Below are 72,089 nucleotides of genomic sequence, written 5' to 3'. Positions count from 1 at the left end.
AGATATTGCGCCAGGTCAAAGACCCTCAGGCGATAGCTGTGGACGCTCTGGTAACACCGTGGGTGTACCAGTCGGTGTATGTGTTCCCTTCTCTGCCTCTCTTACCCAGGGTAATGAGAATAATAATAAGAAGAGGAGTAAGAACTATACTCATTGTTCCGGGTGGGCCAAGAAGAGCTTGGTAACCAGAACTCCAAGAAATGATCTCAGAGGACCCATGGCCTCTGCCGCTCAGACAGGACCTGCTGCAGCAGGGGGCCTGTCTGTTCCAAGATGTACCGCGGCTGCGTTGGACGGCATGGCGGTTGAACGCCGGATCCTGAAGGAAAAGGGAATTCCGGAGGAAGTTATCCCTACGCTATTTAAAGCTAGGAAAGAAGTGAACGCTAACCATTATCACCGCATATGGCGGAAATATGTTGCGTACTGTGAGGCCAGGAAGGCCCCAAAGGAGAAATTTCAGCTAGGTCGATTTCTGCACTTCCTACAGTCAGAGGTGACTATGGGCCTACAATTGGGTTCCATTAAGGTCCAGATTTCGGCTCTATCGATTTTCTTCCAAAATGGAACTGGCTTCACTGCCTGAAGTTCAGACTTTTGTTAAGGGAGGGCTGCATAGTCAGCCCCCGTTTGTGCCTCCAGTGGCACCGTGGGATCTCAACGTGGTGTTGGATTTCCTGAAGTCGCATTGGGTTGAGCCACTTAAATCCGTGGAGCTATAATACCTCACGTGGAAAGTGGTCATTCTGTGGGCCTTGGCGTCGGCCAGGCGTGTATCAGAATTGACAAAAGCCCTTATCTGTATTTTATATGGGACAGGCGAAATTGTGGACTCGTTCCCAATTCCTTTCTAAGGTGGTATCAGTTTTTCATGTGAACCAACCTATTGTGGTGCCTGCGGCTACTTGGGACTTGGAGAATTCCAAGTTACTGGACGTAGTCAGGGCCCTGAAAAGTATATGTTTCCAGGACAGCTGGAGTCAGGAAGACTGACTCGCTATTTATCCTGTATGCACCCAACAAGGTGGGTGCTCCTGCTTCTAAGCAGACGATTGCTCGCTGGATCTGTAGCACGATTCAACTTGCACATTCTGCGGCTGGACTGCCGCACCCTAAATCTGTAAAAGCCCATTCCACAAGGAAAGTGGGCTCTTCTTGGGCGGCTGCCCGAGGGGTCTCGGCTTTACAACTTTGCCGAGCTGCTACTTGGTCAGGGGCAAACACGTTTGCAAAATTCTACAAATTTGATACCCTGGCTGAGGAGGACCTTGAGTTCTCTCATTCGGTGCTGCAGAGTCATCCGCACTCTCCCGCCCGTTTGGGAGCTTTGGTATAATCCCCATGGTCCTTACGGAGTCCCCAGCATCCACTAGGACGTCAGAGAAAATAAGATTTTACTCACCGGTAAATCTATTTCTCGTAGTCCGTAGTGGATGCTGGGCGCCCGTCCCAAGTGCGGACTGTCTGCAATACTTGTATATAGTTATCATTAACTAAAAGGGTTATTGTTGAGCCATCTGTTGAGAGGCTCTGTTATGTTCATACTGTTAACTGGGTATCATATCACGAGTTATACGGTGTGATTGGTGTGGCTGGTATGAGTCTTACCCGGGATTCAAAATCCTTCCTTATTGTGTCAGCTCTTCCGGGCACAGTATCCTAACTGAGGTCTGGAGGAGGGTCATAGTGGGAGGAGCCAGTGCACACCAGGTAGTCCTAAATCTTTCTTAGCTGTGCCCAGTCTCCTGCGGAGCCGCTATTCCCCATGGTCCTTACGGAGTCCCCAGCATCCACTACGGACTACGAGAAATAGATTTACCGGTGAGTAAAATCTTATTTTGGTATGCAGTTTTGGACCTAAGCACACTTGAAATTTTATATTAATACCCCATTCTTCACTTCCTGTCCATAATTACTAGTTGCACTGTACTATTGTGCCTCTCTTTTATTGGGGCACCTGAAATGCAGTGAACATTGAAAAACTTTCAATTCTGAAGTAACCCCTACCATATGAGAAAGAGGTCCGTAAAGCTGACAGATAAGCATGTTTGCACTGTTTTCTGGTATGCATTTACTTTTGCACAATATTGTTTGGATTGGGATGTAGCTAATATCCCGGCACACAGAGGAGCCCATTCAGAGATGGACGCAGATTACTGCATACACAGCCAGAACTGCGTCCATCTCCTCACATGTTGGGGGCCGCCCAGCCAGGGCAAGGCCGCCCAGCATGTGTGAGACCGCCTCCAAATGCGTCCACAATTAGATTGCAGACGCATCGGAACTAAGGTTGACCCCTGGCAGCACAGCCCGGATGCACTGTCAGGTGGTTGGCCGCAGATGCTCCAAAAATGGTCCCCACTCTCAGTCGAAAGCCTCATCTTTCAATAAGGATAGTGTGGCCGGAGACCCCATCAGCCACATGGACAATGGCAGCCGTGTCACATAAGGGGCTAACCTTCCATGCCCGACACCATTTTTAAATGGACGACTTGGCGCTGGGCACAAATGCATGTTTAATACTGTGTTTTCCCCATGTTATCTTTAATGTTCTAGGCACAGTTGTAGGATTGCACATTTACAATGCATGAAAATGGAAGTACATAGAAGGAATGTGTAAGTTGGTTTGGTTTTAAAATGCATTGACGTTTTAAGACAAATGGCCTTGGAACCTTCTCACCTAGGAATTGAGATGTTGATGACCCTGGCACCTGAAAAGGGGTTAGTGGACAAGCTATTTCTTAGAGATTGAAAATGTGTCTCTGTGTAACCGTTATAGATACATGCAGGTGAAAGGATTTGTTTGCTGTCTTCTCTGAATCTCCTATTGTGTGATAAGCCAAAGCTGGTTTTACATGGAGATGGGAAAGACAGGAGTGGATGCAGATTTATGTTTAGACGACAAGAACTTTGTCTTTGGGTGAGAGGGTGAATGCAATTGAAATTCAAGTTATATTTCCATTTGTGAAAGAGACAGGAACCTGTTAATCAGATTGTGTTTGGGAAAGCACACTGGTTTGGTTCATATATGAAAAGGAGCAGAACATTGCTTTATCTAATTCTTAACTCTTTTGAAATGTAACCTGTATTTATTTATATTTTTGTGAGATAACCTGATTGGTTGGAAAAGACAGGGAGGGATTTGATACTGTATGTTGGTTTGAGATAAAAAGAGGTGGCCTACGAGCTTCGGGGGGTATTATTAGTGATGTGCACCGGAAATTTTTCGGGTTTTGTGTTTTGGTTTTGGATTCGGTTCCGCGGCCGTGTTTTGGATTCGGACGCGTTTTGGCAAAACCTCCCTGAAAATTTTTTGTCGGATTCAGGTGTGTTCTGGATTTGGGTGTTTTAAAAAAAAAAAAACTCAAAAACAGCTTAAATCATAGAATTTGGGGGTCATTTTGATCCCATAGTATTATTAACCTCAATAACCATAATTTCCACTCATTTCCAGTCTATTCTGAACACCTCACACCTCACAACATTATTTTTAGTCCTAAAATTTGCACCGAGGTCGCTGGATGACTAAGCTAAGCGACCCAAGTGGCCGACACAAACACCTGGCCCATCTAGGAGTGGCACTGCAGTGTCAGACAGGATGGCACTTCAAAAAAATAGTCCCCAAACAGCACATGATGCAAAGAAAAAAAGAGGCGCAATGAGGTAGCTGTGTGACTAAGCTAAGCGACCCAAGTGGCCGACACAAACACCTGGCCCATCTAGGAGTGGCACTGCAGTGTCAGACAGGATGGCACTTCAAAAAAATAGTCCCCAAACAGCACATGATGCAAAGAAAAAAAGAGGCGCAATGAGGTAGCTGTGTGACTAAGCTAAGCGACACAAGTGGCCGACACAAACACCTGGCCCATCTAGGAGTGGCACTGCAGTGTCAGACAGGATGGCACTTCAAAAAAATAGTCCCCAAACAGCACATGATGCAAAGAAAAAAAGAGGCACACCAAGGTCGCTGTGTGACTAAGCTAAGCGACCCAAGTGGCCGACACAAACACCTGGCCCATCTAGGAGTGGCACTGCAGTGTCAGACAGGATGGCACTTCAAAAAAATAGTCCCCAAACAGCACATGATGCAAAGAAAAAAAGAGGCGCAATGAGGTAGCTGTGTGACTAAGCTAAGCGACACAAGTGGCCGACGCAAACACCTGGCCCATCTAGGAGTGGCACTGCAGTGTCAGACAGGATGGCACTTCAAAAAAATAGTCCCCAAACAGCACATGATGCAAAGAAAAAAAGAGGCGCAATGAGGTAGCTGTGTGACTAAGCTAAGCGACACAAGTGGCCGACGCAAACACCTGGCCCATCTAGGAGTGGCACTGCAGTGTCAGACAGGATGGCACTTCAAAAAAATAGTCCCCAAACAGCACATGATGTAAAGAAAAAAAGAGGCGCAATGAGGTAGCTGTGTGACTAAGCTAAGCGACCCAAGTGGCCGACACAAACACCTGGCCCATCTAGGAGTGGCACTGCAGTGTCAGACAGAATGGCACGTCCAAAAATAGTCCCCAAACAGCACATGATGCAAAGAAAAATTAAAGAAAAAAAGAGGTGCAGGCATCGCAACCGACACAATTTGACTCTCCTTGGGGATTTGTGATTTAGAAGAACGCACAGTTCTTTACTGTGCTTTTGCCGTCTTAACTCTTTTAAGTTTTCTAGCAGGAGGATGAGTGCTTCCATCCTCATGTGAAGCTGAACCACTAGCCTTGAACATAGGCCAGGCCCTCAGCCGTTCCTTGCCACTCCGTGTCGTAAATGGCACATTGGCAAGTTTACGCTTCTCCTCAGACGATTTTGATTTAGATTTTTGGGTCATTTTACTGAGCTTTATTTTTTTGGATTTTACATGCTCTCTACTATGACATTGGGCATCGGCCTTAGCAGACGACGTTGATGGCATTTCATCGTCTCGGCCATGACTAGTGGCAGCAGCTTCAGCACGAGGTGGAAGTGGATCTTGATCTTTCCCTATTTTACCCACATTTTTGATCTCCATTTTTTAATGTGTGGAATTATATGCCAGTAATATATCAATAGCAATGGCCTACTACTATATATACTGCGCACAACTGAAATGCACCACAGGTATGGATGGATAGTATACTTGACGACACAGAGGTAGGTAGAGCAGTGGCCTACTGTATCGTACTGCTATATAGTATATACTGGTGGTCAGCAAACTGTGCAAAACTGAAATGCACCACAGGTATGGATGGATAGTTTAATTGACAACACAGAGGTAGGTAGAGCAGTGGCCTACTGTACCGTACTGCTATATAGTTATACTGGTTGTCAGCAAACTGTGCAAAACTGAAATGCACCACAGGTATGGATGGATAGTATACTTGACGACACAGAGGTAGGTAGAGCAGTGGCCTACTGTACCGTACTGCTATATATTATATACTGGTGGTCAGCAAACTGTGCAAAACTGAAATGCACCACAGGTATGGATGGATAGTATACTTGACGACACAGAGGTAGGTAGAGCAGTGGCCTACTGTACCGTACTGCTATATAGTATATACTGGTGGTCAGCAAACTGTGCAAAACTGAAATGCACCACAGGTATGGATGGATAGTATACTTGACGACACAGAGGTAGGTAGAGCAGTGGCCTACTGTACCGTACTGCTATATAGTATATACTGGTGGTCAGCAAACTGTGCAAAACTGAAATGCACCACAGGTATGGATGGATAGTATACTTGACGACACAGAGGTAGGTAGAGCAGTGGCCTTCTGTACCGTACTGCTATATAGTATATACTGGTGGTCAGCAAACTGTGCAAAACTGAAATGCACCACAGGTATGGATGGATAGTATACTTGACGACACAGAGGTAGGTAGAGCAGTGGCCTACTGTACCGTACTGCTATATAGTATATACTGGTGGTCAGCAAACTGTGCAAAACTGAAATGCACCACAGGTATGGATGGATAGTATACTTGACGACACAGAGGTAGGTAGAGCAGTGGACTACTGTACCGTACTGCTATATAGTATATACTGGTGGTCAGCAAACTGTGCAAAACTGAAATGCACCACAGGTATGGATGGATAGTATACTTGACGACACAGAGGTAGGTAGAGCAGTGGCCTACTGTACCGTACTGCTATATAGTATATACTGGTGGTCAGCAAACTGTGCAAAACTGAAATGCACCACAGGTATGGATGGATAGTATACTTGACGACACAGAGGTAGGTAGAGCAGTGGCCTTCTGTACCGTACTTCTATATAGTATATACTGGTGGTCAGCAAACTGTGCAAAACTGAAATGCACCACAGGTATGGATGGATAGTATACTTGACGACACAGAGGTAGGTAGAGCAGTGGCCTACTGTACCGTACTGCTATATAGTATATACTGGTGGTCAGCAAACTGTGCAAAACTGAAATGCACCACAGGTATGGATGGACAGTATACTTGACGACACAGAGGTAGGTAGAGCAGTGGCCTACTGTACCGTACTGCTATATAGTATATACTGGTGGTCAGCAAACTGTGCAAAACTGAAATGCACCACAGGTATGGATGGATAGTATACTTGACGACACAGAGGTAGGTAGAGCAGTGGCCTACTGTACCGTACTGCTATATAGTATATACTGGTGGTCAGCAAACTGTGCAAAACTGAAATGCACCACAGGTATGGATGGATAGTATACTTGACGACACAGAGGTAGGTAGAGCAGTGGCCTACTGTACCGTACTGCTATATAGTATATACTGGTGGTCAGCAAACTGTGCAAAACTGAAATGCACCACAGGTATGGATGGATAGTATACTTGACGACACAGAGGTAGGTAGAGCAGTGGCCTACTGTACCGTACTGCTATATAGTATATACTGGTGGTCAGCAAACTGTGCAAAACTGAAATGCACCACAGGTATGGATGGATAGTATACTTGACGACACAGAGGTAGGTAGAGCAGTGGCCTTCTGTACCGTACTTCTATATAGTATATACTGGTGGTCAGCAAACTGTGCAAAACTGAAATGCACCACAGGTATGGATGGATAGTATACTTGACGACACAGAGGTAGGTAGAGCAGTGGACTACTGTACCGTACTGCTATATATATATAGTTATACTGGTGGTCAGCAAACTGTGCAAAACTAAAATGCACCACAGGTATGGATGGATGGTATGCTTGACGACACAGAGGTAGGTAGAGCAGTGGCCTTCTGTACCGTACTGCTATATAGTATATACTGGTGGTCAGCAAACTGTGCAAAACTGAAATGCACCACAGGTATGGATGGATAGTATACTTGACGACACAGAGGTAGGTAGAGCAGTGGACTACTGTAACGTACTGCTATATATATAGTTATACTGGTGGTCAGCAAAATTCTGCACTGTCCTCCTACTATATACTACAATGCAGCACAGAAATGGAGTGTTTTTCAGGCAGAGAACGTATAATACTGGTGGTCACTGGTCACTGGTCAGCAAAACTCTGCACTGTCCTCCTACTATATAATACTGCTGGTCCCCAGTTCCCACAATAAAGCAATTAGCACACTGAGCACAGATATTTGCAGCACACTGAGCACAGTCAGATATGGAGCGTTTTTCAGGCAGAGAACGTAGATATTTGCACTTGCAGCACACTGAGCACAGATATTTGCAGCACACTGAGCACAGATATTTGCAGCACAATTTGCAGCCCACTGAACATAGAAACTGAGAGGACGCCAGCCACGTCCTCTCACGATCATCTCCAATGCACGAGTGAAAAATGGCGGCGACGCGCAGCTCCTTATATTGAATACGAATCTCGCGAGAATCCGACCGCGGGATGATGACGTTCGGGCACGCTCGGGTTAACCGAGCAAGGTGGGAGGATCCGAGTCTGCCTCGGACCCGTGTAAAATGGGTTAAGTTCGGGGGGTTCGGATCCCGAGGATCCGAACCCACTCATCACTAGGTATTATACCATCTACTTTCTGCTGTATACATCTGCTGTATTGCTGAGTTCTTTTTAGAACTATTTGGGCAAATAAACACCTTCTGCCTCAAGATGACTGTTTCATCTTGTGACCTGCAGGACTATGCCAAACATAGCTCCGTTTTCCGGCTGTTTTGGGTAACACCCAGTGTCTCCAAGCTCTGCCTCCTGCCAGCTACCATGCAGAGACTTGGTCAAGCGACCAGTGGGGATCAATCAACGCCACACAGGTATGGTAGGACAGCGTGTCGATGTATACAGAGCAGAACCATGGTTCCAGACTCCACAGTAAGGAGGAGTCTGGTGGTGGCAGCGTAATACCCACCCACAGTGGGTGGAGTCAGTCACAGGCGGTTACTAACGGTAAGCGGGGATCCCCTAATTGGCCAGGTCCCATGTGACCTAAATTCCATTCTGTGATGGCGGGATGCTTTGCAGGCCACATTAGTGGCCCGGTCTGAATGACCCCCAGTATCCCAACGGTCAGAAGCAGTGTGACCAATTTCTGATTTCAACAGTAGCTTGGATCAAGAAGTTGTGAGTTTGAAGAGAAAAGACATTTGTATCAGTACAACAAATTATCAGGGTTCACTAAGGATAAGGATTTATGAAAAATACAGGGAACTGCAAGATGTATTAAGCCTGTGGAGAGGTGAAAAAAACAGGGATAAAGAAGTGGTAAGTGGAAGGTGATAACGCACCAGCAAATCATTACATGTTTGAAAAATAACAGTTAGGAGCTGATTGGCTGGTGCGTTATCGCCTTCCACTTTATCACTTTACCACCGCTTTATCACTTCTTCAGACTTAATACATCTGCCTGAGTGACAAATATATATATACGGGAATTGTACCATTAAATATTGGCTCATCAATTACAGTGGATAGTTTTTTTTTCAAAGTTAAGTATAAATTTATGAATGTTATACAACATACAATCCTGTGTGCAATATCCATATCTCATGCCATTAACACCAGTTTTCCTATGGTTTGTATATTTTGTCAAATTTAATTACTTTTTAACATTTTCTTTAAATTAGGTTCATTATGAATTTCTCTTAAGGGCCCTACACACAGCGCGATCCGCCGCCGAGCTGCCCGACGGTGGATACGGCGCGACGGGACACCAGCGATGAACGAGCGCGGGGCCGCACATCGTTCATCGCTTGTGCCTCCACACTGAAAGATATGAACGCTATCTCGTTCATTAATGAACGAGATCATTCATATCTTTCAGTCATATCGCCCAGTGTGTAGGGCCTATTACTCCTCATTTGCTGTTCCAAATTTATGTGGTGCTACATGTGAGCAACTGAATGCTGTGGTTTTCCTGATACAAAGCACACAGGTTGAAGCGAAGGGACGAGTCTATAGCCCCTGTTACATGGAAGTGATTCAGCTCTAAAAATTATGTTTGCACATTGCAGTCAAGCTGTACTCTCCTTTATGACAGCATAAACCAAGATAACGGCATCTTTTAAAATGTATATGACTTTTTTTTCTATGAAACATTTATGCAATGTGGGACAAGAGGCCTATATTATTTATAAGGCAGCAAGCAATACATTTCCAGAAGCATCTTCTAAAAAGTAGTTCAATTATTAAGCACAATCACTTTAATTGTATGTTAAATAGGTCATCATAAAATAACCTCATTAGATTTTTTTGGCGGGAGAGCAAGCAGGGATTTATATTAAGATAATACAGTAGTAATGAGCTGCTTAGGCTTCTCAGTGGCTTTTACAACAGAACCACTTAGGAGGTATCTGTACTAAAAAAGGAAATTGGTTTAGGTGAAATATTTTGTAAACCAATTAGAGGTGGATAATTAATTTTGAGATATGTTTAATAGATTTGTGAATGTAGGCCTGAGAACTTAATTGCAGAAAGAAATCTGAGAGAATAACAATATCCAGTTGCTGTTATCAGTGTTGAATTATAAATGGATGAGCATTATCATTCCATGAGCAGGATATTTATTTAATGGGTTCAAGAAGCAACTTTCTGCAGTATCTCTTAGGAGTGATTGTATGCATAATGATCATTTAAATTACAACTCATTGACGTAAGCGGGGGAGGGGGGTGGGGTGGGGAGGATGTGGTTGGGGTGGAGGGGGGTGGGGGTTCAGTATCCAGAAACAGTGCACACTGGGGGTTAGTCAGACCCAAGCGCACGCTAGCTTTTTTTGGTCTTAACTGCGCATGCTTATGCACAGCAATGCGCAGGCGCGTCGGCCGCTGGCGATCACCGGACAGCAACTGAATCTATGAAGAAAGCGATCGCACCGGCGATCGCAAGAACATTGACAGGAAGAGGCCATTTGTGGATGTCAACGTTTCATGGGAGTGTCTGGAAAAACGCAGACGCGCCCAGCCGTTTGGAGGGAGGGTTCCTGACGTCAGCTCCTGGCCGGATCATCGCAGCGGCTGAGTAAGTACTGAGCTGTGCCGAGACAGCACAAACCTTTGTTTGTGCATCTCTCTGCACAAGCAATCGCACCCCTGCACAGTGTTTACCCCCTCCCCCTGTGGGCGGCAACTACCTGATCGCAGCACTGCAAAAATCCGCCTGTGTGCGATCAGGTCTGAATCACCCCCTCTGTTGGCTGTGATGACAGTAGTGGTCTGCTATGCACCTTTTCTAGGGGGAGGGGTGACCACGGCATCATTGTCACAAGCAGCCTCAGCCTGTGCACTGCAAAGACTTATCTGATTGGTTGTGCCATCAGCTTTATCACATGGGGCGCTCCCAAATCCCAGAAGATCCTTGCAGTTGAAGAGCACCAGAGTTCCTGTCCATAGTGCAGTGGTTCCCAAACTTTTTTGAATCATGGCGCCCTAGAATATCAGATTTTTATTTTTTCAAGTCCCCCCTGGACCAAAAGTTTATTATTGAGAAATTTAGAAAAAATGAAATAAAGTAAATTATGTTTATATGTCATCCTTAGGTTCAATTATGTGATGAGGTGTATTTATTTTATATACATATATATATTTTTTATATAAGACAGACAGGCAGGCAAGTGGCTCACACGAGTCTTATTATCAAGTTATGTAATCACAGCATGCCCACCTACATCTGTAGGTTTGATGTTTCAGATTTATTCATTCTTTAACCAGTCTATCTATAAAGAGATTTATGGTAAGAACTTACCTTTGTTAAATCTCTTTCTGTGAGCTACACTGGGTTCCACAGGGAATAACATAGAGGTGTAGAGTTGGATCTTGATCCGAGGCGCCAACAGGCTAAAAGCTTTGACTGTTCCCAAGATGCACAGCGCCGCTTCCTCTATAACCCCGCCTCCGTGCACAGGAGCTCAGTTTTGTTAACCAGTCCAATGCAGTAGCAGGTAAAAGAGATGACTTTCGTTAGTAGCCACATATACCAATTATCACGACAGGAGAAGGTAGCAGCGGCTAATGCCATACAAATCCAAAGAAGCTAAATGCGTCAGGGTGGGCGCCCTGTGGAACCCAGTGACTCGCAGAAAGAGATTTAACAAAGGTAAGTTCTTACCATAAATCTCCTTTTCTGCAGTGGGGTACACTAGGGTTACACAGGGAATAATATCGGGGTTGTCCTAAAGTAGTTCCTCATGGGAGGGGACGCACTGTAGCAGGCACAAGAACCCGGCGTCCAAAGGAGGCATCCTGGGAGGCGGAAGTATTGAAGGCATAGAACCTTATGAACGTGTTCACTGAGGACCACGTAGCCGGCTTGCACAATTGTTCAAGGGTGGCACCACGTCGGGCCGCCCAAGAAGGTCCAACAGACCGAGTAGAATGGGCTTTGATGGTAGCAGGAGCTGGAAGACCAGCCTGTACATAAGCATGTGCAATCACCACACCATTCTAATCCATCTGGCCAAGGTTTGCTTATTAGCAGGCCAGCCACGTTTGTGAAAACCAAAAAGGACAAAGAGGGAATCAGATCTCCTAAGAGAAGCTGTTCTCTTCAGATGAATACGGAGAGCTCGTACCACATCCAAAGCCCACTCTTTGGAGGACAAACCAGGAGAGGTAAAGACCGGAACCACAATCTCTTGGTTAAGGTGGAAAGATGACACCACCTTAGTCAGATAACAAGGGTGAGTTCTAAGAACCTCCCAGTCACGATGAAAAATCAGAAAGGGTGACCGACAGGACAGGGCATCCAAGTCTGAAACCCGTCTAGCAGAGGTAATAGCCAGCAAGAACAGGACCTTAAGAGTTAGCCACTTAAGATCCACAGACTCAAGAGGTTCAAACGGAGACTCTTGTAAGGCGTCCAGAACAACCGACAAATCCCAAGAAGCCACAGGCGGGACATAGGGAGGTTGAATCCGTAAAACACCCTGAGTGAATGTTTGTACATCAGGCAGAGTTGCAATTTTTCTCTGAAACCATATCGACAAGACATAAATAGGAACCTTGAGGGAAGCCAGACGAAGGCCTAATCCAGGCCCTGTTGCAAGAAAGCCAAAAGCTTGGCAGTACTGAACTTATATACGTCATAATGGTTGGTCGCACACCAGGCAAAGTAAGAATTCCAGACCCTATAAAAATCTGAGCCAAAGCCGGTTTACGTGCCTTCAACATAGTTTGTGATAAGTGGATATGTAAGATACGTTCCTGCGCACACTGACTGCAGCCAACCCAGGTAATCTCCGTGTGTGTCACCTAACACACCATAAACATATACACAAAGTAAATTTGGAAATAAACTCAGGTGGCGCAGGCCATAAAGGGTAAACAAGTGTATTACCCGTGTGGGTTAGTGTCCGAAAATCTTGAAACAGGAAAGTCCTTTGTAAGTCCACTTCCAGGGAGATGTTTATACAAAAAAAAACAAACAGAAAACAAATGTTCAAAATGTATCCTGTATGAACACAAAGGTCGAAGTGGGGGACAACCCAGGCTCTTCCGGCTAAGCAATATCCAACTTGTGTGATTTTATCCGTAAGGTTCACCTCTGTGGTTCCTATGGTGTGTAGCTTACGTGTATGCTTACATAGGACAGATATAGATGAAGCATATAAAGGTATCTTTAGCCTTTTATGGTGACTCTTTATCCACCAAGGATCTTATGTGGGTATATTTCCCGAAAGGTTTTTATGCAGAAAAAGCACAAATAGGGTACAGATATTCAGTATACTGCTTATGTGAACACAACAGGCAGGGGTCGACCCAAAAACCTTTGGCTAAATATTCAGAGTGTATACTTCTATCCGTAAGGTTCACCTCAGTGGTTCATTTGGAGTGCCGCTTACATGTAGGCTTACATAGAATAGTCGGAAATGAAACATATAAAGGTATCTTTATCCTTCTACCAGTGATATGGGTAAACTTAGGACCATGTGCATATATACACCCGTATTCCTGATTCCAATAAAAATGCTCACATGAGCGCTTACTTCAAATGGCGAGGTACTTCCATATAAAGGTATCTTTTAGTGTCCTCAGGTGCCGTCCCCCTCTATTCCTTCAACTCGTTTAATGCCCGAGGTGAGAACAAAAAGCGAAGGAATATATGAGGGTTCAAATATATTTAATAAAAGCCAGAATTAAGATACAAACTGTTTTTAAAAACATAACAACTAAATCATATGTAATAAAAGTTTCATGACACAGTGCTCCAGCTGTCCAACATGAGAAAATAGATGGAAACCCGGATATCTCACCGTTTTGAGCTGTAGTCACAGGTAGTATATTCCTCAGTATTCACATGCTCCACCAACGCGTTTCAACTCAGGTAAGTCTTTGTCAAGGTGCATGTGAGGACTGACAAGGAGGGTATTTATACCTCTATACTTCATATAAGCCCCACCCCTCCGTGGGTGGGGTGACAGTAAACAAGCTCATCCTGTTTAAAACCAGAAGAGTTATATCCTTATGGTAAATGGATATGGTTAATTTCATAAATAAACCAGTGCAAGTACCTTTCTTAAAAATAAAACAATAACCATTTCCTGGCGTGCGTTCCACGGACTGTGGAACGCACCGTGCTTCCGCCGGATGTCCGGTCTGGCGTCCAGGGGATAATAGAAACGTCAGCCCCGGAGTCAGACGAGGAAGTGGAGAGGCGCTCTGTGCATTCCAAGCCTGACGGGGCGCACAGATGACATCACCGTCGTCATGGCGCTCGGGATACACTATATGGTCCGCATATACAAGTGAATGCAATACATTTAGGCGGAAATGGTGGTGTGATTAAAAAGTCATAATGGCATAGTTTGAAATGGATAAACAAACTTATGCAGAGTAAATGACAAATAGACACTAATTGTACATGAATAGAAATATGTAAGCAAATGAAGTGGTGGTATTGGAACAAAAATCCTAACCACATAGTTTGAATGACCGCCTCAGAAAATCCTTTGGCCCTCAGTACGGAAGCTTCAAGAGCCACGCCGTCAAAGCCAGTCGGGCCAAATCCTGGTAGACACAAGGGCCCTGAACAAGGAGGTCTGGGTGTTGCAGAAGAAGAAGAGGATGCTCTATCGAGAAACCCTGCAGGTCTGAGAACCAATGCCATCTGGGCACGCTGGAGCGATTAGAAGTAGTATTCCTCCTTCTTGCCTGAACTTCCTTATCACCCTGGGCAGAAGTGACACCGGAGGGAACACGTATGGCAGCCGAAAGTTCCATGGAATTGCCAGTGCATCCATGAACGCTGCTTGAGGTTCCCTTGTCCTTGCTCCAAAGATCGGAACCTTGTGATTGTGTCGAGACGCCGTTAGGTCTACATCTGGTAGGCCCCACTTGTCCACTATGAGTTGAAAGACTTCCAGATGAAGACTCCACTCTCCAGCGTGTATGTCCTGACGACTGAGGAAGTCCGCTTCCCAGTTGAGGACTCCCAGAATGAATACTGCCAATATGGCTGGCAGATGGCGTTCCGTTCAACAAAGGATTTTTGATACTACCTTCATTGCCATGTGGCTTTGAGTGCCGCCTTGATGATTTATGTATGCCACCGTGGTGGCATTATTTGACTGTACTTGAACAGGCCTGTTCTGTACTAGAGGCAGGGCTAGGGTCAACGCATTGAACACTGCCCGCAATTCCCAAATGTTTATTGGGAGGAGAGATTCCTCCATGGTCCACCGATCCTGAAGAAAGTGTTGCTCCAACACCGTGCCCCTGCCCCGCAGACTGGCATCCTTCATCAGAAGGACCCAGTTGGAGATCCAGAAGGGACGACCCCTGGTCAGTTGCTGGTCCTGTAGCCAACAGCTCAGTGACAAGCAGACCTCCGGAGTCAAGGAGATCATGTGGGTCCTGATCCGGTGAGGCAGGCCATCCCACTTGGAGAGTATCAACCTCTGCAGGGGGCGGGAATGAAATTGAGCATACTTTACCATGTCAAAACCCGACACCATGAGGCCTAGTACTTGCATCGCCGAGTGTATCGACACACGTGGGCGAGAGAGGAAGCATCTTATCTTGTCCTGAAGTTTCAGGATCTTTTCCGGAGACAAAAACAACCGCTGGTTGTGGGTGTCCAATAGTGCTCCCAGGTGCACCATGCTCTGAGCAGGGACCAGGGAAGATTTCTTCCAGTTGATGAGCCACCCATGGGCTTGTAGGAATTGGACTGTCAGTTCCAGATGACAGAGGAGAACCTCTGGAGAGTTCGCCAGGATCAACAAGTCATCCTGATACGGCAGGATCCTGATACCCTGACGGCGGAGTAGAACTGTCATGACAGCCATAACCTTGGTGAAAATTCTTGGAGCCGTGGTCAGACCGAAAGGTAAGGCCTGGAATTGAAAATGTAGGTTGCCAATAGCAAACCACAGGTATTGCTGATGCGGCACTGCAATAGGAATATGCAGGTAAGCATCCTGTATGTCCAGGTATATCATAGTCCTTGGGCTCCAAAGCCAGAACAATAGAGCAAAGCGTTTCCATACGGAATTTGGAAACTTTCACATATTTGTTCAAAGACTTGAGGTTGAGAATAGGCAGAGAGAACCCATTCGGTTTCGGGACTATGAACAGCGTGGAATAGTACCCCCTGCCTCTCTGAGCCAGAGGCACCGACACTATCACTCCTGTATCCAGGAGAGATTGCACCATCAAATGGAGAGTTTTTGCTTTTACCTGATCCTAAGGGATGTTTGTTGAGCAAAACTGACAAGGAGGACGTTTCTTGAAAGAGATCACGTATCCGTGAGTGACGACTTCCCTTACCCAGGCATCCGAAGTGGTCTGTAACCACGCCTGAGCAAACCGTAGAAGTCGGCCTCCCACTCTGGGATCCCCCAGGGGGAGCCCCGCTCCGTCATGCTGCAGGCTTGTCTGTTTTAGAAGCAGGCTATTGGGCAGCCAAGGAACGTTTAGGTTTGGGCTTAGAGGTTTTGGAAGTGCGAGCCTGTTTCGGGTACACCTGACCCTTTGCTTTACCTGGAGGTCGAACGGAACGAAAGGAAGTACTCTTAGCCTTCGGAGCCGAAGGAGAAGTACTAGGCAGACATGCAGTCTTAGCTGAAGCTAAGTCAGCAACAATCTTGTTGAGATTTTCCCCAAAAAGAATGTTTCCCTTAAAAGGGATCACCTCCAAGGCATTTTTAGAGTCCAGATCTATGGACCAGGACCGCAACCAAAGGAGCCGGCAAGCCAGAATAGATGTAGTAGACGCTTTGGCCGCCAGGATACCTGCATCAGATGCCGCCTCCTGAATATAATGAGAGGCTGTAATAATGTATGAAAGACACTGTCTAGCATTATCAAGAAAATTATACGATAGTTCCACTTCAACTTCCTGAACCCAGGCCTCTATAGCCTTAGCAGCCCAAGAGGCCGCAATAGTGGGCCTATATACAGCTTCAGCAAGAAAGTAAATGGACTTCAAGCAACCCTCCACATGCTTATCCGTCGGTTCCTTCAGCGAGGTGACGGTAGTGACAGGCAGAGCAGAGGACACCACCAGACGTGCGACTTGTGAATCCACCGGCGGAGGTGTTTTCCAATTTTTACTTAACTCTGCAGCGAGGGGATAACGGGCTAGCATCTTTTTAGACAGAGCAAATTTCTTTCCTGGATTTTCCCAGGATTCCTGACGAATGTCAACCAAGTGCTCAGAATGAGGTAAAACTAATTTAGTAACCTTCTGACGTTTAAACTTATCTGGTTTCTTAGACGTAGCTGGAGGCTCTTCATCATCATTGATTTGAAGAATCAGCCTGATAGCCTCCAAGAGGTCAGGAATATCCACTTGTGTCAGAGATTCCCCATCAGAAGCATCTGCATCTGTGTCTGAAGGGTCAGTGTAAGCGCCATCTTCATCGGATGAGGTGTCCAAAACATGTGTGGATTGTGAGGAAGTAATGGCCCAAGTCTAGTTACTAGCATAGTCAGTAAATTAGAGAAAGCACTCAGCCCAAGGTGGGTCTTGATTTGCCCCCGTTGCTGCAGACTGACCATGGGGTATAAAATCCCCAGTACCTGAACCCTCAGCAGCTATGTTTTCCTCAGAGTAATCTGTGGCGTCAGCACTGCATGGTGCAGGATCAGCCATGGATCGACCACCATGTTTAGCAGACATGTAAGACATATGTAAGCATAACCTTAGGATGTAATACAGTAGTACAATATAAGCAGACAAATTACCAGACAAAAACCCTTGTATAGTGTGACTGCAAAGCAGAGCACAAACAGAGGATTTAAGAGGTATGTGGTGACTGTAAAACACAGAGAAAAATACCAAAGTAGTATATCCTGTGAAACACTATATTATATGATAACCATGATGCACTTAGCCCCAGGGTACGTAATATAGGGATAGCAAAATGTGTGGGATACACGAAATAGAGATCACACAGCAGCTATTGGTGCACACTCAGTCACATATACAATGCAGAAATTATTACCAACAATAAAACTGCACTGGACTAGCAATACTAAGTACAACCTGTACCACTAAGTAAAGCTATATAGGCATATAGATATAACAATGCACAGTAAAGACTGGATGTATATCATAGGATACTTGTACTAAATAACCCTGAAGTTATGCACTTGTTCTTAACTAACACTGTCTAACATGACATGTAGAATACTTAAGTGTCCTGTAAATGCACAGCGTTGATTATGCAGGCGGCTTTACAGAGGAGACATTGACCAGCAGTCCCAGAATCAGCTCAGCATGTGTGTAATGGTGCCCAAACGCTGACAGGGAGTGAGGAAGAGAGAGAGAGATGCAGCTCCAGGGCGGGAACATTTGCAGTAAATGGCGCCTGGGGCTGTGGGAGGGGCTACAGGTCAGAGCCTTATCCTTTTGCTAGACTTCACCACCGGGTATTTCGGGGCCTATTAAACTGGATTATGAGGAAATCCGACCTGTGCCCCTTGCCCTGGTGGTCTAGTGGGGTCCCTGTGCGGGCACAGTGTCCACGCCAGCACGCGTGGCCCATCTCCTAGAGACCGCGGCATATTGCGGTTTTCAGAGAGTCCCGCCTGGGGGATCCTCTTAACTCTGCCCTGTAATGCGGCAACGCGATCGTGGAGAGCAGCGGCAAGAGTGTGTGTGCGTGAAGAGAAACCAGAGCCCTCCGCTGTAAGTACTCAGCAACCAGGATGCGGGAGTATACAGCGCTGCTGAGGGAGGTGAGGGAGCCGCAGCAAGATATGACAAACTGACATATAGCACTTTTAAGTGCCTGTGCTGTGGCCCTTGAAGTCTTCTTTCTTCTAAAAAAGCTCTTTTCAGAGCTGCCGAGCGCAGCCCTCCCTGTTAGCTGCAATTTACAAACTGAGCTCCTGTGAATGGAGGCAGGGTTATAGAGGAGGCGGCGCTATGCATTTTGGGAACAGTCAAAGCTTTTAGCCTCTTGGGGCCTCGGATCAAGATCCAACTCTGCACCCCGATGTTATTCCCTGTGGAACCTCAGTGTACCCCGCTGCAGAAATATTGTATTTCTATGAGGAAGGCACCTGGTCACTAATCCTGTTTGGGGGTATTGTGCATGCACTGTATGGAGTGCCCGATCAGCTGGAATTATACATACTTATATACAGGTATATATATATATATATATATATATATTAGAGATGTGCGGCTGGCACTTTCCATGTTTTGTGTTTTGGCTTTGGTTCTAATTCCACTTTCCTGTTTTGGTTTTGGCTTGGTTTTGCCAAAACCACCCTTTTGTGTTTTGGTTTTGGATCTGGATGATTTTTGAAAAAACGTAAAAATGGCTAAAATCACAGAAATTGGGGGTAATTTTGATCCTACGGTATTATTAACCTCAATAACATTCATTTCCACTCATTTCCAGCCTATTCTGAACACCTCACAATATTGTTTTTAGGCCAAAAGGTTGCACTGAGGTTGCTGGATGACTAAACTAAGCGACACAAGTGGACAGCACAAACACCTGGCCCATCTAGGAGTGGCACTGCAGTGTCAGACAGGAGGGCAGATATAAAAAAAATGGCCCCAATCAGCACATGATGCAAAGAAGAAAAAGAGGTGCACCGAGGTTGCTGTATGACTAAGCCAAGCGACACAAGTGTGCGGCACAAACACCTGGCCCATCTAGGAGTGGCACTGCAGTGTCAGACAGGATTTCACTTTTCAAAAACTAGGCCCCAAACAGCACCTCATGCAAAGATGTAGAAGAGGTGCAATGAGGTAGCTGTATGACTAAGCCACGCAACACAAACAATTGGTCCATCTAGGAGTGGCACTGCAGTGGCAGAAAGGAGGGCAGATATAAAAAAAAGGCCCCAAACAGCACCTCATGTAAAGATGTAGAAGAGGTGCAATGAGATAGCTGTATGACTAAGCCAAGCTACAGAAACAATTGGTCCATCTAGGAGTGGCACTGCAGTGGCAAATAGGAGGGCAGATATAAACAAAAGGCCCAAAACTGCACCTCATGCAAAGATGTAGAAGAGGTGCAATGAGATAGCTGTATGACTAAGCAAATCTACACAAACAATTGGCCCATCTAGGCATGGCACCGCATTGGCAGACAGGAGGGCAGATATAAAAAAAAAGGCCCCAAACAGCACCTCATGCAAAGATGTAGAAGAGGTGCAATGAGGTAGCTGTATGACTAAGCCAAGCGACACAAACAATTCCCACTGGAATTATACAGCAATATCACTGGAATTATATGGCTGTACCACTGGACATATAGGGCAGTATCACTGGAATTATATGGCAGTACCACTAGACATATACGGAAGTGTCAGACAGGATGGTACTTTAAAAAAATAGTCCCCAAACAGCACATGATGCAAAGAAGAAAAAGAGGTGCAAAATGGAATTGTCCTTGGGCCCTCCCACCCACCCTTATATTGTATAAACAGGACATGCACACTTTAACAAACCAATCATTTCAGCGACAGGGTCTGCCACACGACTTTGGCTGAAATGACTGGTTTGTTTGGGCCCCACCAAAAAAGAAGCAATCAATCTCTCCTTGCACAAACTGGCTCTACAGAGGCAAGATGTCGACCTCATCCTCATCCTCCAATTCCTCACCTCTTTCACTGTGTACATCCCCCTCCTCACAGAGTATTAATTCGTCCCCACTGGAATCTACCATCACAGGTCCCTGTGTACTTTCCAGAGACAATTGCTGGTCAAGGTCTTCCTGGAGGAATTTATAATTAATTTTGATGAACATCATCTTCTCCACATTTTGTGAAAGTAACCTCCTATGCCGATCGCTGACAAGGTTACAGGCTGCACTAAAAACTTATTCAGAGTACACACTGGAGGGGGGCAACTTAGGTAAAATAAAGCCAGTTTGTGCAAGGGAATCCGAATTGCCTCTCTTTCCTGCCAGTATACATACGGACTGTCTGACATTCCTACTTGGATGCTGTCACTTATATAATACTCCACCATTCTTTCAATGGTTACAGAATCATATGCAGTGACAGTAGACATGTCAGTAATCGTTGGCAGGTCCTTCAGTCCGGACCAGATGTCAGCACTCGCTCCTGACTGCCCTGCATCACCGCCAGCGGGTGGGCTAGGAAATCTAATCCTTTTCCTTGCAGCCCCAGTGGTGGGAGAAATTGAAGGAGGAGCTGTTGACGGGTCACATTCCGCTTGAGTTGACAATTTACTCCCCAGCAGATCTTTGCACCTCTGCACACTTGTGTCTGCCGGAAATAGAGATACAACGTAGGCTTTAAAGCTAGGATCGAGAACGGTGGATGTATAGGCTTTAATGGGGTTTTGCTGCTCCTCCATCCTCTGAAGCATATAGAGTATTGAATTCCACCTCATTACCACCTCTTGCTTCAGATGATGGCAGGGCAGGTTCAGGAGTGTTTGCTGGTGCTCCAGTCTTTGGCACGCGGTGGCAGAATGTCGAAAGTGGCCCACAATTTTTCGTGCCACCGACAGCATCTCCTGTACACCCCTGTCATTTAAAAAAAAATTCTGCACCACCAAATTAATTGTATGTGCAAAACATGGGACGTGCTGGAATTTGCCCATTTGTATTGAGAGTCTAAATGGGGTAAGCCAATGCGCAATGATGTCCCTCAGTTTCCGTAAGAGGTTGTCAGCAGTGTACCTCTTATGGAAAGCAGTGATACACAGCGTAGCCTGCCTAGAAACGAGTTTGTATTTGCGAGATGGTGCTACTGGTGCCGCTGCTGCTGCTGTTGTTGCTGCGGGAGGCAATACATCTACCCAGTGGGCTGTCACAGTCATATAGTCCTTAGTCTGCCCTATTCCACTTGTCCACATGTCTGTGGTTAAGTGGACACTTGATGCAACCGCATTTGTTAGGACACTGGTGACACTTTTTCTGATGTCTCTGTACATTCTCTGTATCGCCTGCTTAGTGAAGTGGAATCTAGATGGGATTTGGTATCGGGGACACAATACCGCCATCAATTGTCTAAATCACACTGCACTAATGGCGGATACCGGACGCACGTCTAACACCTACATAAGTGTCAAGGCCTCAGTTATCCGCTTTGCAAGAGGATGACTGCTGTCATATTTCATCTTCCTCACAAAGGACTGTTGGACAGTCAATTGCTCAGTTGAAGTAGTACAAGTGGTCTTTCGACTTAACCTCTGGGATGACAATCGATTCCCAGCAGCATCAACAGCAGCAGCGCCAACAACAGCAGCAGTAGTAGGCGTACCACTCAAGGATCCTCCAGAGGAATCCCAGTTAGGAGAGGACTCGTCAGTCTTGCCAGAGACATGGCCTGCAGGACTACTGACGTTCCTGACTGGGGAGGAAGTTGACATTGAGGTAGTTGGTGGTGTGGCTTGCAGGAGCTTGGGTACAAGAGGAAGAAGGGATATAGGTGTCAGTGGACTGCTTACGCTCTTACCCAGTTTCACAACTTGACACTGACTTCTGATGAATGCACAGGAGGTGACGTATAAGGGAGGATGTTCCTAGGTGGTTAACGTCCTTACACCTACTTATTACAGTTTGACAGAGGTAACACACGGCTTGACACCTGTTGTCCGGATTTGTGGAGAAATAATTCCACACCGAAGAGGTGGCTTTTTTGGTATTTTGCCCAGGCATCACAATGGGCATATTCATCCCACGGACAACAGGTGTCTCCTCCGGTGCCTGACTTAAACAAACCACATCACCATCAGAATCCTCATCGTCAACCTTCTCCTCAGCGCCAGCAACACCCATATCCTCATCCTGGTATACTTCAACAGTGACATCTTCAATTTCAATATCAGGAACTGGACTGTGGGTGCTCATTCCAGCACTTGCAGGGGGTGTGCAAATGGTGGAAGGAGCCACCTCTTCCCATCCAGTGTTGGAAAGGATATGCATCGCAACCGCCGACAGACTTGGACTCTCCTTGGGGATTTGTGATACCATCTTAGAATGCACAGTTCTTTTCTGTGTTTTTTCCAGCTTATCTCTTTTCATTTTCTAGAGGGAGGATGAGGGCTTCCATTGGCATGTGAAGCTGAACCACTAGTCATGAACATAGGCCAGGGCCTTAGTCGTTCCTTGCCACTCTGTGTCGTAAATGGCATATTGGCAAGTTTACGTTTCTCCTCAGACCATTTAAATTTTCTTTTTGGGGTCTTTTTACTGAACTTTGGCTTTTTGGATTTTACATGTCATCTACTATCACATTGGGCATCGGCCTTGGCAGACGACGTTGATGGCATTTCATTGTCTATGTCATGATTAGTGGCAACAGCTTCAGCACTAGGAGGAAGTGGTTCTTGATCTTTCCCTATTTTATCCTCCAAATTTTTGTTCTCCATTATTTTTTTGGAGTTATATAACATAATATGCGCACAGGAATGACTGATGGCTGATGGCCAGGACACTACCACTGGTCTGATGCAGCACAACACAGCAACACTGTAAGGGACTTGTTGTTGTTATTAGAATACGACAGCAGTGGACATATAGCAGCAGCGTATACCACTGTGACTGCCTGGTCACTGGAATGACTGAGGGCCAGGACACTACCACTGGTCTGATGCAGCACAACACAGCAACTCTGTAAGGGACTTGTTGTTGTTGTTGTTATTATTATTATTATTATTATTATTATTATTATTATTATAATACGGCAGCAGTGGACATATAGCAGCAGCATGTACCACTGTGACTGCCTGGTCACTGGAATGACTGATGGCCAGGACACTACCACTGGTATAGTAACATAGTAACATAGTAACATAGTATCTGAGGTTGAAAAAAGACAATTGTCCATCGAGTTCAACCTATTTGTGGTCTCCTATGCATGATGATTTGACTAAAATTTCTGACTGATGCTGCTGTCAGCCGTTACATTTTATCCCTATTTATAGTAACTATAATGCATGACTATGCACCATACCCCTGGATATCCTTATCCATTAGGAATTTATCTAACCCATTCTTAAAGGTGTTGACAGATTCCGCCATTACAACTCCCTCGGGCAGGGAATTCCAAACATGTATTGTCCTTACCGTGAAAAAGCCTTTACGCCGTATTGTGCGGAATCTCCTCTCCTCTAACCTGAGCGAGTGTCCACGAGTCCTCTGTGTTGATCTAACCAAAAACAGGTCCCGCGCAAGCTCTGTGTATTGTCCCCTTATATATTTGTAGATGTTGATCATATCCCCTCTTAGTCTCCGCTTTTCCAATGTAAACATGCCTAGTCTTTCAAGCCTTTCCTTGTATTCCATCGTCTCAATGCCCTTAATTAGTTTGGTCGCCCTCCTCTGTACCTTTTCAAGCTCCAGGATATCCTTTTTGTAGTACGGTGCCCAGAATTGTACACAGTATTCAAGGTGTGGCCTCACTAGTGATTTATATAACGGGAGTATAATACTCTCGTCCCTAGCATCAATACCCCGTTTTATGCATGCTAATATCTTAGCATGCATAATGCTGCGTATGATGCAGCACAACACAGCAACACTGTAAGGGACTTGTTGTTGTTGTTATTATTATTATTATTATTATTATAATACTGTAGAAGTGGACATATAGCAGCAGCGTATACCACTGTGACTGCCTGGTCACTGGAATGACTGATGGCCAGGACACTACCACTGGACTGTTGCAGCACAACACAGCAACACTGAACTGATGCAGCACAACACAGCAGCAATGGACATATGGCAGCAAGAGGACACAAACACTGTGACTGGAAAAATACAGCACAAGACACTACCACAGAGAACATTGAGGTCGGAGACACATCCTCTCTCTACACTCTCCAATGCCGGAGTGAAAATGGTGGGGACGCGCGGCTCCTTATATGGAATCCAAACCCCACGAGAATCCGACAGCAAGATGATGACGTTTTGCCTCATTCTGGTTTCCGAGTCAGGCAGGAAAATCCGAGCCTGGCTCGGAACCGGACTCAAATGGTGAAGTTCGGTACGGTTCGGTTCTCTGAGAACCGAACCCGCTTATCTCTACTTTTATCCTGGGTGAGTGTATATGGGAATGACAACCTATATACCCCCCCACGTTATTCATATACCTGTTCTCTTTTCCCTTCTAGGTTCATCGATTCGCCGACTCTGCCTTCACCACCTTGGCTGCGTCTCCGGATCAGTGATATAATGGTGAGTATAGCAGTAATATCTTAAGTAATAGCTTTATATAAACCTCAGAATCCTCAAATTTATATACCACTATAGAGTGCCTCAGCTACTCTATTACCCAGGCCTATACAATAAAACTTTTGCATGCAATACAAAAAACACATTCAACAAAATGGCATCATTTTATACGTTGGAGTGACCTGGGTACTCAATGTTATTTTAGTGCACTGTTGGGGTCCTTACCTCTAGTATCCAAGTTCAAGGGAAGTACAATAACATTGACCCTGGATTTTAGGGTGCTCCTAGCAGGGGCGCTTTAACCACTTAACTGACGATTTATTTCACCGAAAACCGCTCCGAAATTGTCGTTTTTTTAATGAGTGAATTAATTGAAGAACATGACTTTAACCCTATCCCAAATGATTTTAGTTAAAAAAAAGGGAAAAAATTATATATATTTTTTACAAATATTTTTTTCAAACATCGAAACATCGATAGGGAACATAGTGACCATCAGAACATCGGGAACATCGCGACTACCGTGGCTTTCATTTTGAAAGCCGGGACAGCCTGCAGGTATGCAGGGGTGGTCAGGGGGTGGCTTGGGAGGGTTCATTTACTCTCCCCAGCAGCTGCCATTGTCTGCAGCCGCTGGAGGGGGGATCCTGCCGTGCTGACCGATCAGCAGTGATCGGCAGCACGGCAGACACACGGGGAGAGTGCAGGTAGGCAGAGGGACCTTCCGGTCCCTCTGACAGCAGCAGCGGAGGGAAGTTTATCTTCCCTGCCGCTGCTAACACTCTCTATCTGACTGGTCACATCCTGTGCGACCAGGTCAGATAGAGCACTTGCAGGCATGGTCGCATCTGATGCGACCATGCCATGCAAGTGGTTAATAGAGGAGGAGGCCCGTGTTCAGCCTCCTCCGTTCGGGCCCCCTCCTCTCTGCCCGGCGCGCTGTAGAGTCTGAGCACTAGAGGGCTCAGACTCTACTATGCATGCGCAGATCTCCGGGAAAATGGCGCGGCGGACATTTTCCCTGAGATTTCTCTACTGCGCATTCGCAAAACTCTGTGAAAATGGCCACTGAGCCATTTTCAATGTGTTTTCACAGCACTGCGGATGCCGGCGCTGGACTCCTGAGGGGTATTTTAAAAATGGGTGTAGCGTGTGCGGTGGGGGCCCCCTCTGGACTCAGGGGCCCATGTGCACCGCACACACTGCACCCATTATAGAAACACCAGTGGCTCCTAGTACCTTAACCTCCCTCTGGATATACTAGCTGTCTCTGGTAGGGCGAGAAGGGTACTCCAGTGGAGTTGTCCGAAGAGTAGCTGAATCTACGACTCCCATCTCCCATGCCAGTGATAAACATATATACACCTCTAACTAACCAGTTCAACCTTAAATTTACCGAAAAGCATGACAAAGACAAGATTGAATTCTTGGACCTAGTACTCTCATCCAAAGAATCACAGATTACCACATGCAATTATATAAAAAAGGTTGACACAAACAGTTACCTGCATTATAGGAGTTGCCATCAAAAGAATTGGAAACAAAATATTCCATACTCACAGTTTCATAGAATACAAAGAAACTGCAGCCTAAAAGAAGACCAGGACCACCAACTTCAATTATACGCCGATCGGTTTAAAGAAAGGGAATACCCTGAAGAAACCATATCAAAAGCTCTTAAAAAGAAAAAAGAAAATTTTCAACAGAAAAATTCAAAGAAAAGAGATCAGGATCAATCAAAATACTCTATCCCTTTTATCACTACCTACAGTTGCCATGAAGCCATTATCAGGCAGTCTCTAAATAGGCATTGGAACATCCTTATGATGGACCCAGTCCTCAAAGACATTTTACCTCCTCAACCACAAATTGTATACAAGAAAACCAGTAATCTCAAGGATCTTCTAGCTCCGAGCCTACTAAAATCCAACACTGTGAATCCAACAATAAAATGCCAGGGAAGCTATAAATGTGGAAGCTGCATCATTTGCAAACTGGTTCACAGGAATCGGAAGACATTCTTCAATAATGACAATTCCTGTGAATATACGATTAAACAGTTCATTAATTGCAATTCCACCATGGTTATTTATCTTCTAGAATGTACCTGTGGCTTAAAATATGTTGGAAAGACCAAGAGGTGCCTAAAAATACGTATCCAAGAACATGTACGAAATATTAAAAATAAAGTTACGACACATGCCATTTATAGACATTTCCAGGAGAGACACAACTCCAATCCAAATGATCTTACTTTTAAAGGAATTGAAATTGTAAGCCTTGGAGAGCGGGGCGGTGACATTTTAAACAAACTGTCTAAAAGAGAAATGTTCTGGATATTCGAATTAAGAACACTGGCACCTTCAGGATTTAATGAAGGCTTTGAAATTGCACCTTTTTTATGAGTTTTAATTGCTTAACACCTTCATCACCCTTTGTATTATTCTGCTATTAAAATTTATTTACAATACTGTTCACAAAAAAAAAAAAAAATTATTCAAATAATATTTATTGCACTAATATCACTATGCACTTTATTACTACATCTCCTTAAGGACTTTTAGCTATAACACCTTTTACACACTTTTTATATACATATAGATCTTATATAATTATGTAATTTTTATAAAACATGGCTGTGCGTTCCAGGACCTTTTTGAAATATCTACTATCAGATAGAATTACTAAGATGGCTGTGCGTTCCAGGCATGTGGAAGTATGGACGTAATTAAACAAGGAACTGACACCTGAAGACTATTTGTTCCATTGTGCCTCTCACCGCCGCTAGCCGGAAGTGATGTCTTGCCAGTTCAACTCCCAATGCAGTCTGGATCCTCCGACTCAACAGGAAGAGTGTGCGTGTCACCATGCGTTCCATCGCCGATAGCCGGAAATGATGTTCCGCTATACCGGCGTCCGTTACAGCTGTAATCTACTGACTTTGCTGTGTAACTCTGGTACAACCAGAGACGCACCAACATTGTGACTTTATGTCCCTGTGAAATGTTTTTTAAAAACATTTCACAGGGACATTGTCTCCTTACACATGTTTTATTAAATAAGCGGGCCGCCCCCGGGGGGAAGTGACGTAATGCGCTCCAACTGGGCGGAAGTGACGATATATGCGTTCCACATCGGTTTCTCTTATCTCATTTCATTCTTCTTCTTCTTTATCTTTTTAATATATCTCTGCTGTGTACTATCGAACTAGTTAAATCTACCTACTGATTCTATACTATATTGACAGATATATGATGGTTATCTGCTTTTTAAACTCACCATTTTTACTGACAGGAAGTGATGTCATGTTAACATGCCCACATGTGACTACCCACTATGGTATAAATATCCTGTAATATCCATATGAGTTATCCCCTTGATGAAGTCCTCATACAAAGGACGAAACGAGTTGGGACAGGAACTTGATACTTACCCCTTGGACTTCCCATTTGCGGACAGATAAGCTGTTTTTTTATTCTAATCCTGTACGTTTGATACCTGCTATTACAGATAGAGAATCTGCCTGAATACTTTCTTTATCTATGGTTTTTCCATATGCGGACAGATAAGCTGTTTATAATATTTGATTTTGTACGTGTGCTACCTACATTTATGATCAGACGAGATATATTCTTTTAATTGTTTTTACCTACCACCTGTGGTTGTGACAGGATTATTGTTTAATAAATTGTTACTGTTTTTATTACATCAAATTATTGGAACCAGCAAAGTTCCTAATGCTTGTATCTTTGAAAAATGTTTGAAAACAGTACACACTATGTTGCTTTTTATCTCTCTTTTACATGTTTTACCTCTGAGAATCATCAGGCTGAAAGTTCTATTGAGCTAAGTTATCTTTTATTTAAATTTCCACACTAACACTATTAGGCGCTCTTATTTACTTCATTTTCTGATCTCTATCCTTATACTATGTTGCTTTTTATCTCTCTTTTACATGTTTTACCTCTGAGAATCATCAGGCTGAAAGTTCTATTGAGCTAAGTTATCTTTTATTTAAATTTCCACACTAACACTATTAGGCGCTCTTATTTACTTCATTTTCTGATCTCTATCCTTATACTGTGCGAGAGCTGCCACTCATTCACATATGAGGTGTGTCACATTATATTAAAATAGGATAATTAATAATTCCGATAACTTTATTTTATAAAGTGTCCCATCGGGTGTACCTAGGCGCTATCCTCTATTGCTCCACATATATACACCTCTGGTTGCTATGCAATTAGTTCATGGTTCATGGTTGCATTAGTTTATGGTTGCATTTACCTTTGTCTCAGGATCAAGTTGATCGTAGCTGTGCTAAATTTAGCACAGCTACGATCAGGCACTCTGACATGCGGGGGGATGCCCAGCACAGGGGAGTCCGCCCCGCATGTCAGTGCCGCCCCCTCATGCAGAAATGCAAAAGCATCGCACAGCGGTGATGCTTTTGCATTTCTGGAGTAACTCCTGGACAGCGCAGCTCCTGCGGCTGGTCGGGAGAACCTCCTCGCTGCCCGGGTCGCAGCGGCTAAGTGTGACGTCACACAGCCACCGTGGCCCGCCCCCCCAACGGTCCGGCCATGCCTGCATTGGCTGGACCGCACCCCCTAAACGGTGGCTTAACGCCGCTGTTCAGCCCCCTCTCCGCCCAGCGACTGCCTCTGCCTGTCAATCAGGCAGAGGCGATCGCTACAATACAATGGCCTTCGGCCGCCCAGCATGCGCCAGCGCACTGCGGTGCCGCCGCAGATCTGACCCGATCACTACGCTGCGATAAACTGCAGCGAGCGATCGGGTCGGAAGGACCCCCAAAGTCTCTATGGGGTATGTGGTGCTGTTTGCACTTACTTCCCCTCAGCTGCATTAAGGTGTCTCCTTAAATAACATTTAACTTTCAGTATATGTATACACAATACTTCAGCATATATATATATTATTCCACTTGTCTCACTGAAGCATTACTCAATGTGAATTAGGGGAGTATTCTCCACCAGCTACTATCATTAGCCAGTGGCACTTTTGATAGCTAATCCTTCCCCTTGAGCTACCTTTTACCTAGTAGTTTGTGACACTCCCCCAACTCCTATGTCTAAGCTGATTTGGTGAGGTGTCTGAGCTCCCTTCCCTCAGGCCACTAGTGCTGAGCCTTTTTATGCGGTGATTTACCTCACAGGTCCCCAGGCAAGGCTGCTATGACAACGACCTGACAGCCTGACAGCTCTCCTCTCTCTGTACACAAACTCCCGCTGCCAGCGACTCCAACACCTCACCGATGTCAGCGGGGAATCACCTCCTTTACTGCTAAGTGATCACCCAGTCCTCACCACTCCTCTGTTGCTCTGCCCACTGCCGCGGCTGTTATGTTCACTGACAAGTGAACGATGCGCACCTCTCTGGCCTCCTCACTCCTCACAGGGCTCCTGGCTCTCTCCCTAACTGCTGAACCAGCATCCCTTTTTATTACCTCCTCTCCAACTGCTCATGACTCCTGCTCCCTGGCTATGGCATGCGGACCATGCTGCTGTGGGGACACTCCAGCAGACTCTTCCCCCTCCACTGTACCACAGCCATGGATGTCTTAACAGCAGTGTAGGCCCCTGGGCACAGCAATGCACTGGGCCCCCTACCCATCCTCCAGTGGTAGGGGTGGGGGGTGCTATCAGCGGCAGCTTTGATGTCCCACGGGCGGTAGGGGGTGTTTTTTTTTTAAATTGTTTATTTTAATTTTTAGGTTATAAACATCACCACAGCTCCCCACCACACGTGGGGTGAGCTGTTGTCGTGTAACAAATACAACCAAAAACAGAGATATAACCTTGGAACAAAGATCATGCGGTTCCCAGCTTGCGACAAGAAAGAGAGGAGGTAAACAAGAAGAAAAAGATAACATATGAATCATTAATCATACATTTGTTAAAACGAGAAACATTTATGGATTATACCTCTGGGTGAAAAAAAGACCCTACTGTCGGATGGGAACCGAAGATTACGCACTTAACTATGGCATTAGAAAGACGAAGTCTAAGGAGAGAAAGAAAGAGCATGAAGAGAGAGAAGGGGGAACGGGACAAGATGGGATGGGAATAGAATAGGGGGGGGAGGAAGACCCAGGTTTGGGGGGGCGCCGCCAGTGCGCCTCCTCGATCCGCTGACCTCGTATAGGGCGTTAGTGTAAAAAGGGAAAGTGCTACCTGAGGGACACGAAGAGATCACATTTAAGGGCAAGCTTGTTACTACTCGTCAGGATAGGAGATCACCGAATTCAGAGCAGGAGAGCCATCGAGCTCCCGGGGGACCGTAATCCACTTGCGGGAGCCTGTGAGTCGAACCATAGTTCCCAATTCAGGAGAAACTGGAAAGATCTATTATGGAGGTATGCAGTGATTTTTTCCATGCTTGCGAGATACCATACTTTGTTGATGACCTGTTTAATAGGGGGGGGCTCCCTCTGTTTCCATTGAAGGGCAATTGAGCATCTAGCCGCGTTTAGGATCTGTGTCAATAGTTTACCGGAGTTTGGGGGTGCGTTAGTAATGGGGAGGCCTAGCAGGAAGGACCAAGGGGCTTTTTGTACTTGAGTCTGGAGTACTGCACTCAACAGGCGTGCGACTGCATCCCAGAATATTGTGATTTTAGGGCACGTCCACCAAATGTGGAGGAAAGAGCCGTATTCCCCGCATTCTCTCCAGCACATGGGTGATGAGGATGGAAACATTTTGTGGAGTCTTGAGGGGACAAGATACCACCTGTATAATATTTTATATGCATTTTCCTTTACCAGGGTTGAGATAGAGGACTTCGCGACCGCAGTGAAGATGTCCGACCAATCATAGTCCTCAGGCACCGGTCCTAGATCCCGTTCCCACTGAAGTACGAAGGCCGGGGTCGTCTTCTGGTCCTGAGTCTGGAGAAGGGAGTACAGCAGAGAGATGATTCCTCGCTCGAGTGGTTTGTGATAACAGTAGGACTCCAGCGTGGTGAGAGGTTGGAACGGGGACGAGTTTGATAAAGAAGTGACAAAGTGTCTTAGCTGGAAATAGGTGAAAGGGTTCGCCTCCGGGAAGTCAAATTTCGTCATGATGTCCGATAGAGGAGCGCAAGTTCCATCGGAGAGCATGTCCAGAGCAAAGCGGATGTTCCGTTCCACCCATGGACCCGAGCGGGTCAGTGACTGACCCGGTGCGAAAGAAGGGTTGTCCCATAAGGGGGTAAGCGCCGAGGGAGATGACAGTAAGTGAAAGCGTCGCGTGCAATAGTCCCAGATCTGACAGGTGAAATCTAGCACCGGGTGCAATTGTAGGTGGGGAGATCTAGTTCTGAGAGGGGATAGGAGTAGGGATGACAAAGATGGGATGTGGCTAAGTGCCGTCTCCAGCTGAAGCCAGCGTAAAGTCTGTGTAGGGGCGAACCAGGTTACCGCCTGGCTGAGATGGGAGGCCAAATAATATAGACGGATGTCTGGGAAACCTCTACCCCCTTCCTGCACTGGTTTGCGCAGAGTTGAGAAGCCTATTCTAGGCACCTTATTTCTCCACACAAATCGGAGCAACCATGAGTGGACTTGTGCTAAGACAGATTCCGGAACCTTCACTGGTAGTGTCTGAAACAAATAAAGTAAGCGGGGGACAATGTTCATTTTCAGAGCTACAATGCGACCCAGCCAGGAAATAATTAGTGATTGCCATTTATGGAGGTCGGCTTTAAGGTTTCTGAGCAGTGGCGAAAAGTTTTCCTTATATAAGTCTCCGTAGCGGCGTGTAATAAAGATCCCCAGATAACGAATTTTAGAAGCGCACCAGGTGAATTTAAAGTTGCTTTGCATGTGGGATAATCGGGGAGGGGGGATGTGGAAGGGGAGAGCCTCCGTTTTGGACCAGTTAACTTTGTACCCCGAGACTTGGCCATATTCAAGGAGGAGGTCAAAAAGGTTCGGCAAAGAAGTGTGTGGCGAGGAAAGCGATAGGAGGACATCGTCTGCAAACAGCGAGATTTTGTAAGTAGAACCCCCCACCCTCAGCCCCCCGATGTCGGGCGAGGCTCGGATGCGGGCTGCTAATGGCTCTATAACTAAGGCAAAGATCAGAGGCGAGAGTGGGCAGCCCTGTCTGGTGCCGTTGGAGATAACTAGAGGGTCCGACTGCACTCCATTCACAGATACTCTGGCGGAAGGGCTCGAGTACAAGGCCCGGATTCCTGTGAGAAATTCCCCCTGGAAGCCGAAATGGGCAAGAGTTTCGAATAGAAAGGGCCAACCTATCCTGTCAAACGCCTTCTCCGCGTCCAGAGAAAGCAAAAGAGCAGGAGTGTGCGTAAGATTGATGTAGTGAGCAAGACTAACAACACGTCTTGTGTTGTCTCGGGCTTGGCGGCCGGGGATAAATCCCACCTGATCATTATGGACAAGGTGTGGTAATACACTATTCAATCGGAGGGCTAAAATTTTTGCGTAGATCTTGATATCCGAGTTGAGTAGCGAGATAGGTCTATAGTTAGCGCAATTAGAAGCGTCTTTACCGTCCTTGGGAATAACTATAATTTTAGCCTCCAGAGCCGATTTGGAGAAAGAAGCTCCCTGTAAAACAGCGTTGAAGAGGGATGAAAGGTGGGGTGCAAGTTGGGGAAGAAAAGTCTTGTAATAGGCGGCCGTAAAGCCGTCTGGGCCCGGCGCCTTGGCAAGTTTTAGGGCTTTAACCACGGTGGCGATTTCTTCGTCGGAGATCTTTGAGTTTAATCCTGCAGCGTCCAATGGGCTCAGACAAGGCAGTTGGCAGTGGGATAGGAAGGTGCGGATGGCCTCATGAAAGTCCGGATTCGATTGAGTGGGCCCATGGGCATTGTACAGCTTTTCGTAGAAGCGCGAGAAAGCTTCAGTAATACATTTAGGATCAGCTGTTTTCTTGCCAGAGGAGGACTGGATAGATAAGACGTTGTTCCTAGCAAGTTTAGCCCGAAGTCTAGAAGCTAGTAGTCGGTCAGCTTTATCCCCTTTTTCGTAAAAGGACTGATAAAGCCATTTCAGGCTAGTCTCTACCTTCGCCGTCAGGAGCATGTTTAGTTCCCCCTTGGCCGCGGACAAGGACGAGAGATCTGCTTCGGACCCTGTTTTTTTGTGTTTTTGTGAGAGGGACGCCACTAAGTCCGAGAGCTCCCGGGTGCGTTTGGATCTGGTCCTCTTGTTATAAGATGAGGCACTTATCAGGCTTCCGCGTATTACTGCTTTGTGGGCGTCCCATAATAACATAGGAGAAATAGATGGGGATGTATTTGTTTTAAAGTAGTGTAAGATTTCGGCAGTTATGTGAGCTTTTGTTTGAGGGTTCAGAAGGAGTCTGTCATTCAGCCTCCAAACAGGGTGCCGGGCGGGAGGATGCGGGCCAGGGACGTCCACAGAAACCGGGCCGTGGTCTGACCATGTGCTAGGGTGGATGGAGGCGTCGAGGATACATTGGGCTGGCTCCGCACTTAGGAATATCATGTCCAATCTTGTGTAAACATCGAAGATGGGGGAGTAATATGTGTAATCCCTAGCGTTTGACTCCTTCGCTCTCCAGGTGTCGAAGAGGAGGTGTTGTGACAGCAGATGGTTTAGAGCGGTTGCGTTGCGCGAGTGAGAGGAGCGCATGGATCTGGGCAAAGGTTTTGATCTGTCCAGGTCGCTATCCAGAGTCATATTAAAGTCCCCCCCCAACACCACGCTGCCGTTTCTGTGCAAGGCTAAGAGGCTATTTAGGGAGCGGAAGAAAGGGGCCTGAAGCTGGTTTGGAGCATATACGTTCAAGAACGTATAGGGGGATCCGTTTAGCAACCCTACTAACAGCAAGTATCTGCCTTCAGGGTCCCTCAGTATTTCAGAGGGGGTAAAATCTAGGTGGCTGGCAAAGAGTATAGAGACCCCCTTCTTTTTGCGCATGGGGTCGCAAGCATGGAAAGATTGTGGAAAAGATTTTGATCTAAGTTCGGGATGCGACTTACCCGAGAAGTGGGTCTCCTGTAGAAATACGATGTCTCCCCTAAGTTGTTTAAGGGACTGGAATAAAAAAGAGCGTTTACGTGGGCTGTTTAATCCCTTCGTGTTCAGGGTAATTATTCTAAGAACCATGGTGTTGAGGTGGAGCACAATTCCCGTGGAAGCGCATCAGCGGGACCCCTGGGGAGAGAGGGGAAAGGAAAGGGGAGGAAATCAGAGAAAGAGGGGGAGAGAGAATAAGAGAACAGAGGATGCATAGGCAAAGATTAGTACCAGTAACTTGATAACAGAGAGAATCCATTCTCACTAGTCGGACCCAAGGAAGAAGGAGACCCGCAGGTCCAGTTCGTCCGACGTCGACCTCGGAGGTCGGGTGGGGGGTGGATGAACCCGGCCGATCGGAGAGGAGACCGGGTCCCGTGTGTGAACAAACTCAATTTAAATGTATATATTGTGGCTTATAGGCCAAAGGAGCTAACGGGGAAGGGAGGAGAGGGGGGGAAGGGGGGAGTGGAAGGGGGTGAGCCGCATATTGCGGTTAGTAGGCAGAAGGATCCAACAGGGGGGGGGAGAAGAGCAAGTTCGAGGGAACTGAAGGTAAACATGGTATGTCCATTACGAAGCAACAGTAGTGACATCGGGATCAGTTTAGATTAAGAAAAGAGGGTTCGGGCCAATCGGGCCGCCCGGGGCAGGAGCCCGCGCGGCCAGGCGCGTAGGTCCCTGCCCCAAGGGCCCGGGAAGGCCCACCCAAAACATATTCACCAAGGTAACAAGCGGTCAACAGCAGTTATCTAGAGGGCTCCTCGCCATCGAATGGGGGGTGAATGAACCCAGCCGATCGGAGAGGAGGCCGGGTCCCGTGTAGGAACCCAGGGTAAACACGGCATGGCAGTCACAAGGCAACAATAACAACATTAATGGTAATATAAAATAATAAGAAAGAGGCCGCGGCCCAGTCGGGCCACCCGGGACAGTAGCCCCCGCGGTCAGCCGCGTGGAGCCCCTGCCCCAGGGGCCCGAGAAGGCCCGCCCGCCAGACATGCAGCAGGGCAATAAACAGTAAACCATTGTTACATAGAGGATTCAGCACCCCATGCGAGCCTCAGCAAAGTGCAACGAGTCCCCCCGAGGTACGCTGGGGGCCCGTCAGGGCATCACGTCCCTGTAAGGCCTACAACATATGTCGGCTCATGTATCCAAAGATGCACGCGGTGACGGTCCAACTGTGCTCCAATCTGGAGGTGGGGCCGTGAGGAGAGGGGAGGTGTTGACTGGTAGAGGTCGCTGAGAGGCGGCCGGAGGGTCGGAGATGTTTAGTTGACGGAGCAATTGTAGGGCTTCGTCAGGAGATCTGGCAGAGAGGAATTTACCGTCCGCCCTGACCTGGAGGGCAAAGGGAAAGCCCCATCTATATCTGATGTTGTTGTCTCTCAGGGCTTTGGTTATGTCCTTTAGTTCCCGCCTCCTATTCAGCGTAACCGGTGACAGGTCCTGGAAGATTGAAAGATCGGAGCCTTCGAAGGAGGTAACCGGAGACCTCCGGGCTTTGGCGAAAACTTGGTCTTTGACCGCAAAGTAGTGAAACCGTAGGATCACATCTCTCGGTGTTTTAGCATCCTGAGATCTAGGGCGCAGGGCTCTGTGAGCTCTATCTAGGAGTAACATGTCGTCCGGAACGGAGGGAGCAAGAGTGCGGAAGAGGCGGAGCAGGTAATCCGTGAGGTGGGTTTGCTCCACCGTATCGGGAACGTTGCAGATTCGAAGATTGTTCCGACGGCCTCTGTTGTCCAAATCTTCTTGTTTATCCGCCAACAGCATAACATCGGTACGCATTTGAGTCACCTCCTGTTCCGATTCTTGTTGAAAGGCGATGAGCTCCTCTTGTTTTCTTTCGATGGCATCAACTCTGGAGCCCAGGTTGTCCACATCGTTTTTCAGGCCCGAGATAGCCTCCTGCACCTCCGCGCGGATTGATTTTTTAATGTTGCGCATTTCGGACAAGAGGAGGGCGACGTCTGCTTTTGTGGCGGGTGTAGAGGAAGAGTCATCTTCTGAGTCCCGGTCAGAGGTGGGTGGGGGTGAGGCAGTTTTCCGAGTGGAGGATGGGGTAGAGTTCTTGAAGTAGCCCACCAAGTTATGGGCGTTCGTCTTTTTCCCCCCTTTAGGCATCGTGATGGAGAGGGGTGAGAAAGATTGGTAGTCAACACCTGGGCAGGTATGGGGGAGCTCCTAAAGCATTAGAATGGCACACGGGACCTGGTGCGTTACATGGCAAGATCACATGGTGGACGGTTCACAGGAGGGTGGCCCGCAGAGCCCGATCAAGTGCACCGATGTGGTAAGGAACACCCCTGAACCTCCAGCTAGTTTAGGATCTCCCAGGGTCCCTGTTAGGGTCGTCTGATGGGCCGCGTCCGTTGTCTGTGTGGGCGTAAGAGGTGGCGCCCTGGGGGGTGCCCCTGGCGGTATCAGTGTTCGTAGGCCCTTAGTTATATGTCATCTAACCGTAGTGAATGATTAGAGGGGGGAGAGCATTTGCCGGGTAGTGTGTCACCCCAGCTGCTGAGCGTTGAGGTGCCCCGTCGGCCGGATGTATGAGGCAGTGCAGCCAGATGGGGGGACAGCGCCTATAAGGTGTGCTTGGACCAAAAGGTCCTGTTCTGTGGGAGCACAGTCCAAGCGCAGCACAGCGAATCTGGGGAGGATAGGTGAAGGGTTAAGTAATTGCCCAGGCTCTCACCCCCCGCAGCTGTGCAGGGTTACACTGTGCTTATATATTCCGGGGCCCAGGAGGGGGATATTAATGTAAGGGGAGAGCAGCCACGGCGTCTCCACATAGGATTCCTCAGGGGATCTATAGCTGCGCCAGGCCTCTGCTAATATGTCTGCAGTGTATCCCGCCGACCCGTCTGGCAGGCCAGTGTTTAATTTAATTTGCTCCCCAGCCGGGGAGGTGAGCAGGGCCAGGGGAAGCTCCTGAGTCGGATGTCAGGGGCAGGTGACGATGCCGGCAGTCCGATCCCAAGACAGGGCCCGTCAGGCCGGCAGTATGACCGGGGCCCCGGTCCGTAGCCAGGAGCTACACCCGTGGGTATATTTGTGGTATGTCGGAGCAGCGGGGAGGGATAGAGAGCTGTGGTGAGACGCTGGGAAGCACCAGCGTATGACTCACCCGCCGCACGGGGCCGCCGCCGTCCGCCGCTCACAGCTCCGTCTTCCTCGAACGCAGAGATCCCCGGCAAGCTCCGGCTCGGGGGGGGGGGGGGGGGGTATCTCCCTCCGCCTGTCTGTAGTCCCCGCCGGTGTGTGATGGGCTCGTCCTCCGGGTTACGCCGTCTGCAGGTCTGCACCGGATGAGGGGGGGGGGAAACCGAACTCCAGCCCCCGGCTTCTGATGGAGGGGAAGGCCGCAACCCGCGGGAACCCTTAGAAGGGCTCCCCGGCTCCGCGACCGAAACCCCTCGCCCTGGGTGACAAAGGGCACAGGTGTCTCTATTTGTGCCGGTAGGGGGTGTTTTATCTTTCGCTCAGCATGTAGGACCTGGAGCAGTCATTTCTGCTAAATACTCCTTTACTGCACAGATGGAGCTGAAGGGAGAACGCTTAACTATGAAAGGGGGCATTGGGCTGAATGAAGGGGCCTGGTACATAACTTCCAGGGTGGTAGGGAGTGTTTAATACGTAGGGGAGGGGTGAACAGTGGAGTGGGCTTATTATTCATCATTTTCTGGTGGGAGGGCAGCTTGGTTGACTGAAGATATCTCATGATCCTAAAAATACATTTCTTAGCTTTAATGGGATAAAAAACTATAGAGTCCCACCTTTCAAGAGGTACTAGGGACTTGGGGATCAGAGTTCAGGAGCCAGAGCAATCCACAAACGGAAATATAAAACTGCATACCAGGCGTGTGGAGCTGGAGCAGGGACTAGCTGCTGGAAGGCTGATATCTCTGGTTCTGGTCATAGCAGAGACAAGCTGCCAGTGTCCACCAAAAGGGGAGAGTCACAGCTTTTGGAGTATACCCTGAGAAAAACTCTAAGTCAGATAGAACCCGATGATATCTGGCTGGGAAGAGCAATTAACAGGTTTGGATAGGGACCACTGCTTTGAAGTCAGATATCTCCGGTTCCCCAGGGCCGATTTTCAAAAATATGCTACCCCTAGAAAGAGGGGACCCTCAGCTATCAGTCTATGGCCCTTATAATCCTGGGGCCCTTGGGCAAGTGCCCATTGAGCCCATACGAAAAGACGACCCTGAAAACCTTCCCCGCTTTAACAAACCATGCAGCACCCATGCCCCTCACCATGCCCACAGGGAGTGTTTCCCCTCTGTTACACTATCAGGTATGGTTACAAACACTTAAAGGCAGTGTCACAGAGATGGCAATTGGCAATCACTTATATGCCATTTTGAGACACTTGCCGGTGTCTCCAAGACACATCTGTGTTGCCCATCAAAGTCTGAAGAAATATGTCACAAGAATTATCCCATCCTGAAACCTTTATTCAGGTCATTGGGTGATATGCAATTCAATCTGTAGACCCAATGTACTTCACATTGCAGAAGGATTTTCTCTCTATGGGTGTGTACACACGGTGAGATCCTTGCTATGCCCGATTTTTACTTGCGATTTCCCTTGAACTCCCCGGAGCCCAGCACTACCGATTTTGACTAACTTTTCTTGAGATATGGACTATGTGTGCTTATGATTTTGGCTTATGTGAGATTTTGGCTTATGTGAGATGTCATTGACATGTGAGATGAACTAGATAGTACACCGATCTAGCAAGGATTGACTTGCCTGCACAGTCTATCTTTTCTTGCGATGCCAACCTGGCGGGACCGCGCATCGGGATCGAATCAGAATCGCAAGGTGACTTTCACCTTGCGATCTGCACTAACTTTTCTTGCGATTTTGACTATATAGTCAAAATCGAAAGAAAATATCTCACCGTGTGTACACACCCTATCACCTCTTCTCCTCAGGGGTGGAATGTGTTCAATCATTGTCAGGAATCGGTGTTCAGTGGCATCTCACTTACCAGCGCGCTGGTGTGCAGGCCTCCGGAGGTCACGGCCCCAGTTTGCGGCTTCATGAATGCGCTGTCCGCGGGTGTGGTGCCCATTGTCTTCGTGTATCCCTGAACTCCATCTAGTGTGCACCCACCATCTGTGCAACATGGGCACTGCCATGACACTTGTGGTCAGCTGTCCTGCAAACGCCCAATCCTGTGCATTGTCTGCACACATGATTAAAGCATCCAATGCCTGCTGACCAAGGGGTATAAATCCAGAACATCGGCTCAGTCTCATCACCTTGAACAATGCGTCACATCCAGTGTCCCCTGGCTCCAGTGATTTCCTTGATCCAGTGTCTCCGTGGAACTACAGGCTCCAGCCATCCAGCTCTGCTACAGCTCCTTCCACAGTCAGCTTCTACCTCTGCATGCAGTAAGAGACTCTTTCCAGATTCTACTTACCATTTGCACCTGTGTGTTGTTTATCTGCATTCAGCACTGTGCTAATCCATCTGGCACTTAAAACAAATAGCTTTCAATTTGCAAACTGTCTCCTGCTTTGGCCTTGCTTGGCTTTGTGGACTCTGCATATATACAGACTGTGTGAATCTACTGTTGTTGGTTTCCAGACCAATTACCGGAGTTACTATTGCCTGTGTTCACTGTCATCATCTTCATATTTGATCCTGTTACCATCGACTTCCAAGTCGACCATCGAAGCTTGCCATCGGCTTCCAGGCCAGTCATCACTGTTGTTCATTTAACTGGTTTACAGATTATCACCTGTGACTGTTGTTATACCTCTGTCAGCTTCCTTGCTCACACCATCGATATTGTTGTTGTGCTTCAGTGACTGTTCATACCTCTGTGTGCTAAATAAATATCATTGTGCACATGCGCAGTAATCTTCTACAGCCTCCTCGTTTCCTCCATCACACCACCACTGACCCACTAGTGCCCCCTCCAGGAACAGACACAGGGGGTAATTCCAAGTTGATCGCAGCAGGATTTTTGTTAGCAATTGGGCAAAACCATGGGCACTGCAGGGGAGGCAGATATAACATGTGCAGAGAGAGTTAGATTTGGGTGTGGTGAGTTTAATCTGCAATCTAAATTGCAGTGTAAAAATAAAGCAGCCAGTATTTACCCTGCACAGAAATATAAAATAACCCACCCAAATCTAACTCTCTCTGCACATGTTATATCTGCCTCCCCTGCAGTGCACATGGTTTTGCCCAATTGCTATCAAAAATCCTGCTGCGATCAACTTGGAATTACCCCCACAGTTACACACCTGACAATCATGAAGTACTTGAGTTATCCTACAAAGTGCTTCATCTCCATAAAGTTTCTAGCCATGGTAAAATATGGCATAACTATTAACAAGAATACTAAGGGGGATAAGGGAGGGGGGAGTTGGAGAAAGGAAGAGATAGAAAATAGGTGGGTGAGAGGGGATACGGGCATTGGGTCAACATGGTCACTAGGTTGTCATGGTCATTGGGTCAACATGAACAAGGTCAACATGGAAAAAGGTCGACATGAGTTTTTCACACTTTTTTTTTCATACTTTACGTTCCACGTGGACTACAATTGGAAATAGTAACCTGGCCGAAGCAAATCGAGCCATGCGAGGGGACACGGTGCACTAATTGGGGTTCCCCGTCACTTTATGAAGAAAACGACACCAAAAAAAGTTTTCCCATGTCGACCTTATCCGTGTTGACCTAATGACCATGTCGACCTAATGCATGTCGACCAATAGTGGTTGACCTAATGACCCATACCCCTTTTTAGAGCCGTCCAGAACTGGCGGTAGCAACTGCACCCAGCCGCTGTGTTTGACTGTCTCTTGAGCCAGCCATGCGTCGGAAGCCTGGCAAGTCAAGCAGTATCAGAGGAGGGAAGTGGAAAGGGGCCCCCCTCCTCTACTCTGGATGGACTGTCTCCTGCTTTGTTATGGCCCACGGCTGGCTGCAGCGTATCGCTAGCTCTGTCACTGCTGCTCTCCTAAAAAAAAAAAAAAAAAAAAAAGTTTTTTTAAAAGTCTACAGTAGAAACAACAGGGAGTGCCCCTGCCCTGGATCCGCCAGTGCACATATACATAGATTGAATAGGGGAACACTGACTGTACAGTTCCCAGGGGCACATTTACACACACATACAGGATTAGGAGCACATTGACCCACAAACTGATTGTACAGGAACCAGAAGCGCACACACACAGAAACACACACACACACACACACACACACACACACACACACACACACACACACACACACACACACACACACATACACTGTACAGGGGCCAGGGTTACAATGACGCACATTGTACAGAGAACAGGGGCACAATGACACACACACACACACACACACACACCATACTTACCTACTCTCCCGGAAGCTGCGGGAGGCTCCCGTTTTTTGGGGTAGCCCCCCGCACCCCCGGAAGAGTGGGCAGGTCTTCCGCATCCCGCTCGCACCCTAGTGATGCGAGCAGGATGGAGAGATAACCTCCCGCATTCGTGGGTCCGTTGGGTGGAGAAGGGGTTAAAATGACGCAAATCGCGTCATTTTAGCCCCGCCCCCTTCCCGCGGGCCCGCAAATCGCTGCATTTCCCGATGCAGGGCTTAGTGATGTCACAGTCCCTACCTCCCACCTCTGCATTAGGGCAGCTCTATCTCCCCTTCATCACCACATACTGCACTGTTCCCTCTCCCTGTTCCCTGGCATTTGGGGAGGGCTGTGAGCCGGCAGGTCGCACAGCTGTGTGTTTATCGGAGAAGGCTGTGTCCAGGGCCGGTGGCCACGGTGCTGTATAGAGGGAATGACGGTGACACACTGTCTGCAGGAGCACCCTCATCTGTCTGGCGCTCTATACGGCCACGCACCCCACGTAGTGCATCAGGCCGGCCCTGGATATAGGGGGTAATTCCAAGTTGATCGCAGCAGGAAATTTTTTAGCAGTTGGGCAAAACCATGTGCACTGCAGGGGAGGCAGATATAACATGTGCAGAGAGAGTTAGATTTGGGTGTGGTGAGTTCAATCTGCAATCTAAATTGCAGTGTAAAAATAAAGCAGCCAGTATACTATTTACCCTGCACAGAAACAATATAACCCACCCAAATCTAACTCTCTCTGCACATGTTATATCTGCCCCCCCTGTAGTGCACATGGTTTTGCCAACTGCTAAAAAATGTCCTGCTGCGATCAACGTGGAATTACCCCCATAGATCACATATTTACTATTACAAGACAATCAGTGTCTGACACTGTGTTTTCTGTTGTTCTGTGGATTGACAAAATGATTGCCTGTCAGTAAAAATTAACAATTCATGCAGCCTGAGCACTTGAAAACACCAAGCTTCTGACTCAACCAGTGTTTACTAGCCACAGTTTTTGTTGAAGTCAGTAACAATGAATAGTTCCTTTAGGTTGGGACAACATCGACTAGCAAACCTGGATGGATACATTGATTTGTTTTTTTTTGCGCCCTTTTGTCCATATACACCAGCTCCTCTGTTTTGTGTTGCAAAAACCCCTGAGAGACTGGCAAAGATCAGTTGAAATGCCTGTTAGGTACCTGACCCCCCCATCAATCCCTGTATCATGATGTTATCCTATATAATACAATATATAATACAAGGCTAACACTGCACTGCTCCTGTTAATACTGGGGGAATTGATTTTTTTCCCCTGCCTGGGACAACATGTTTGTGTATATGTGGAGGGGTGGGGATCACGTGCCATGACATGAGCTTGCCCCAGGTGCCATGGCTCCATGCTATACCTCTGGGACTATATACTGTGCCTTGGAAAGACATAGTGCCAAATGTAATAGAGTGAGAGTTTCGGAAAATGAGAGAGTTGGGAAGGTATTGCAGGTTTTTTTTAAAGTGGCAATCATTTACACAGCAAGATCAACCTGATTTTGTACTGTAAATGATTGCCACTTTAAAAAAAAACCTGAAAAACCTTACCAAATCTCTCACTTTCTGAAACTCTCACTCTCTTACATTTGGCCCATAAAGTGGATAGTGATAAAGTACCAACCAACCAACTGCTAACCAGGGCTGCAACTAGGGGTGGTGTGGACAGTAGGTGGCCCAAGCGGAGCCTGCACACTGACCTATTCCTCTCCAGATATGTCCCTGTTGGGAGGTAGGGAAGAAGAAGCAGGCACATAATAGTGAAAGCTGGAAGAGCATCCAGCATAATTTTGAATAGCTGTACACAATTAGTATGGTAAAGTAATAATAGAGAATGTGTTTTATGTTAATGTTCAATACTATTATTATCAGAGGGTTTTTTTTTTTTTCAAACCAAAACAGTGAACGCTTCCTGAGGCCAGTGTAGTGGCAGAAGCAGAAAGTATTTGTGTATTGGGTATATCAATCAAATGAGTGTCTCGGAAATTTCTGCCTCACTGCCTGTGATTAGAATCCCTTAGGTCTCTTTTGGATCGCATCATGCAAACATGTTTTAAGGCACAATTTTATAAATCAATAAGTACAGAAAAAAAATCTTCCTTTAGTTCTCCCTTAAGTCATCTACCAGATTAGTCTTCTGCCATGCCTGATAATGATCCCAACTGCTTTTCCTTATTGACGGGAGGATGTATCCAACCTTTTAGAGACATAAAGTGGAGAAATTGCCCAGAGCAACAAATCAGCTTCAAGCTACTGTATCAGTTGTTTAGCACAGTCTATAAAATGACTTTTATGGCAAAAGCTCAAAGGTTTGATAGTACATCTCCCCCCTATTTTTTCATGTCAGTCACTGTTGCATTATACTGTTTGGTTGATATTTAATTTTCAGTGGGAAATGTCCTGTCATCCTTGGACCTCATCATTTTGTCAGTATTGCTTGCTGTCTTTTTGGCTGTGTCACAGTAACTGGTGGCATATTTGTTGTTCAGCGGTTGGATTCCATTAGTTGGGGACTGGAAGAAGTATACAGCAATATCCCTGGGACCTAGATTCTTGCAATGTGATCCACTTTATTTGTGACAGTAAGAGGAGTTGAACAGAAAGCTCAGGTAGTTATTACTAGAGATGAGCGGGTTCGGTTTCTCTGAATCCGAACCCGCCCGAACTTCATGGTTTTTTTCACGGGTCCGAGCAGACTCGGATCCTCCCGCCTTGCTCGGTTAACCCGAGCGCGCCCGAACGTCATCATGACGCTGTCGGATTCTCGCGAGACTCGGATTCTATATAAGGAGCCGCGCGTCGCCGCCATTTTCACACGTGCATTGAGATTGATAGGGAGAGGACGTGGCTGGCGTCCTCTCCATTTAGATTATAAGAGAGAGAGATTTACTGGAGCTTAGGACTAGGAGGAGTACTGTAGAAGTGTAGAGAGTGCAGAGAGTTTACTAGTGAGTGACCACCAGACAGTGCAGTTTATTTAATATATCCGTTCTCTGCCTGAAAAAAGCGATACACACAGTGACTCAGTCACATACCATATCTGTGTGCACTGCTCAGGCTCAGCCCAGTGTGCTGCATCATCTATATATATTATATATCTGTCTGACTGCTCAGCTCACACAGCTTATAATTGTGGGGGAGACTGGGGAGCACTGCAGTGCCAGTTATAGGTTATAGCAGGAGCCAGGAGTACATAATATTATATAGTGAGTGACCACCAGACAGTGCAGTTTATTTAATATATCCGTTCTCTGCCTGAAAAAAGCGATACACACAGTGACTCAGTCACATACCATATCTGTGTGCACTGCTCAGGCTCAGCCCAGTGTGCTGCATCATCTATATATATTATATATCTGTCTGACTGCTCAGCTCACACAGCTTATAATTGTGGGGGAGACTGGGGAGCACTGCAGTGCCAGTTATAGGTTATAGCAGGAGCCAGGAGTACATAATATTATATTAAAATTAAACAGTGCACACTTTTGCTGCAGGAGTGCCACTGCCAGTGTGACTGACCAGTGACCTGACCACACTGACCACCAGTATAGTTAGTAGTATACTTATATTGTGATTGCCTGAAAAAGTTAAACACTCGTCGTGTGACTTCACTTGTGTGTTGTTGTTTTTTTTATTCTATAAAAATAAAACTCATTCTGCTGACAGACAGTGTCCAGCAGGTCCGTCATTATATAATATATAATATATACCTGTCCGGCTGCAGTAGTGATATATATATATTTTTTATATCATTTATCATCCAGTCGCAGCAGACACAGTACGGTAGTTCACGGCTGTGGCTACCTCTGTGTCTGCACTCGGCAGGCAGTCCGTCCATAATTGTATACCACCTAACCGTGGTTTTTTTTTCTTCTTTATACATACATACTACTACGACATCTCTTTATCAACCAGTCTATATTAGCAGCAGACACAGTACAGTACGGTAGTTCACGGCTGTGGCTACCTCTGTGTCTGCACTCGGCAGGCAGTCCGTCCATAATTGTATACCACCTAACCGTGGTTTTTTTTTCTTTCTTCTTTATACATACATAGTTACATAGACATCTCTTTATCAACCAGTCTATATTAGCAGCAGACACAGTACAGTACGGTAGTTCACGGCTGTGGCTACCTCTGTGTCTGCACTCGGCAGGCAGTCCGTCCATAATTGTATACCACCTAACCGTGGTTTTTTTTTCTTTCTTCTTTATACATACATAGTTACATAGACATCTCTTTATCAACCAGTCTATATTAGCAGCAGACACAGTACAGTACGGTAGTTCACGGCTGTGGCTACCTCTGTGTCTGCACTCGGCAGGCAGTCCGTCCATAATTGTATACCACCTAACCGTGGTTTTTTTTTCTTTCTTCTTTATACATACATAGTTACATAGACATCTCTTTATCAACCAGTCTATATTAGCAGCAGACACAGTACAGTACGGTAGTTCACGGCTGTGGCTACCTCTGTGTCTGCACTCGGCAGGCAGTCCGTCCATAATTGTATACCACCTAACCGTGGTTTTTTTTTCTTTCTTCTTTATACATACATAGTTACATAGACATCTCTTTATCAACCAGTCTATATTAGCAGCAGACACAGTACAGTACGGTAGTTCACGGCTGTGGCTACCTCTGTGTCTGCACTCGGCAGGCAGTCCGTCCATAATTGTATACCACCTAACCGTGGTTTTTTTTTCTTTCTTCTTTATACATACATACTACTACGACATCTCTTTATCAACCAGTCTATATTATTAGCAGCAGACACAGTACAGTACGGTAGTTCACGGCTGTGGCTACCTCTGTGTCTGCACTCGGCAGGCAGTCCGTCCATAATTGTATACCACCTAACCGTGTTTTTTTTTTCTTTCTTCTTTATACATACATAGTTACATAGACATCTCTTTATCAACCAGTCTATATTAGCAGCAGACACAGTACAGTACGGTAGTTCACGGCTGTGGCTACCTCTGTGTCTGCACTCGGCAGGCAGTCCATAATTGTATACTAGTATCCATCTCCATTGTTTACCTGAGGTGCCTTTTAGTTGTGCCTATTAAAATATGGAGAACAAAAATGTTGAGGTTCCAAAATTAGGGAAAGATCAAGATCCACTTCCACCTTGTGCTGAAGCTGCTGCCACTAGTCATGGCCGAGACGATGAAATGCCAGCAACGTCGTCTGCCAAGGCCGATGCCCAATGTCATAGTACAGAGCATGTCAAATCCAAAACACCAAATATCAGAAAAAAAAGGACTCCAAAACCTAAAATAAAATTGTCGGAGGAGAAGCGTAAACTTGCCAATATGCCATTTACGACACGGAGTGGCAAGGAACGGCTGAGGCCCTGGCCTATGTTCATGGCTAGTGGTTCAGCTTCACATGAGGATGGAAGCACTCAGCCTCTCGCTAGAAAAATGAAAAGACTCAAGCTGGCAAAAGCAGCACAGCAAAGAACTGTGCATTCTTCGAAATCCCAAATCCACAAGGAGAGTCCAATTGTGTCGGTTGCGATGCCTGACCTTCCCAACACTGGACGTGAAGAGCATGCGCCTTCCACCATTTGCACGCCCCCTGCAAGTGCTGGAAGGAGCACCCGCAGTCCAGTTCCTGATAGTCAGATTGAAGATGTCAGTGTTGAAGTACACCAGGATGAGGAGGATATGGGTGTTGCTGGCGCTGGGGAGGAAATTGACCAGGAGGATTCTGATGGTGAGGTGGTTTGTTTAAGTCAGGCACCCGGGGAGACACCTGTTGTCCGTGGGAGGAATATGGCCGTTGACATGCCAGGTGAAAATACCAAAAAAATCAGCTCTTCGGTGTGGAGGTATTTCAACAGAAATGCGGACAACAGGTGTCAAGCCGTGTGTTCCCTTTGTCAAGCTGTAATAAGTAGGGGTAAGGACGTTAACCACCTCGGAACATCCTCCCTTATACGTCACCTGCAGCGCATTCATAATAAGTCAGTGACAAGTTCAAAAACTTTGGGTGACAGCGGAAGCAGTCCACTGACCAGTAAATCCCTTCCTCTTGTAACCAAGCTCACGCAAACCACCCCACCAACTCCCTCAGTGTCAATTTCCTCCTTCCCCAGGAATGCCAATAGTCCTGCAGGCCATGTCACTGGCAATTCTGACGATTCCTCTCCTGCCTGGGATTCCTCCGATGCATCCTTGCGTGTAACGCCTACTGCTGCTGGCGCTGCTGTTGTTGCTGCTGGGAGTCGATGGTCATCCCAGAGGGGAAGTCGTAAGCCCACTTGTACTACTTCCAGTAAGCAATTGACTGTTCAACAGTCCTTTGCGAGGAAGATGAAATATCACAGCAGTCATCCTGCTGCAAAGCGGATAACTGAGGCCTTGACAACTATGTTGGTGTTAGACGTGCGTCCGGTATCCGCCGTTAGTTCACAGGGAACTAGACAATTTATTGAGGCAGTGTGCCCCCGTTACCAAATACCATCTAGGTTCCACTTCTCTAGGCAGGCGATACCGAGAATGTACACGGACGTCAGAAAAAGACTCACCAGTGTCCTAAAAAATGCAGTTGTACCCAATGTCCACTTAACCACGGACATGTGGACAAGTGGAGCAGGGCAGGGTCAGGACTATATGACTGTGACAGCCCACTGGGTAGATGTATGGACTCCCGCCGCAAGAACAGCAGCGGCGGCACCAGTAGCAGCATCTCACAAACGCCAACTCTTTCCTAGGCAGGCTACGCTTTGTATCACCGCTTTCCAGAATACGCACACAGCTGAAAACCTCTTACGGCAACTGAGGAAGATCATCGCGGAATGGCTTACCCCAATTGGACTCTCCTGTGGATTTGTGGCATCGGACAACGCCAGCAATATTGTGTGTGCATTAAATATGGGCAAATTCCAGCACGTCCCATGTTTTGCACATACCTTGAATTTGGTGGTGCAGAATTTTTTAAAAAACGACAGGGGCGTGCAAGAGATGCTGTCGGTGGCCAGAAGAATTGCGGGACACTTTCGGCGTACAGGCACCACGTACAGAAGACTGGAGCACCACCAAAAACTACTGAACCTGCCCTGCCATCATCTGAAGCAAGAAGTGGTAACGAGGTGGAATTCAACCCTCTATATGCTTCAGAGGTTGGAGGAGCAGCAAAAGGCCATTCAAGCCTATACAATTGAGCACGATATAGTAGGTGGAATGCACCTGTCTCAAGCGCAGTGGAGAATGATTTCAACGTTGTGCAAGGTTCTGATGCCCTTTGAACTTGCCACACGTGAAGTCAGTTCAGACACTGCCAGCCTGAGTCAGGTCATTCCCCTCATCAGGCTTTTGCAGAAGAAGCTGGAGACATTGAAGGAGGAGCTAACACGGAGCGATTCCGCTAGGCATGTGGGACTTGTGGATGGAGCCCTTAATTCGCTTAACAAGGATTCACGGGTGGTCAATCTGTTGAAATCAGAGCACTACATTTTGGCCACCGTGCTCGATCCTAGATTTAAAGCCTACCTTGGATCTCTCTTTCCGGCAGACACAAGTCTGCTGGGGTTGAAAGACCTGCTGGTGACAAAATTGTCAAGTCAAGCGGAACGCGACCTGTCAACATCTCCTCCTTCACATTCTCCCGCAACTGGGGGTGCGAGGAAAAGGCTCAGAATTCCGAGCCCACCCGCTGGCGGTGATGCAGGGCAGTCTGGAGCGACTGCTGATGCTGACATCTGGTCCGGACTGAAGGACCTGACAACGATTACGGACATGTCGTCTACTGTCACTGCATATGATTCTCTCAACATTGATAGAATGGTGGAGGATTATATGAGTGACCGCATCCAAGTAGGCACGTCACACAGTCCGTACTTATACTGGCAGAAAAAAGAGGCAATTTGGAGGCCCTTGCACAAACTGGCTTTATTCTACCTAAGTTGCCCTCCCACAAGTGTGTACTCCGAAAGAGTGTTTAGTGCCGCCGCTCACCTTGTCAGCAATCGGCGTACGAGGTTACATCCAGAAAATGTGGAGAAGATGATGTTCATTAAAATGAATTATAATCAATTCCTCCGCGGAGACATTGACCAGCAGCAATTGCCTCCACAAAGTACACAGGGAGCTGAGATGGTGGATTCCAGTGGGGACGAATTGATAATCTGTGAGGAGGGGGATGTACACGGTGATATATCGGAGGGTGATGATGAGGTGGACATCTTGCCTCTGTAGAGCCAGTTTGTGCAAGGAGAGATTAATTGCTTCTTTTTTGGGGGGGGTCCAAACCAACCCGTCATATCAGTCACAGTCGTGTGGCAGACCCTGTCACTGAAATGATGGGTTGGTTAAAGTGTGCATGTCCTGTTTTGTTTATACAACATAAGGGTGGGTGGGAGGGCCCAAGGACAATTCCATCTTGCACCTCTTTTTTCTTTTCTTTTTCTTTGCATCATGTGCTGATTGGGGAGGGTTTTTTGGAAGGGACATCCTGCGTGACACTGCAGTGCCACTCCTAAATGGGCCCGGTGTTTGTGTCGGCCACTAGGGTCGCTAATCTTACTCACACAGTCAGCTACCTCATTGCGCCTCTTTTTTTCTTTGCGTCATGTGCTGTTTGGGGAGGGTTTTTTGGAAGGGACATCCTGCGTGACACTGCAGTGCCACTCCTAGATGGGCCCGGTGTTTGTGTCGGCCACTAGGGTCGCTAATCTTACTCACACAGCTACCTCATTGCGCCTCTTTTTTTCTTTGCGTCATGTGCTGTTTGGGGAGGGTTTTTTGGAAGGGCCATCCTGCGTGACACTGCAGTGCCACTCCTAGATGGGCCCGGTGTTTGTGTCGGCCACTAGGGTCGCTAATCTTACTCACACAGCTACCTCATTGCGCCTCTTTTTTTCTTTGCGTCATGTGCTGTTTGGGGAGGGTTTTTTGGAAGGGCCATCCTGCGTGACACTGCAGTGCCACTCCTAGATGGGCCCGGTGTTTGTGTCGGCCACTAGGGTCGCTAATCTTACTCACACAGCTACCTCATTGCGCCTCTTTTTTTCTTTGCGTCATGTGCTGTTTGGGGAGGGTTTTTTGGAAGGGACATCCTGCGTGACACTGCAGTGCCACTCCTAGATGGGCCCGGTGTTTGTGTCGGCCACTAGGGTCGCTTATCTTACTCACACAGCGACCTCGGTGCAAATTTTAGGACTAAAAATAATATTGTGAGGTGTGAGGTATTCAGAATAGACTGAAAATGAGTGTAAATTATGGTTTTTGAGGTTAATAATACTTTTGGATCAAAATGACCCCCAAATTCTATGATTTAAGCAGTTTTTTTAGTGTTTTTTGAAAAAAACACCCGAATCCAAAACACACCCGAATCCGACAAAAAAAATTCGGTGAGGTTTTGCCAAAACGCGTTCGAACCCAAAACACGGCCGCGGAACCGAACCCAAAACCAAAACACAAAACCCGAAAAATTTCAGGCGCTCATCTCTAGTTATTACCAGTTATTTATATAGCACACACATATTCCGCAGCGCTTTCCAGAGAATATTTGGCCATTCACATCAGTCCCTGCCCCAGTGGAGCTTACAATCTATATTCCCTACCACATGTACACACACATTCATGCTAGGGTTAATTTTTTTGTTGGGATCCAATTAACCTACCAGTATATTTTTGGATTGTGGGAGGAAACCGGAGTACCCGGAGGAAACCCACGCAAGTACGGGGAGGATATACAAACTCCACACAGTTGGGCCATGGTGGGAATCGAACCCATGACCTCAATGCTGTGAGGCAGTAATGCTAACCATTACACCATCCGTACTGCCCAGCTAGTTAACAATGGACCATAACATGGGAACATGTGCCAAGACATAAAGGGATCCGGGAGTTCCATTCACAAGATATTTGTTACAGAGACAAAGGGGTAAATTTTACTAAGGTGGGAGTTTTTTTTAGAACTGGTGATGTTGCCCATAGCAACCAATCAGAGTCTGTCTATTATCTTCTTGAAGCAGCTAGATACATAGCGGGAAAAAATTGCACAGGGGTTCCCCATATTTTAACAACCAGCACCAGGCTCTTGGGCCAGTCCTGGTTCCAAAAATACGGGGGACAAAAGACGTAGGGGTCCCTCGTATTTTTGTAACCAGCACCGGGCTCCACTAGTCAGGGACATAATGCCACAGCAGGGGGACACATTTATATTGGTCCCTGCGGCTGTGGCATTACCCCCCAACTAGTCACTAGAGATGAGCGCCGGAAATTTTTCGGGTTTTGTGTTTTGGTTTTGGGTTCGGTTCCGCGGCCGTGTTTTGGGTTCGACCGCGTTTTGGCAAAACCTCACCGAATTTTTTTTGTCGGATTCGGGTGTGTTTTGGATTCGGGTGTTTTTTTCAAAAAACACTAAAAAACAGCTTAAATCATAGAATTTGGGGGTCATTTTGATCCCAAAGTATTATTAACCTCAAAAACCATAATTTACACTCATTTTCAGTCTATTCTGAATACCTCACACCTCACAATATTATTTTTAGTCCTAAAATTTGCACCTAGGTCGCTGGATGACTAAGCTAAGCGACCCTAGTGGCCGACACAAACACCGGGCCCATCTAGGAGTGTCACTGCAGTGTCACGCAGGATGTCCCTTCCAAAAAACCCTCCCCAAACAGCACATGACGCAAAGAAAAAAAGAGGCGCAATGAGGAAGCTGTGTGAGTAAGATAAGCGACCCTAGTGGCCGACACAAACACCGGGCCCATCTAGGAGTGTCACTGCAGTGTCACGCAGGATTTCCCTTCCAAAAAACCCTCCCCAAACAGCACATGACGCAAAGAAAAAAAGAGGCGCAATGAGGTAGCTGTGTGAGTAAGATAAGCGACCCTAGTGGCCGACACAAACACCGGGCCCATCTAGGAGTGTCACTGCAGTGTCACGCAGGATGTCCCTTCCAAAAAACCCTCCCCAAACAGCACATGACGCAAAGAAAAAAAGAGGCGCAATGAGGTAGCTGTGTGAGTAAGATAAGCGACCCTAGTGGCCGACACAAACACCGGGCCCATCTAGGAGTGTCACTGCAGTGTCACGCAGGATGTCCCTTCCAAAAAACCCTCCCCAAACAGCACATGACGCAAAGAAAAAAAGAGGCGCAATGAGGTAGCTGTGTGAGTAAGATAAGCGACCCTAGTGGCCGACACAAACACCGGGCCCATCTAGGAGTGTCACTGCAGTGTCACGCAGGATGTCCCTTCCAAAAAACCCTCCCCAAACAGCACATGACGCAAAGAAAAAAAGAGGCGCAATGAGGTAGCTGTGTGAGTAAGATAAGCGACCCTAGTGGCCGACACAAACACCGGGCCCATCTCGGAGTGTCACTGCAGTGTCACGCAGGATGTCCCTTCCAAAAAACCCTCCCCAAACAGCACATGACGCAAAGAAAAAAAGAGGCGCAATGAGGTAGCTGTGTGAGTAAGATAAGCGACCCTAGTGGCCGACACAAACACCGGGCCCATCTAGGAGTGTCACTGCAGTGTCACGCAGGATGTCCCTTCCAAAAAACCCTCCCCAAACAGCACATAACGCAAAGAAAAAAAGAGGCGCAATGAGGTAGCTGTGTGAGTAAGATAAGCGACCCTAGTGGCCGACACAAACACCGGGCCCATCTAGGAGTGTCACTGCAGTGTCACGCAGGATGTCCCTTCCAAAAAACCCTCCCCAAACAGCACATGACGCAAAGAAAAAAAGAGGCGCAATGAGGTAGCTGTGTGAGTAAGATAAGCGACCCCAGTGGCCGACACAAACACCGGGCCCATCTAGGAGTGTCACTGCAGTGTCACGCAGGATGTCCCTTCCAAAAAACCCTCCCCAAACAGCACATGACGCAAAGAAAAAAAGAGGCGCAATGAGGTAGCTGTGAGAGTAAGATAAGCGACCCTAGTGGCCGACACAAACACCGGGCCCATCTAGGAGTGTCACTGCAGTGTCACGCAGGATGTCCCTTCCAAAAAACCCTCCCCAAACAGCACATGACGCAAAGAAAAAAAGAGGCGCAATGAGGTAGCTGTGTGAGTAAGATAAGCGACCCTAGTGGCCGACACAAACACCGGGCCCATCTAGGAGTGTCACTGCAGTGTCACGCAGGATGTCCCTTCCAAAAAACCCTCCCCAAACAGCACATGACGCAAAGAAAAAAAGAGGCGCAATGAGGTAGCTGTGTGAGTAAGATAAGCGACCCTAGTGGCCGACACAAACACCGGGCCCATCTAGGAGTGTCACTGCAGTGTCACGCAGGATGTCCCTTCCAAAAAACCCTCCCCAAACAGCACATGACGCAAAGAAAAAAAGAGGCGCAATGAGGTAGCTGTGTGAGTAAGATAAGCGACCCTAGTGGCCGACACAAACACCGGGCCCATCTAGGAGTGTCACTGCAGTGTCACGCAGGATGTCCCTTCCAAAAAACCCTCCCCAAACAGAACATGACGCAAAGAAAAAAAGAGGCGCAATGAGGTAGCTGTGTGAGTAAGATAAGCGACCCTAGTGGCCGACACAAACACCGGGCCCATCTAGGAGTGGCACTGCAGTGTCACGCAGGATGTCCCTTCCAAAAAACCCTCCCCAAACAGCACATGACGCAAAGAAAAAAAGAGGCGCAATGAGGTAGCTGTGTGAGTAAGATAAGTGACCCTAGTGGCCGACACAAACACCGGGCCCATCTCGGAGTGTCACTGCAGTGTCACGCAGGATGTCCCTTCCAAAAAACCCTCCCCAAACAGCACATGACGCAAAGAAAAAAAGAGGCGCAATGAGGTAGCTGTGTGAGTAAGATAAGCGACCCTAGTGGCCGACACAAACACCGGGCCCATCTAGGAGTGGCACTGCAGTGTCACGCAGGATGTCCCTTCCAAAAAACCCTCCCCAAACAGCACATGACGCAAAGAAAAATTAAAGAAAAAAGAGGTGCAAGATGGAATTGTCCTTGGGCCCTCCCACCCACCCTTTTGTTGTATAAACAGGACATGCACACTTTAACCAACCCATCATTTCAGTGACAGGGTCTGCCACACGACTGTGACTGAAATGACGGGTTGGTTTGGACCCCCACCAAAAAAGAAGCAATTAATCTCTCCTTGCACATACTGGCTCTACAGAGGCAAGATGTCCACCTCATCATCATCCTCCGATATATCACCGTGTACATCCCCCTCCTCACAGATTATCAATTCGTCCCCACTGGAATCCACCATCTCAGCTCCCTGTGTACTTTGTGGAGGCAATTGCTGCTGGTCAATGTCTCCACGGAGGAATTGATTATAATTCATTTTAATGAACATCATCTTCTCCACATTTTCTGGATGTAACCTCGTACGCCGATTGCTGACAAGGTGAGCGGCGGCACTAAACACTCTTTCGGAGTACACACTTGTGGGAGGGCAACTTAGGTAGAATAAAGCCAGTTTGTGCAAGGGCCTCCAAATTGACTCTTTTTCCTGCCAGTATAAGTACGGACTGTGTGACGTGCCTACTTGGATGCGGTCACTCATATAATCCTCCACCATTCTTTCAATGGTGAGAGAATCATATGCAGTGACAGTAGACGACATGTCCGTAATCGTTGTCAGGTCCTTCAGTCCGGACCAGATGTCAGCATCAGCAGTCGCTCCAGACTGCCCTGCATCACCGCCAGCGGGTGGGCTCGGAATTCTGAGCCTTTTCCTCACACCCCCAGTTGCGGGAGAATGTGAAGGAGGAGATGTTGACAGGTCGCGTTCCGCTTGACTTGACAATTTTCTCACCAGCAGGTCTTTCAACCCCAGCAGACTTGTGTCTGCCGGAAAGAGAGATCCAAGGTAGGCTTTAAATCTAGGATCGAGCACGGTGGCCAAAATGTAGTGCTCTGATTTCAATAGATTGACCACCCGTGAATCCTTGTTAAGCGAATTAAGGGCTCCATCCACAAGTCCCACATGCCTAGCGGAATCGCTCCGTGTTAGCTCCTCCTTCAATGTCTCCAGCTTCTTCTGCAAAAGCCTGATGAGGGGAATGACCTGACTCAGGCTGGCAGTGTCTGAACTGACTTCACGTGTGGCAAGTTCAAAGGGCATCAGAACCTTGCACAACGTTGAAATCATTCTCCACTGCGCTTTAGACAGGTGCATTCCACCTCCTATATCGTGCTCAATTGTATAGGCTTGAATGGCCTTTTGCTGCTCCTCCAACCTCTGAAGCATATAGAGGGTTGAATTCCACCTCGTTACCACTTCTTGCTTCAGATGATGGCAGGGCAGGTTCAGTAGTTTTTGGTGGTGCTCCAGTCTTCTGTACGTGGTGCCTGTACGCCGAAAGTGTCCCGCAATTCTTCTGGCCACCGACAGCATCTCTTGCACGCCCCTGTCGTTTTTTAAAAAATTCTGCACCACCAAATTCAAGGTATGTGCAAAACATGGGACGTGCTGGAATTTGCCCATATTTAATGCACACACAATATTGCTGGCGTTGTCCGATGCCACAAATCCACAGGAGAGTCCAATTGGGGTAAGCCATTCCGCGATGATCTTCCTCAGTTGCCGTAAGAGGTTTTCAGCTGTGTGCGTATTCTGGAAAGCGGTGATACAAAGCGTAGCCTGCCTAGGAAAGAGTTGGCGTTTGCGAGATGCTGCTACTGGTGCCGCCGCTGCTGTTCTTGCGGCGGGAGTCCATACATCTACCCAGTGGGCTGTCACAGTCATATAGTCCTGACCCTGCCCTGCTCCACTTGTCCACATGTCCGTGGTTAAGTGGACATTGGGTACAACTGCATTTTTTAGGACACTGGTGAGTCTTTTTCTGACGTCCGTGTACATTCTCGGTATCGCCTGCCTAGAGAAGTGGAACCTAGATGGTATTTGGTAACGGGGGCACACTGCCTCAATAAATTGTCTAGTTCCCTGTGAACTAACGGCGGATACCGGACGCACGTCTAACACCAACATAGTTGTCAAGGCCTCAGTTATCCGCTTTGCAGCAGGATGACTGCTGTGATATTTCATCTTCCTCGCAAAGGACTGTTGGACAGTCAATTGCTTACTGGAAGTAGTACAAGTGGGCTTACGACTTCCCCTCTGGGATGACCATGGACTCCCAGCAGCAACAACAGCAGCGCCAGCAGCAGTAGGCGTTACACGCAAGGATGCATCGGAGGAATCCCAGGCAGGAGAGGACTCGTCAGAATTGCCAGTGACATGGCCTGCAGGACTATTGGCATTCCTGGGGAAGGAGGAAATTGACACTGAGGGAGTTGGTGGGGTGGTTTGCGTGAGCTTGGTTACAAGAGGAAGGGATTTACTGGTCAGTGGACTGCTTCCGCTGTCGCCCAAAGTTTTTGAACTTGTCACTGACTTATTATGAATGCGCTGCAGGTGACGTATAAGGGAGGATGTTCCGAGGTGGTTAACGTCCTTACCCCTACTTATTACAGCTTGACAAAGGCAACACACGGCTTGACACCTGTTGTCCGCATTTCTGTTGAAATACCTCCACACTGAAGAGCTGATTTTTTTGGTATTTTCACAAGCCATGTCAACGGCCATATTCCTCCCACGGACAACAGGTGTCTCCCCGGGTGCCTGACTTAAACAAACCACCTCACCATCAGAATCCTCCTTGTCAATTTCCTCCCCAGCGCCAGCAACACCCATATCCTCCTCATCCTGGTGTACTTCAACACTGACATCTTCAATCTTACTATCAGGAACTGGACTGCGGGTGCTCCTTCCAGCACTTGCAGGGGGCGTGCAAATGGTGGAAGGCGCATGCTTTTTACGTCCAGTGTTGGGAAGGTCAGGCATCGCAACCGACACAATTGGACTCTCCTTGTGGATTTGGGATTTCGAAGAACGCACAGTTCTTTGCGGTGCTTTTGCCAGCTTGAGTCTTTTCAGTTTTCTAGCGAGAGGCTGAGTGCTTCCATCCTCATGTGAAGCTGAACCACTAGCCATGAACATAGGCCAGGGCCTCAGCCGTTCCTTGCCACTCCGTGTGGTAAATGGCATATTGGCAAGTTTACGCTTCTCCTCCGACAATTTTATTTTAGGTTTTGGAGTCCTTTTTTTACTGATATTTGGTGTTTTGGATTTGACATGCTCTGTACTATGACATTGGGCATCGGCCTTGGCAGACGACGTTGCTGGCATTTCATCGTCTCGGCCATGACTAGTGGCAGCAGCTTCAGCACGAGGTGGAAGTGGATCTTGATCTTTCCCTAATTTTGGAACCTCAACATTTTTGTTCTCCATATATTAATAGGCACAACTAAAAGGCACCTCAGGTAAACAATGGAGATGGATGGACACTAGTATACTTATGGATGGACTGCCGAGTGCCGACACAGAGGTAGCTACAGCCGTGGACTACCGTACTGTGTCTGCTGCTAATATATACTGGATGATAATGAGATGAAATCAATATATATATATGTATGTATATATAATATCACTAGTACTGCAGCCGGACAGGTAGATAATATATTTATTAGGTAATGATGACTGATGACGGACCTGCTGGACACTGTCAGCTCAGCAGCACCGCAGACTGCTACAGTAAGCTACTATACTATAGTAGTATGTACAAAGAAGAAAGAAAAAAAAAAACCACGGGTAGGTGGTATACAATTATGGATGGACTGCTGAGTGCCGACACAGAGGTAGCTACAGCCGTGGACTAACGTACTGTGTCTGCTGCTAATATAGACTGGATGATTGATAATGAGATGAAATCAATATATATATGTATGTATATATAATATCACTAGTACTGCAGCCGGACAGGTAGATAATATATTTATTAGGTAATGATGACTGATGACGGACCTGCTGGACACTGTCAGCTCAGCAGCACCGCAGACTGCTACAGTAAGCTACTATACTATAGTAGTATGTACAAAGAAGAAAGAAAAAAAAAAACCATGGATAGGTGGTATACAATTATGGATGGACTGCCGAGTGCCGACACAGAGGTAGCTACAGCCGTGGACTAACGTACTGTGTCTGCTGCTAATATAGACTGGATGATTGATAATGAGATGAAATCAATATATATATGTATGTATATATAATATCACTAGTACTGCAGCCGGACAGGTAGATAATATATTTATTAGGTAATGATGACTGATGACGGACCTGCTGGACACTGTCAGCTCAGCAGCACCGCAGACTGCTACAGTAAGCTACTATACTATAGTAGTATGTACAAAGAAGAAAGAAAGAAAAAAAACCACGGGTAGGTGGTATACAATTATGGATGGACTGCCGAGTGCCGACACAGAGGTAGCTACAGCCGTGGACTAACGTACTGTGTCTGCTGCTAATATAGACTGGATGATTGATAATGAGATGAAATCAATATATATATGTATGTATATATAATATCACTAGTACTGCAGCCGGACAGGTAGATAATATATTTATTAGGTAATGATGACTGATGACGGACCTGCTGGACACTGTCAGCTCAGCAGCACCGCAGACTGCTACAGTAAGCTACTATACTATAGTAGTATGTACAAAGAAGAAAGAAAAAAAAAAAAACCACGGGTAGGTGGTATACAATTATGGATGGACTGCCGAGTGCCGACACAGAGGTAGCTACAGCCGTGCACTAACGTACTGTGTCTGCTGCTAATATAGACTGGATGATTGATAATGAGATGAAATCAATATATATATGTATGTATATATAATATCACTAGTACTGCAGCCGGACAGGTAGATAATATATTTATTAGGTAATAATGACTGATGACGGACCTGCTGGACACTGTCAGCTCAGCAGCACCGCAGACTGCTACAGTAAGCTACTATACTATAGTAGTATGTACAAAGAAGAAAGAAAGAAAAAAAACCACGGGTAGGTGGTATACAATTATGGATGGACTGCCGAGTGCCGACACAGAGTTAGCTACAGCCGTGGACTAACATACTGTGTCTGCTGCTAATATAGACTGGATGATTGATAATGAGATGAAATCAATATATATATGTATGTATATATAATATCACTAGTACTGCAGCCGGACAGGTAGATAATATATTTATTAGGTAATGATGACTGATGACGGACCTGCTGGACACTGTCAGCTCAGCAGCACCGCAGACTGCTACAGTAAGCTACTATACTATAGTAGTATGTACAAAGAAGAAAGAAAAAAAAAACCACGGGTAGGTGGTATACAATTATGGATGGACTGCCGAGTGCCGACACAGAGGTAGCTACAGCCGTGGACTAACGTACTGTGTCTGCTGCTAATATAGACTGGATGATTGATAATGAGATGAAATCAATATATATATGTATGTATATATAATATCACTAGTACTGCAGCCGGACAGGTAGATAATATATTTATTAGGTAATGATGACTGATGACGGACCTGCTGGACACTGTCAGCTCAGCAGCACCGCAGACTGCTACAGTAAGCTACTATACTATAGTAGTATGTACAAAGAAGAAAGAAAAAAAAAAACACGGGTAGGTGGTATACAATTATGGATGGACTGCCGAGTGCCGACACAGAGGTAGCTACAGCCGTGGACTAACGTACTGTGTCTGCTGCTAATATAGACTGGATGATTGATAATGAGATGAAATCAATATATATATGTATGTATATATAATATCACTAGTACTGCAGCCGGACAGGTAGATAATATATTTATTAGGTAATGATGACTGATGATGGACCTGCTGGACACTGTCAGCTCAGCAGCACCGCAGACTGCTACAGTAAGCTACTATACTATAGTAGTATGTACAAAGAAGAAAAAAAAAACACGGGTAGGTGGTATACAATTATGGATGGACTGCCGAGTGCCGACACAGAGGTAGCTACAGCCGTGGACTAACGTACTGTGTCTGCTGCTAATATAGACTGGATGATTGATAATGAGATGAAATCAATATATATATGTATGAATATATAATATCACTAGTACTGCAGCCGGACAGGTAGATAATATATTTATTAGGTAATGATGACTGATGACGGACCTGCTGGACACTGTCAGCTCAGCAGCACCGCAGACTGCTACAGTAAGCTACTATACTATAGTAGTATGTACAAAGAAGAAAGAAAAAAAAAAAACCACGGGTAGGTGGTATACAATTATGGATGGACTGCCGAGTGCCGACACAGAGGTAGCTACAGCCGTGGACTAACGTACTGTGTCTGCTGCTAATATAGACTGGATGATTGATAATTAGATGAAATCAATATATATATGTATGTATATATAATATCACTAGTACTGCAGCCGGACAGGTAGATAATATATTTATTAGGTAATGATGACTGATGACGGACCTGCTGGACACTGTCAGCTCAGCAGCACCGCAGACTGCTACAGTAAGCTACTATACTATAGTAGTATGTACAAAGAAGAAAGAAAAAAAAAAACCACGGGTAGGTGGTATACAATTATGGATGGACTGCTGAGTGCCGACACAGAGGTAGCTACAGCCGTGGACTAACGTACTGTGTCTGCTGCTAATATAGACTGGATGATTGATAATGAGATGAAATCAATATATATATGTATGTATAAATAATATCACTAGTACTGCAGCCGGACAGGTAGATAATATATTTATTAGGTAATAATGACTGATGACGGACCTGCTGGACACTGTCAGCTCAGCAGCACCGCAGACTGCTACAGTAAGCTACTATACTCTATAGTAGTATGTACAAAGAAGAAAGAAAAAGAAAAAACCACGGGTAGGTGGTATACAATTATGGATGGACTGCCGAGTGCCGACACAGAGGTAGCTACAGCCGTGGACTAACGTACTGTGTCTGCTGCTAATATAGACTGGATGATTGATAATGAGATGAAATCAATATATATATGTATGTATAAATAATATCACTAGTACTGCAGCCGGACAGGTAGATAATATATTTATTAGGTAATAATGACTGATGACGGACCTGCTGGACACTGTCAGCTCAGCAGCACCGCAGACTGCTACAGTAAGCTACTATACTCTATAGTAGTATGTACAAAGAAGAAAGAAAAAGAAAAAACCACGGGTAGGTGGTATACAATTATGGATGGACTGCCGAGTGCCGACACAGAGGTAGCTACAGCCGTGGACTAACGTACTGTGTCTGCTGCTAATATAGACTGGATGATTGATAATGAGATGAAATCAATATATATATGTATGAATATATAATATCACTAGTACTGCAGCCGGACAGGTAGATAATATATTTATTAGGTAATGATGACTGATGACGGACCTGCTGGACACTGTCAGCTCAGCAGCACCGCAGACTGCTACAGTAAGCTACTATACTATAGTAGTATGTACAAAGAAGAAAGAAAAAAAAAAAACCACGGGTAGGTGGTATACAATTATGGATGGACTGCCGAGTGCCGACACAGAGGTAGCTACAGCCGTGGACTAACGTACTGTGTCTGCTGCTAATATAGACTGGATGATTGATAATTAGATGAAATCAATATATATATGTATGTATATATAATATCACTAGTACTGCAGCCGGACAGGTAGATAATATATTTATTAGGTAATGATGACTGATGACGGACCTGCTGGACACTGTCAGCTCAGCAGCACCGCAGACTGCTACAGTAAGCTACTATACTATAGTAGTATGTACAAAGAAGAAAGAAAAAAAAAAACCACGGGTAGGTGGTATACAATTATGGATGGACTGCTGAGTGCCGACACAGAGGTAGCTACAGCCGTGGACTAACGTACTGTGTCTGCTGCTAATATAGACTGGATGATTGATAATGAGATGAAATCAATATATATATGTATGTATAAATAATATCACTAGTACTGCAGCCGGACAGGTAGATAATATATTTATTAGGTAATAATGACTGATGACGGACCTGCTGGACACTGTCAGCTCAGCAGCACCGCAGACTGCTACAGTAAGCTACTATACTCTATAGTAGTATGTACAAAGAAGAAAGAAAAAGAAAAAACCACGGGTAGGTGGTATACAATTATGGATGGACTGCCGAGTGCCGACACAGAGGTAGCTACAGCCGTGGACTAACGTACTGTGTCTGCTGCTAATATAGACTGGATGATTGATAATGAGATGAAATCAATATATATATGTATGTATATATAATATCACTAGTACTGCAGCCGGACAGGTAGATAATATATTTATTAGGTAATGATGACTGATGACGGACCTGCTGGACACTGTCAGCTCAGCAGCACCGCAGACTGCTACAGTAAGCTACTATACTATAGTAGTATGTACAAAGAAGAAAGAAAGAAAAAAAACCACGGGTAGGTGGTATACAATTATGGATGGACTGCCGAGTGCCGACACAGAGGTAGCTACAGCCGTGGACTAACGTACTGTGTCTGCTGCTAATATAGACTGGATGATTGATAATGAGATGAAATCAATATATATATGTATGTATATATAATATCACTAGTACTGCAGCCGGACAGGTAGATAATATATTTATTAGGTAATGATGACTGATGACGGACCTGCTGGACACTGTAAGCTCAGCAGCACCGCAGACTGCTACAGTAAGCTACTATACTATAGTAGTATGTACAAAGAAGAAAGAAAAAAAAAAACATGGGTAGGTGGTATACAATTATGGATGGACTGCTGAGTGCCGACACAGAGGTAGCTACAGCCGTGGACTAACGTACTGTGTCTGCTGCTAATATAGACTGGATGATTGATAATGAGATGAAATCAATATATATATGTATGTATATATAATATCACTAGTACTGCAGCCGGACAGGTAGATAATATATTTATTAGGTAATGATGACTGATGACGGACCTGCTGGACACTGTCAGCTCAGCAGCACCGCAGACTGCTACAGTAAGCTACTATACTATAGTAGTATGTACAAAGAAGAAAGAAAAAAAAAAACCACGGGTAGGTGGTATACAATTATGGATGGACTGCCGAGTGCCGACACAGAGGTAGCTACAGCCGTGGACTAACGTACTGTGTCTGCTGCTAATATAGACTGGATGATTGATAATGAGATGAAATCAATATATATATGTATGTATATATAATATCACTAGTACTGCAGCCGGACAGGTAGATAATATATTTATTAGGTAATGATGACTGATGACGGACCTGCTGGACACTGTCAGCTCAGCAGCACCGCAGACTGCTACAGTAAGCTACTATACTATAGTAGTATGTACAAAGAAGAAAAAAAAAACACGGGTAGGTGGTATACAATTATGGATGGACTGCCGAGTGCCGACACAGAGGTAGCTACAGCCGTGGACTAACGTACTGTGTCTGCTGCTAATATAGACTGGATGATTGATAATGAGATGAAATCAATATATATATGTATGTATATATAATATCACTAGTACTGCAGCCGGACAGGTAGATAATATATTTATTAGGTAATAATGACTGATGACGGACCTGCTGGACACTGTCAGCTCAGCAGCACCGCAGACTGCTACAGTAAGCTACTATACTATAGTAGTATGTACAAAGAAGAAAGAAAAAAAAAACCACGGGTAGGTGGTATACAATTATGGATGGACTGCCGAGTGCCGACACAGAGTTAGCTACAGCCGTGGACTAACATACTGTGTCTGCTGCTAATATAGACTGGATGATTGATAATGAGATGAAATCAATATATATATGTATGTATATATAATATCACTAGTACTGCAGCCGGACAGGTAGATAATATATTTATTAGGTAATGATGACTGATGACGGACCTGCTGGACACTGTCAGCTCAGCAGCACCGCAGACTGCTACAGTAAGCTACTATACTATAGTAGTATGTACAAAGAAGAAAGAAAAAAAAAACCACGGGTAGGTGGTATACAATTATGGATGGACTGCCGAGTGCCGACACAGAGGTAGCTACAGCCGTGGTCTAACGTACTGTGTCTGCTGCTAATATAGACTGGATGATTGATAATGAGATGAAATCAATATATATATGTATGTATATATAATATCACTAGTACTGCAGCCGGACAGGTAGATAATATATTTATTAGGTAATGATGACTGATGACGGACCTGCTGGACACTGTCAGCTCAGCAGCACCGCAGACTGCTACAGTAAGCTACTATACTATAGTAGTATGTACAAAGAAGAAAGAAAAAAAAAAACACGGGTAGGTGGTATACAATTATGGATGGACTGCCGAGTGCCGACACAGAGGTAGCTACAGCCGTGGACTAACGTACTGTGTCTGCTGCTAATATAGACTGGATGATTGATAATGAGATGAAATCAATATATATATGTATGTATATATAATATCACTAGTACTGCAGCCGGACAGGTAGATAATATATTTATTAGGTAATGATGACTGATGACGGACCTGCTGGACACTGTCAGCTCAGCAGCACCGCAGACTGCTACAGTAAGCTACTATACTATAGTAGTATGTACAAAGAAGAAAGAAAAAAAAAAACCACGGGTAGGTGGTATACAATTATGGATGGACTGCCGAGTGCCGACACAGAGGTAGCTACAGCCGTGGACTAACGTACTGTGTCTGCTGCTAATATAGACTGGATGATTGATAATTAGATGAAATCAATATATATATATATGTATGTATATATAATATCACTAGTACTGCAGCCGGACAGGTAGATAATATATTTATTAGGTAATGATGACTGATGACGGACCTGCTGGACACTGTCAGCTCAGCAGCACCGCAGACTGCTACAGTAAGCTACTATACTATAGTAGTATGTACAAAGAAGAAAAAAAAAACCACGGGTAGGTGGTATACAATTATGGATGGACTGCTGAGTGCCGACACAGAGGTAGCTACAGCCGTGGACTAACGTACTGTGTCTGCTGCTAATATAGACTGGATGATTGATAATGAGATTAAATCAATATATATATGTATGTATATATAATATCACTAGTACTGCAGCCGGACAGGTAGATAATATATTTATTAGGTAATGATGACTGATGACGGACCTGCTGGACACTGTCAGCTCAGCAGCACCGCAGACTGCTACAGTAAGCTACTATACTCTATAGTAGTATGTACAAAGAAGAAAGAAAAAGAAAAAACCACGGGTAGGTGGTATACAATTATGGATGGACTGCCGAGTGCCGACACAGAGGTAGCTACAGCCGTGGACTAACGTACTGTGTCTGCTGCTAATATAGACTGGATGATTGATAATGAGATGAAATCAATATATATATGTATGTATATATAATATCACTAGTACTGCAGCCGGACAGGTAGATAATATATTTATTAGGTAATGATGACTGATGACGGACCTGCTGGACACTGTCAGCTCAGCAGCACCGCAGACTGCTACAGTAAGCTACTATACTATAGTAGTATGTACAAAGAAGAAAGAAAGAAAAAAAACCACGGGTAGGTGGTATACAATTATGGATGGACTGCCGAGTGCCGACACAGAGGTAGCTACAGCCGTGGACTAACGTACTGTGTCTGCTGCTAATATAGACTGGATGATTGATAATGAGATGAAATCAATATATATATGTATGTATATATAATATCACTAGTACTGCAGCCGGACAGGTAGATAATATATTTATTAGGTAATGATGACTGATGACTGACCTGCTGGACACTGTCAGCTCAGCAGCACCGCAGACTGCTACAGTAAGCTACTATACTATAGTAGTATGTACAAAGAAGAAAGAAAAAAAAAAAAACACGGGTAGGTGGTATACAATTATGGATGGACTGCCGAGTGCCGACACAGAGGTAGCTACAGCCGTGGACTAACGTACTGTGTCTGCTGCTAATATAGACTGGATGATTGATAATGAGATGAAATCAATATATATATGTATGTATATATAATATCACTAGTACTGCAGCCGGACAGGTAGATAATATATTTATTAGGTAATGATGACTGATGACGGACCTGCTGGACACTGTCAGCTCAGCAGCACCGCAGACTGCTACAGTAAGCTACTATACTATAGTAATATGTACAAAGAAGAAAGAAAAAAAAAAACAACGGGTAGGTGGTATACAATTATGGATGGACTGCCGAGTGCCGACACAGAGGTAGCTACAGCCGTGGACTAACGTACTGTGTCTGCTGCTAATATAGACTGGATGATTGATAATGAGATGAAATCAATATATATATGTATGTATATATAATATCACTAGTACTGCAGCCGGACAGGTAGATAATATATTTATTAGGTAATGATGACTGATGACGGACCTGCTGGACACTGTCAGCTCAGCAGCACCGCAGACTGCTACAGTAAGCTACTATACTATAGTAGTATGTACAAAGAAGAAAGAAAGAAAAAAAACCACGGGTAGGTGGTATACAATTATGGATGGACTGCCGAGTGCCGACACAGAGGTAGCTACAGCCGTGGACTAACGTACTGTGTCTGCTGCTAATATAGACTGGATGATTGATAATGAGATGAAATTAATATATATATGTATGTATATATAATATCACTAGTACTGCAGCCGGACAGGTAGATAATATATTTATTAGGTAATGATGACTGATGACGGACCTGCTGGACACTGTCAGCTCAGCAGCACCGCAGACTGCTACAGTAAGCTACTATACTATAGTAGTATGTACAAAGAAGAAAGAAAAAAAAAAACCACGGGTAGGTGGTATACAATTATGGATGGACTGCTGAGTGCCGACACAGAGGTAGCTACAGCCGTGGACTAACGTACTGTGTCTGCTGCTAATATAGACTGGATGATTGATAATGAGATGAAATCAATATATATATGTATGTATATATAATATCACTAGTACTGCAGCCGGACAGGTAGATAATATATTTATTAGGTAATGATGACTGATGACGGACCTGCTGGACACTGTCAGCTCAGCAGCACCGCAGACTGCTACAGTAAGCTACTATACTCTATAGTAGTATGTACAAAGAAGAAAGAAAAAAAAAACCACGGGTAGGTGGTATACAATTATGGATGGACTGCCGAGTGCCGACACAGAGGTAGCTACAGCCGTGGACTATCGTACTGTGTCTGCTGCTAATATAGACTGGATGATTGATAATGAGATGAAATCAATATATATATGTATGTATATATAATATCACTAGTACTGCAGCCGGACAGGTAGATAATATATTTATTAGGTAATGATGACTGATGACGGACCTGCTGGACACTGTCAGCTCAGCAGCACCGCAGACTGCTACAGTAAGCTACTATACTATAGTAGTATGTACAAAGAAGAAAGAAAAAAAAAAAACCACGGGTAGGTGGTATACAATTATGGATGGACTGCTGAGTGCCGACACAGAGGTAGCTACAGCCGTGGACTAACGTACTGTGTCTGCTGCTAATATAGACTGGATGATTGATAATGAGATGAAATCAATATATATATGTATGTATATATAATATCACTAGTACTGCAGCCGGACAGGTAGATAATATATTTATTAGGTAATGATGACTGATGACGGACCTGCTGGACACTGTCAGCTCAGCAGCACCGCAGACTGCTACAGTAAGCTACTATACTCTATAGTAGTATGTACAAAGAAGAAAGAAAAAAAAAAAAACCACGGGTAGGTGGTATACAATTATGGATGGACTGCCGAGTGCCGACACAGAGGTAGCTACAGCTGTGGACTAACGTACTGTGTCTGCTGCTAATATAGAGTCTAGACTGGATGATAAATTATTGATAATGAGATGAAATCAATATAATATCACTAGTACTGCAGCCGGACAGGTACTATATATATTTATTATGTAATGACTGATGACGGACCTGCTGGACACTGTCAGGTCAGCACAGCACCGCAGACTGCTACAGTAAGCTACTATAGTAGTATGTATAAAGAAGAATGAAAAAAAAAAAAAACACGGGTAGGTGGTATACAATATTATATATATATATATTATATACAATTATATATATATATATATATATATATATTAAACTGGTGGTGATTGATTATTAAACTGGTGGTCACTTCAGGACAGGTCACGTTGCAACTTGCAACTAGTACTCCGAGGCCTAAGCAGACAATCACAAAATATATTATTATACTGGTGGTCAGTGTGGTCACAACAATGGCAGTGTGGCACTGACTCTGGCAGCAAAAGTGTGCACTGTACGTTATATGTACTCCTGAGTCCTGCTCTCAGACTCTAACTGCTCCCCACTGTCAGTGTCTCCCCCACAAGTCAGATAATACACTTACAGTCACACTATCTAATCTATAAATATCACTTCAGCAAGTAGTATAGTAGTATACAGTAGTACTCCTCCTAATAATGCTCCCCGAAAATACTGTGTCTCTCTCTTCTCTAAACGGAGAGGACGCCAGCCACGTCCTCTCCCTATGACTCTCAATGCACGTGTGAAAATGGCGGCGACGCGCGGCTCCTTATATAGAATCCGAGTCTCGCGATAGAATCCGAGCCTCGCGAGAATCCGACAGCGTGATGATGACGTTCGGGCGCGCTTTGGTTAGCCGAGCAAGGCGGGAAGATCCGAGCCTGCTCGGACCCGTGTAAAAAACCCGAAGTTCGGGCGGGTTCGGATTCAGAGGAACCGAACCCGCTCATCTCTACTAGTCACCCCTGGCTGGGGTTCCCTTAGGGAGTGGGGACCCCTTAAATCAAGGGGTCCCCCCCTGCAAGGACCAGGGGTGAAGCCCAAGGCTGTTTCTCCCCCCCCCCCCATAAGTGGGTGGTGGATGGAGGGCTCATTGCCAAAAATGTGTAAAAAATAAATAAATAAAATATATATATATATTGTCTATTGCAGTGGAACTGCAAGTCCCAGCAAGCCTCCCCGCATGCTGGTACTTGGAGAACCACAAGTACCAGCATGCAGGGAATTAACGGGCCTGTTGGTACCTGTAGTTCCACAACAAAAGAAGTACCCCCCAAAACAACACAACACACACACCGTGATAGTAAAAGCTTATTTACACAAACAGGCACACCTACACACTCAAACATACTTACCTAGTATCTCACATAGCACTTCAGTCCCCTTGTCCATGTAGAATCCATTGCCGTACATGTAATAAAAAACCCATAATACTCACCTATTATCTGGCATAGATTGGTCCTCTTCTATCCAAGTAGGCATCTCATGGTTGCTTACAAGAGTGACCTCAATTATTATTATTATCCTTTATTTATATGGCGCCACAAGGGATCCGCAGCGCCCATTACACAGTACATAATCAAACGAGCAAACAAGAAAACAGCACTTATAGTACAAGGCAATACAGGACAGGTATAGAAAACCCGGGATTAGGTGCCATCAAAGGGAGTATGGAGTATTAGACAGTGTAAGTAAGAAAAGGAAAGGCCCTGCTCTTGCGAGCTTACAATCTAAAAGGTGAGGGGCTAACAGACCAGAGTGACACAGAAGGGGTAGACAGTGAGCATAGACAAGAGGGTTAGGAGGAGAATTGGCTGGATTTGGTGAAGTGGGTCTTGAGATCCCGTTTGAAGTTTTTTTAGAGAGGTGAAGAGTTAGATGGGGTGAGGTAGAGCATTTCAGAGATAGGGAGCAGTTCATGCAAAATCTTGTAGGTAGGTAGGAGTGGGAGGAGGTAATCAGTTGGCAGGAGAGATGGCGTGCATTAGCAGAGCGAAAAGGATGGGTGGGAATGTAAAGAGAGAAGGTCAGAGATGTAAGAGGGACAAGAGTGGGTGAGGGCTTTGTAGGTGAGTGTGAGAAGCTTGAATTGGTTTCTGAATGGGAAGGATAGCCAGTGAAGGTTGTGCAAGAGAGGGGATATGTATGTAGTATGTCTGGTGGGGAAGATGAGATGAGCAGCAGCATTTAGGATAGATTGAAGTGGAGAGAGGCATTTTTGCGGGCCAGATAGAAGGAGTTTGCAGTAGTCCAATCTGGAGATGGCCAGTGAGTGGATGAGGGTCTTAGTAGCATCCTGGGTGAGAAAGGGTCTGATCCTGGAGATGTTTTTGAGATGGAAATGGCAGGTTTTTGAGAGGTACTGAATGTGTGGTTTGTAGGAAATAGAGGAGTCAAGGATTACTCTAAGACATCGCACTTGGGGGCTAGAGGAGATAGATGTGCCATCAATGGATAATGAAATTGTGGGAGGTGAGGTTATGCGGGAGGGAGGGAAGATGATCAGCTCAGTCTTAGACATGTTAAGTTTAAGAAAGCACTGGGACATCCAGGAGGAGATAGAGAGACAGCTGTAGATACGAGTGAGGAGAGCACGGGAGAGGTCCGGGAAAGAAAGGTAGACTTGAGTATCATCAGCGTAGAGATTTTATTTTAAGTCAAGAGCTAATGAGCTCACCTAATGTGGATGTTTAGAGAGAGAAAAGGATAGGACCAAGAACAGAACCTTGGGGGACTCCTACTGGTAGAGGAAGTGGGGGGGAGGTGGAGTCATGAGAGGAGACAGAGAACGAACGGTCAGAAAGGTAGGAGGACAGCCAGGAGAGAGCAGAATCACACAAACCAATTAACCTCACGGTTAGCTGCAGACCGCAATTTTCCCACCATTGACTATAATAGAGGATCGCGATCCTCCATTAAAGCCTAAGTGCTCTGCCTGATTGACAGGCCAGGAGCGCACAGCCAATCAGGAGAGCACTATGACATGGCACTCCCTGATTGGCTGCCAGG

This window comes from Pseudophryne corroboree, chromosome 1 (genome assembly GCF_028390025.1).
Source record: "Pseudophryne corroboree isolate aPseCor3 chromosome 1, aPseCor3.hap2, whole genome shotgun sequence".
Lineage (NCBI taxonomy): Eukaryota > Metazoa > Chordata > Amphibia > Anura > Myobatrachidae > Pseudophryne > Pseudophryne corroboree.
The sequence above is the reverse complement of the archived record's forward strand: the minus strand, read 5'-3'. Positions refer to the sequence as shown.